Here is a 60,857-nt window from a genome sequence, read left to right on the forward strand (position 1 = left end):
CTCACAAGAACAATCCTGTGAAGTTGGTTAGGCTGAGAGAGAATGCCTGGCCCCAGGTCAATGAATTCGCTTCCATAACAGAGTTTGGATTTAGATTTGGGTTTCCCAGATAATAGTTAGAGACTCTAACCATTACACTATACTGGGCTGGCTAGGGTTGCCGCCAACTCCCACTTGGGAAATACATGGTGATTTTGGGAATGGAGCCTACGAAGGGTGGGGCTTGAGGAGGGAAGGGATCTCAGTGGGGCATGATACAGTAGAGTCCAAAGTAGCCATTTTCTCCAGGGGAACTGTCATCTGGAGATCAATTGTAATCCTGGGAGATCTTTAGCCCCCACCTGGAGGCTGGCAACCCTAGGGCTCGCCAGACCAGACAATGAAGCCTACAGTACACAGCAGGTGTTGAAACATACAGTGCAAAGAGGTCTTTGTGCTTCTTGGGTAAATTATGCCCTGTTCATTCTTGTGATTCTACTTTGGTGGTCTCCTGGGGAACGTTAGATTTCTGAGACTGATTGGCAGACACCTTCTGGTCTCCTGTGGCCATAAGTGGATATTGTGAAGAGAAGTCTCTGTCTCTAAGGGGACAGTTGTCCTTGGTCCTTCTCATGTTCCCATTATGATGTCCAGACCTACTTCAAGACTGGACCATTACACTTTTGTGTGGCTATATTGTTAGAAGAAAAGCCTACCACCTTTCTAAAACGGCATAGAGAAGGGAAGAAGTGGAATTGAGTCTCTTTAAAAACCCATAATCCTGAATATTTTGCACCTCCAATGAAGATAATATTAATCTGAGATCAAGGCACTAATTAGCTCATCGCACCAACTATAACAACTAATTAATGTTTATAGACCTTACAACGGTCACAAAGCATTAAGCATTCTTTGTCAAGTATGTTTAGGAGTACAGCTTTAAATGCCTTAAATATATTCGCTAGTGAAAGTATCTCATTTGTTTTGCTTTACAAATCAGTGCAATATATTTGTAGGTTTTGGATCACAGTAATTTTCAAGATATTGCAACAATCTGTAGACTTCAATGCCATAGAGTCCAATTGCCGAAGCGGCCATTTTCTCCAGGTGAACTGATCTCTATTGGCTGGAGATCAATTGTAATAGCAGGAGATCTCCAGGTAGTACCTGGAGGTTGACAACCCTAGTCTTATGGTCTGCCATTTATAAGGTTAGTTGTAATTAAACAGAAGACTAAAGAACAACAGTGGGGTGGGGGGACACACACACATAAACCATCAACAAAATTCACACTATTTTCTTCTTGCACATTTGTTGCAAAGAACCCCATGTTGATTCTATTAAGAGGGTACCAGATATAGTACCTGAGAAACAGTGTGTTGGATATTTGAAACTTACTCGAGGAAATCTTTAAAGAAAGCCAGTACGAGAATTGTCAGAGTAGTTTATTCAAAAGCATGGCACAGAGCCAATGAAAACAATGAAAAGAAACCCAAGGAGGTTTCCTGAGATTTATTGCTTCAAGAAGTTTAGCGCGCCTTTCATATTGGTGACTAAAGTTGTGGCTGGGCTTTATTGCACAGTAATCACACTGCAGTGAAAATAGCTGATATCACAATAAATAACAACCTTTGCTAGCATGTAATAGCGAAGTCCCCCCACCCATTAATAAACCTAAGCCAGAATTTTATGGAAATAATTTCCACTGTAAAATCAGTGTCTGTTTAATGTTACATTTTTTGAGGACAGACACAAGCAAATACCCACTGCATCTCACCACTTTCCTTTGTGGTTGCTGCCAAGCAGAGAAATGTACATTTGTGTAATGACTGCGTTAGTCCAGTTTGACTTGGCGTAATGAAAACCAGCTTTTCAATGTGGCAAACTGGTTCAGGAAAATAGTTTGCTGTGTTATGACATCTGCCATAGTGAGTGACTTAGTAGCTATTTGTTCATTTGGTAGCACCACAGTGGGGTGGCACAGGCTACTCCTATGATTCATGGCCACATGACTATCTTTTGTGTGTGTGTGTAAAGTGCTGTCAAGTCACAGCCGACTTATGGCGACCCCTTTTGGGGTTTTCATGGCAAGAGACTAACAGAGGTGGTTTGCCAGTGCCTTCCTCTGCACAGCAACCCTGGTGTTCCTTGGTGGTCTCCTGTCCAAATACTAACCAGGGCTGACCCTGTTTAGCTTCTGAGATCTGATGAGATTGGCCTTTATACCATGCTGCCTTCCCTCCCAACTGTCTTTTACGAAATACTTACGCTACAGAACTGGTTATAATAAAAAAAAAAAACTGTAGTGATGTTCTCAAAATATACTTTCTGCAATTGATTTTTCAAGATCAAGCAGCAAGAAGCCTAGAAAAGTGGAGGGTACACTGAAGGTAAGTGCTTGACACAACTATAGGAAGAGCAAATGTGTGAACGGCTCTGTTGTAGCTCACCAGGTCAAATGAAGTCACTGAAAAGGAGCACCACCAGAACCAGAGTTTACAGGATCTAGTACACCAAGGAAGGAGGCCATTTTGGATGTTTTGCTTACAGTATTTATTCCTTTTTTGCTACATTGCAGAGGTGGACTAGTCTACATATTCATAAATATCCCAAGGTGTTTGTGAGCTACCATAAGTGTGACATTATCAGAGCAGATAATGTTTGAGCTCATGAACACCTACATATCCTAGGGTTGCCAGGTCCCTCTTCACCACTGGCAGGAGGCTTTTGGGACAGAGTCTGAGGAGGGCGGGGTTTGGGGAGGGGGGACTTCAATGCCATAGAATCCAATTGCCAAAGTGGCTATTTTCTCCAGGTAAACTGATCTCTGTCGGCTGGAGATCACTTGTAATAACAGGAGCTCTCCAGCTAGTACCTGGAGGTTGGCAATGCTAATATATACACAATACCACATGTACTGGGAACTCATCTAGTCAAGGGGTGGGACTAGTTCTTACATTCAGGGATTAATCTGTTGAATGCACTCTGGCATTTAAAAGGTTTTGTGCCTATGAAAATCCCTATTCTCAACACTGCAAGTTTCACCTAGCATTTCTGATATATATTTTTCAAAGCAGATGGTCTTGAAATCTTTGTAGTACATAAATGTCATTACATTCAAATTCCTGCTTATCTATAAAGCTCTCTATGGTGGCCTTGGACTCATTCTGTCTCTGCGCCTCAGTTTACTATGAGAATCAATGATACAAGCATTCTGTGTTTTGTATATAAACCAGTACTATAAAATGATTAACAGTGCATTCCTGAGCAGAATGATATGAACACGGATATGAACATAAATAAGCGTCTGAACAAGTATCCCCACGTGCAGTGTGATGTGCTTACCCCACTAACAGATTGTTTGATGTAGATGTGGACAGTCCTACCTTGAATCATCAGTTGTAACACAGACCCTAAAGTAGGGTCAGGAACAGTGTGTTTAGTACTGGGACCATTAATAGAGCATCTTTATCAGCAACTTGCTTAAGCACCCAATTACTTAGCAGTATTTGAACTAGGTGTATGGTCTGTGGACTAATCCTAAGACTTAACACAACAGTAAATAAACCTTCAGTTTGCAAGATCTGAGCATGGCTGTTAACAATAGGATATTTTGGAAGACATTGATTTATAGGGTCACCATGAGTCGGAAGTGACTTGATAGCACTTACCCCACACACAAATAAACCTATTGAGAGATATTTTATTTATTAATTTAAAACATTTTAATCCTGCCTTTTCACTCAGTTAGGACCTTCAAGGCAGCAACCAGTTAAAAAGACATTAAAAACCAAAATTAAAAACAATGCACATATATATATACCGTAATAACAATTAAAAATAAGCAGCAAGGAGGGTTATTGAGAGAATGCCAAACAAAACAAAATGGTCTTCATCAACAGGCAGAATGCAATGACAGAGACAGACATATCCCCCTGGGAAGGGAGCTCCAAGATTCAGGTGCCATGACCAAAAAGGACCTTTCTTGGGTTGCCACCCATCTAGTTTCAAATAGCCACAATCCATGGGGTGGAGCCCCCAGTGGTCTCGTAAGTTCATATGGAAGTAGTAGTGGTTAAGAGTGTCAAACTAGTGTTTGGAAGATAGGTTTAAATCTCCCCTCATGCCATGGAAGCTCACTGGGTGAATTTGGGCCATTCACGTACTCTCAGAAAGCTGATAGGAAGAAAGCTGATAGGAAGAAAATAGATTCCTTTGAAAGGTGGTGTTGGAGGAGAGTGTTACGGATTCCATGAACTGCCAAAAAAACAAATCAGTGGGTTATAGATCAAATCAAGCCTGAACTGACCCTACAAGCTAAAATGACTAAACTGAGGCTGTCGTATTTCGGTCACGTCATGAGACGACAAGAGTCACTGGAAAAGACAGTCATGCTAGGAAAAATTGAGGGCAGCAGGAAAAGAGGAAGACCCAACAAGAGATGGATTGACTCAATAAAGGAAGCCACAGCCTTCAATTTGCAAGATCTGAGCAAGGCTGTCAAAGACAGGACATTTTGGAGGACTTTCATTCATAGGGTCGCCATGAGTCGGAAGCGACTTGACGGCATTTAACACACACACGTACTCTCAGCCTAACCTACTCTCAGCCTAACAAGGCCATTATGGGGATAAAATGGAGGAGAGGAGAATGATGTAAGATGCTTTGGAAGAAAGGCAGGGTATAAATGAATCAAATAAATAAGGGAATAAAGGTATGCTCATCCCAAAATGTATAGGGCTTTAAAGGCCATTACCAGCATCTTGGATTGGATCAGTGGTTCCCAAAGTGGGCAATATCATCCCCTGGGGGGCGGTGGGGTTACCTAAGGGGGCACTAAGAGGCAAGGGGGCATCAGGGGGGTGCTAGAGGTTGGCCCCCTCAACTGTGTTGTTGGATAGGGTAGGGGGCGGTGGGGTTGACTTTGTGGAACCAAGGGGGCGGTGGCCGGAAAAGTTTGGGAGCACTGGTTTGGATCCAAAAGCAACTTGAGAACCACCGAACAAAACTGGAGTGTTATGGTTTCATGCCCCACTCCCGTCAACATTTTTGGCACAGGATTATGTACCAGTAGTAGTTTTCTGGACACTCTACAAGAGCAGCCTCACATACAGCATATTAAAGTAATCCAATCTAGATGTTATCAGATATAAGAACATGATTTTTGGCTTTGTAGGTAATCCAACTGTTTAAGATCAGGGTTTCAGACTTCCAGTGGGATCACTTTGCTTAAATCCAAGCAAGCTAGATCTGCGCTTTGCAGCATAGCCAGTTTAAAATACCAGATTCTTATTCCCATTAAGCAGGTGACTTTTTTTTGTCTCTGACAGTTATACCCTTTTACAAAGCAGGGGGGTCAATCCCAGAAGCTGGATATAAGTGCAGTTTATGGGTCAAGAGGGAATGAAATGAACACGATGAAAAGGATAAATTAGTTATATATTTAGAATGAGTTTTTTGAACCACTTAACATGAAACGATTGGTCTGTTGTGGGAGGGAACCTTTTTTGAGCAAGTCGTTTGAGGATCACCGAGGTCAACAGGAGGAATCTTGTATTTTCCTGCTTTTCTCTTGCAGGGGCAGTTGGTCCAGGAACAGTATGTCTCAGACTTGCCTGCTTCTCATTTTGCAGATACCATTCAAAGACTACACGGTACAACATAGGTTTAAGCAGTCTCCAGGGGATGCCATTCATGACTTGCTTATCTATCTTACACTCTTAAAGATTAATATGCTAGTCAGCGGGAACAAAGCAGCTCTTCATTTTCCTGTAGGAAGATGTTTGAGGTCAGTAAAATGATATGCAAAGTAAAGACAAAGAGATGAAGGGGGGAGATGCAGAATAGAAGTATGGTAATGAATAAAATAAAACACACTATTTTAAATCGGACTACCTAACCCTATTGCTGATTCTAGCAGGCAGTGGTCCCCAGATTCTTAGGCAGCAAAGGGTCTTCTGAACACTTAAGATCATTTTTACTGGGAGAAGCCATGGAATGACCTTCTGCATAAAATGCTTGTGCTGTGCCATCTGTGCTATAAACAAATATAAAGCTACTGAACTGGACCATCTACGTAGCTAGCTGCTCCTGTCAAAATTAATGAAGATTGAAATGAAACAGATGCAAGGACCACAAAAAAAAAAAATTCAGTTTCCCCACTGAATGAGTTATCAGTCCTAGTCACAGGTCTGCTTACTTTTAGTGTAGTTCTTGTTTTCAAGGCATCTGATATTTCTCGAGCGCTTTCAGGCGCTGCGTGGTACATTTGCATCTCCTCGGCAATGCAATCCGATAGTTGCATATGTAGTGCAGAACCTTTCCTTGCCCACAGCCGACCTCTTTGCAGCCTCTCTTCCAAAATACTTTACAGCCAGCCAAGAAAGTTTCTGAGTCTAAATGCCTCTGGAGTGAGGGAAGGACACCGGCTGAAGGGAGTTAAGCAGCAGGGGAGGGAACAGGTACCTCACAGCCCTCATCCATGCACCTATTTTGTTGGTTACAAACAGGGTTCGGATCTAACTTGGCCTTCAGCAACTGTAGGGTTACCATCAATTTCCACTCATCCTTTACCATACCACAAACTTCCTGTCCCCATCCCGACAAGTCCCAACTATTTTCCTTCCAGTGGTAGAGTTATACCAGGTTTTCTGCCTGTGACAAGTAATGCCAATGCAACTGCAGTCCTATAGTGTTGATTTCCTCATGTTTCAGGCCTAGGGTTGCCAACCTCCAGGTACTAGCTGGAGATCTCCTGCTATTACAACTGATTGCCAGCCGATAGAGATCAGTTCACCTGGAGAAAATGGCCGCTTTGGCAATTGGACTCTATGGCATTGAAGTCCCTCCCTCCCCAAACCCCACCCTCCTCAGGCTCCACCCCCAAACCTCCCACCCATGGCGAAGAGGGACCTAGCAACCCTATTCAGGCCTGTGCCCATGCAAGTGGACTAGGGCTGATCCCATCAGTTGTCGGTTGGTAATAGGAGGATCATGCAGTTGGCTTAGGCAACCAAAGCAATGCAGTCCCATATATAGCTTTCCTTGAGAAGACAAGGAAAGTATTCAAGGCGCTAGTTGAGGGTGGTGCCATATTTTATACAGCTGTCTGAGAAAAAAGTAACATAGGTGATAATTAATCCTAACACACTTCTTGCAGAGCCCCTTTGGGCAGCTTTCCCATTTAGACTGGGCTATTCTCCAGTCAGCTTCATTCTTCAGGCTCTATCATATATATATATATATTTTGCTGTTGCACGGCAAAAGCTGTGACATTTTAAAAAACACATTGTTAAAAGTTATGTTCCTCAGCTACGAGAATCGTTGTCTAAAAAGCTGTTCAGTTTTAAATTATTGATTACTATCTGAAAATTGAGGTTGAGTGTTCAAGGCTTTATATCATCACAACTAAGGGGCATGATTTTGTTTGAAAGCCCAAGTTCCACAGAACGTATATTGTGAAGCCAGAGAATCCATCTTAGAATCATTTTGCCTCTGGGTCATCCCTTTTGTCTCCTTAGCCAAAGCAGCCTGTAACTTTCCATCCACAGGCCTAGCCTTCTTTCATAATACCAGATGCCTTATCAGCAAATGGGCCAGCTTCAAGGTCTCCTCACACCATTGAAGTCATGAGAAACATCGGTGGTGATGAGATGGGAGGGGAATCTCATTTTCCCTTGTGAGCCTAACTCCAGTCTGAACCTGTCCTAGTTGCCCCTGTGATTAGGAGCTATGTGTCACCTGTTCCTGGCCTGCTTTTTTCATATGCAACATCTTTTAAGTAAGTACATAGCTAGTTAGACTTTATTATCTTGTTGCCTGATGCCATAGACCTTGTAACTTGTATTTTATCTCTCGCTGTCTTTTTTTTTTTTTTGCTTATTTTCCATCAATAAAACTCTTAAAGCTATTACTTTTGAGTAAGCTATTACTGGTGAGAAAGAAACAGGGTCCTGTTTCTACATATACATGCAAGTGTGTATGGGGTAACATTGTTAAGAGAATGCGCTACCTTTGTATCTTACCATAGTGACTCTACTGCTTTTTCCTCCAAAATAACTATGTAAGCGACGGTAGGCTAAGAGATAAGAGCCTGGCTCAAGGTCACCCAGTGAACCTCAGAGCTGTGGGACTTCAACTGGTCCAAATCCAGAATTGTAACCACTACCAAGGACATACAGTCTCATGTTATGGGGACAGGAGTCTTCAGAGAAGGAAGTCAACTCAGTTCCTGAGCTCCAGGGTATCACCTGAAGACACATGATGAAGATGAAATTACGCAGGCCAGGGGCTGGTCACAGCCTAAATGGGTCCTCCTGGGAATCCTTGTATGCCACCTTAAATTCCACCAGCAAAAAAGGTGAAGTGTAAGCATAATAAAAGAGACACAGCATGTAGCTTTCTTTTACCCCACAAGTAGAAAAGGAGGGCTATTCTGTACAGGGGAAAAAATGGCCAAAGGGAAAAGAGTTAAGCAGCCTATCCCCATGTCTTTCCTTCATTCAAAAGTGTAAGAATGCAGGCCTGCTTTTGGTTAAAACAAAAAATTGTGTCATGATTAGTGTGCGCCCTGCTCTTGTGGAGTTCTGGCAGCTATTAAGATTTCTTTTGCTCATGAATGTATGCAGGGCCAGAGAAAGAAATTATTTTCCAAAAAAACCCAGCCCCTGGTGTGGTGGAAAGTGTGAAGCAGTACCCACTCAACAGCCAAGCCTTCCATGCAGCTGTCCAGAGCCAGTTGTTATATTTTCCACCAGACAACTGATTGGTTCTCAAAATCAAGAGGCTTGCTATCACTACCTCCAGATGGTCCAAATTTGTAATTATTTTGAGCTCCTTAAAGATAACCATGAGACCTGCAAGTGTAATAAATATGCCTGTTAAATTGGGTAGCATTTCTAAATGCACAGGATACTTTGCTGCTATTTTTTCAACTTCCTCTGTATAGAAGAAGAAGAGTTGGTTTTTATACGCTGACTTTCTCTACCACTTAAAGAAGAATCAAACCAGCTTACAGTCCCCTTCCCCTCCCCACAACAGACACCCTGTGAGGTAGGTGGGGCTGAGAGAGCTCTAACAGAGCTGTGACTAACCCAAGGTCACCCAGCTGGCTTCGTGTGCCAACTTGGAAGGCTTTAAGAGGGGAGTGGACATATTCATGGAGGAAAGGGGTGTTCATGGCTATTAGTTAAAATGGATACTAGTCGTTAGGTTGCCAGGTCCCTCTTCTCAACCAGCAGGAGGTTTTGGGGATGGAGCCTGAAGAGGGCGGGGTTTGGGGAGGGGAGGGACTTCAATGCCATAGAGTTCAATGCCAAAGTGGCCATTTTTCTCCAGGTGATCTGATCTCTATAGGCTGGAGATCAGTTGTATTAGCAGGAGATCTCCTGCTACTACCTGGCAGTTGGCAACCCTACTAGACATGCTGCATACCTATTCTCTCTAGTATCAGAGGAGCATGCCTATTATATTAGGTGCATTGGAACACAGGCAGGATGGTGCTGCTGCAGTCGTCTTGTTTGTGGCTTCCTAGAGGCACCTGGTTGGCCACTGTGTGAACAGACTGCTGGACTTGATGGGCCTTGGTCTGATCCAGCAGGGCCTTTCTTATGTTCTTACGTGTGTAGGAGTGGGGAATCAAACCGGTTTCTCCAGATCAGAGTCCACCACTCATAACCACTATACCACGCTGGCTCTCTTATAGCCATAAGGTCGAGGTCAGGGGTGTCGAACGCAATTGTTATGAGGGCCGGATATAACATAAATGTCACTTGGTCGGGCCGGGCCATGCCTCGCTAGCCCAGATTGAGAGTGTGGGGGGATGGCTGCCTCGGCTGGGGGGATAAGAGCTCTCAAGGGGCCAGGGCCAGCCCACGGGCCTTATGTTTCACATCCCTGGCCTAGAATCTTTTACTAAAGAGAAACTCAGAGTCAATTTGCATGATGAAATGAGTGGATCCAGGTGGCAAGTGACTGACTCACAATTCAACGTCTTGGTTTTATAAGCTATTTTATGGTGGATGAACTGCATGTTGAACCAATCAGCAGATGCCAGTATTGTGCAGATCAACTCACATTTACACCATCTGTTTGGTCCTTACAATCTTTTGACTGCAGCCAGATCACGGAGGGGCCAAGAATTGTAAGTAGCCGCATCTTCCTCAGGTGTCCTGTGATTACCTGTCAACAATGTAATTATATCTGAGCCCATAATCAGGGAAGTCCAATCTGTTATTTCAGAGAAACACAAACAGTTTCCCAGGACCATCCTTAGAAACTAAACAAAAGAAGAAAAGCGGAGAATGAATGAATGTAACACACACACAAAACGTGAAGCTATATGCCAATTCCATGTGACTTCAACACTCAGACGTGTTTGAAACACGATGCATAGCTGCCTTGTATGGGTAGCAGCCCAGTTTAAAACAAGACCCTGCGTGCATGCAAAATACCATGGGCGACTTCTTTGGCCTTAGCCAGTGTGATGTTTAAATCAGGCCTCAGGAGAAAGCTTTGGGGCACAGAACAAATTTTGCCATGTGTAGTTCTATTAAGCCTTGTCAAGGGGGAGCAAATCTCATGAAGAAAGGAATGAGATTCATTCAGAGGTTCCAGTACCCTGTCTGAATGTGTTTTCAGCATCTCCTATATTAACACTTAAACAAAAGTGAAACAGATTTGACTTCTGTACGATATTGACAATTAGGTACAAGTCCTCTGGTTCTGTACATGGGTGTGCATATAATAGTGTTCTAGATGTGATACCTGTGCAGCTTTAGAAGTGTACCTGCTCAGAGACTGTTCCTATCCCTAAAATTGCTGTCATGTTCTTCTATGTGACAGGGACTTGTATTATGCATTCTGGGAGCTATTGTGAGTCCTACTATCTGCCCCTCCTTCTCTACAAGAAAACCCACACTGAAAAAATCAAGGCCCTCACTTGGCAGAAAGGCAGAATATAGATTTAATAATCAGTTTTATTCATTTTGTGTGTGTTTTTTTTTAAACTGAGCACATGAATCCTATCAATAAGGGAGGAATCATGTGCACATGCCATTTGTATATGCGTGTGTACCTCTTCAAAGGTGGTTTTTTTTTTAATGTGCCTTTCCTACTCCGTTGCAGAAAGTACAATGCGGCAGCTCCGTTGTCCTAGTTGGAAAACGCAAGTGGAAAGAATTTTGAAAGCAGAAGTCCTAAATATGGCAGAGAGTTTGGATATTAACCAACAACATGTTCCATTGTTCAACATGTTTATTTTGACATAAATATATTGATTTCACTGGAACTTACTTTCCAGAAAATGTGTCTGTATCATGCTCACACCAGGGGAGCAGTGGGCTGCAAAGGCACGTCTAGGACGTAAGTCAGCAGCGGAGTTTAGAGGTGATGCAGGGCTTAGGCTTTCAACCATTGTGTCAAGATGATGTGGCATACCAACACCTTGCAGCTCACAGTTGAATGACAGTTCCATATCCGGGGTGGGGGGGCCGTGTTCTGGTTAAGGTAAGTAGGATAGTAAGGTCTCCCGGGTGCTTAAAGATCATGTTTAATATTAATGTCATAAAGAGCTGGCTTCTTTATTTTTTAAAGACAACCAAAGTAGTGATAGCCTGACACTGAAAAACAGAGACTGTTTTCACACATGCCAAATAATGCACTTTCAATCCGCTTTCAATCCACTTTGCAGCTGGATTTTACTGTGTAAAATGGCAAAATCCACTTGCAAACGATCGTTAAAGTGCATTGAAAGTGTATTATTCAGTATGTGTGAAAGCACCCAGAAGCTCTTACATATAGGGGGCAGCGAGGCTAACACAGGTGAGGCACTGTCTCAGTGGTACAGCACCTGCTTGGCATACCAAACGTCTCAGTTCAGTCCCTGGCATCTCTAGTAAAAGGATCTCAGGTAACAGGTGTTTAGAGAGACTTTCCTCTGTCTCAAGAGCCGGAGTCGAAGTAGACAAGACTGACCTAAAAGGATCAATAGTGTGGCAGTATATGGCAGCTTCATATATTCAAGTCTAGGCTATATTCATGATGGCAAAGGTCATTCATGAGATTAAAACTGGTAGAGGACACCCAGTCTGGCTTGGTCACTTGTTTGAAATATACCTAGGTTCCTAATATGATTTTTTTAAAGCCTAGGATGGAACATTTAAAGACATCTACTGCAGTATCTCTTAAAGGGATCATTTCCATGCAGGCATTGGGCATTATATGTTCTCAACAGAATACTTGACAGCGTGACTTGCTCCAGAACGTCTGAAGGTCCTATATGACCAAGGCACTTTCGCAGATGCTCATTAGTGGCAATCTGGTGCCCGAAGTTCAGGGTGTCTCTCCTTCACCCTCACAGAAGACAAATTCATCCTAGAGGTCAATGAAGTTGGCTCCAAGGTTGGACTGCAAGGCTACAATTCAAACTCAGCAACCATGGTTACACACACCCTGCTACCCCAACCCTATCTCCACTGCTCCTCTTGTCCTTCTCTTCTCCCACTTAGTGGGCAGGGCTCCAGGTCAGCTTCACAGCAGGAGGAAAAGGGAAAATAAAAATACTGAGGAAAACCAGGTGGTAAGAATACAGCAGTTTTTTATGAGGATATATGATCTATCCTTCTCTGGGTATGTGACCTATCTATCCATCACTTCTTGGCTTTCAGTTCCCTCATCAAGAGGCATTTCTGCTAACCTTGGTGGCCTGCTGAAGGTTCATTTATAAAAACACTGAAGAACATCAGGTATGGTCCAGATGAACTCTAACCATCTAGAAACACAGGTAAACCCTCACAATTTAGGACCACAGCCTCTGTCTTATTAATATTAACTTCCAGATTCATTGCATTCAATAGGATTGTGCAATTCTAAGAACACTTTTCTGGGATTAAGCCCCATTGTGTAGGATTCTGAGTAGACCTACTTAGGATTGCTGTCTAAATAGTGCTAGCCCTAATGTAACCAGAAAGTCAGTGACATCAGACACATTTGGTTAAAATCTGTCCTTCATTCAAATATATAGGCACTTTCCTGCTAACAATCTCCAGTGAGTAAAACATTCATAAGGTGTACAATTCACCCCATTCCTTATTTTAATGCTAGACTTAATAAATGGCTTTACTATTCCATCTCTGAAGCACTTTTGAAATTCAAACACTTTCCTGCCCTGGGATCACAGGTTCGTTTGGATGGTTGCAGCTGCTTTTTGGATAAACAGTATAATACAAAATATCAGTGGGGAGGAACTTCACGTGTTCTGGAACTAAGCAAAACCATTTCAGAGGATATTAATAATAAACAGACTTGCACCTACAATCATGGTTTTCAAAAGCACAACCAGTAATCAGAATAATGCAGCTGACAGGGACAAAACTAAATTGTTATTTATTGGATAGAAATCATTAGTGAACAGGACGAGAGTAGCTTCCAGATTTCTGAAGTTCTATTTGACTGGCTCTAAGCAACTGGTATAACTTGGAAAGAGAAGCCAGAGAAGTCCTATGAAGAGGGGCGACATCATCGTAACCTGGTTCTGCACAATCATGCACCGCCTTCTGCAACTGAAGCTGCAGGGGAAAGGAGACTGTAGATCCTCTGAGGTTCAGAGAGAACCAGGGGCGAAATATTTTGTCACAGATGACCTGTGGAAATGAAAACAACAGTAACTTGTTATGAGATCTTCCAATTTCACCAGACTTCGAGGTCTGGTGACATAAAACGATGTTAACAGAAGTGGCTGACCTATGATCCAACCAGCCATTTAAAATAATCAACATTGATCTAGTCTTCTGTTCAAACAAAACGAAACAGAAGACCAGTGGCATCTTAAGGACCAGAAACATTACTTTGAGCTTTTACAAGTCACAGCTCACTTCCTCAGATACATGGGGAAGAAAAAAATCACTTGCCTAGTTTTAAGAAAATTGCATGGGGGGAATGGGGGGAAGTTGAGCAAAGAGAGGCCTGGTATAAATCAGGTATGATCCTTTAGTTACACTTAATGGATTAAGAGAGAGGTCAGCGGTTCTACCAGCTCTCTCATGTGCTGAAAATTAACAAAAGTGCAATAAAATAGTGTAAATAAACTACTTAAGGAAGAGGCAGTTTGAAACCTGAAAAAAATGACCAACAGCAGTAAAGGGATATGATACAACATGTTCAGAACAGTCTATAGAAATGTTTAAAATGTGAGTCCTCTTGGGTTATTAGATATTATGAGTGAGGCAGTTCAAGTCTTGGTTTAAGCCAGGGTGACTATTTTTTTTGATTAGTTCTAATTCAACACTTCCATATTGTATATTCCTTTTGAGGGTTTTTTGGGGGGAGGGATAGAAGAGTGACTTTAAGATCTGCAACAGTATGTGCAGGAAGATTAAAATGTTTACCAAGCACTCATGTCGGAAAAACCCTGCCAGAAAGGCAGTGCTGACACCGAAAGCTTGCACTGCCACGCCACTTCCCCAAGCTGGCCTAAACTGCCCTGTGCCAGCGTTCGTGTTACTTTGGATGGCGCAGGCGGCACGGATGCCGGTGCTGGGGTCACGCTGGCTCCTAAGTGGCTCCAGCCCCCCCTTCAGGATTGCATGGTTAGTCTGTTTAAAAGGAGGAATTGTGAATTATGTCTGTATTGTTGAAATCAGCCTATTATGTGGCTTTGAAATTTTATATGGACACTATGGGAGAGGAAATTTAAAAATTGTTTATCGCTTTTCCCTGCAATGCCTTTTGGGCCTCCAGTTTATAGGACATGATGATAACTTCCATCCTCTGTGGATAATCTCCATCAGAAGACTCCATCCAATCCTGTAATCTATTCTGGGCTCTAACATACACATGAGGCTCCCCCACCAAGAACACATTTCAGCAGAAACAGCTGGCCCACTTGTACGTCCCTTTGAGTACACAAACTGGCTTCTGCCATATCCAAGTGGGAGAAGGGGGAACCTACTACCCTAAAGATCAACCACTCTGTGAACCCATCAGGGGGTCCACAAAACTCTGGAAAGGGGGAAATACCTCTTTTAAAGGAGGCTGGTTTTCATGGCTTTTTAGCAGCTGACAAACATATCCAACACACATTCTATCTAATGAAGATGACAACCACTATCTTGGCCAGCCACTTCTTCATCCCAGTGTAAACACAACAGGGGATATTTGAAATCTTATGCCAATATTCACATTTTGGACCCCGATTTAAACAAAGTGTGGGATACTATAAACTATTATTAAAGCCAGGTTTTTTTTTGATCCATTAAAATCCTCAGCAAACCTCATTTAAGGAAAACAAGCCATTCTTGGGACACATAATCTAATAGTCACAAGGATGCAGTGGTATAGGGTTGCTTGGACTCAGTAGCTCATTTCCCAGGTAAAAGGAATGTGGATTGCTTTCACGAGACAGGTAAGTCTAATGAGACTTTGGGGTTGGAGGAGGGAACATGTATAATTGGCATGGTTCCAGGAGCTCATCAGAGACATCAGACACAGCAAATCTAAGAAAGATACCTGGAGCACTCAGGTAACTTTTTTCCTTCAAAGTTGAGGTAATCACTGCTAGGCTGGCGCTGCCATGGTCCTGATCCAAGATACCACATATACCCCAAGCACACTCAAATATACTCAAAGAATACTCTTCCACTCGCTCACACACACACACACACACACACACCATCAACAAAATATACACTTTTGAAATTATGCATACAGAATAACAGCATTACTAAAAAATATTGCAAGTTCAGCTCTGACAATCAGCTTGTTTCCCCCCCTTCCCATGAAGGTTCCTTCCAAGTTTGTGGCTTGAAGGAAACAAATCAGATAACCTAGCTGCCGTTAACAGGAAATCTCACTCAGAACTACAAACACAAGCATAGTGTGCTCTAAACTCTAAAATAATGTGAGCAAAACTGGCTTCCTACTCCTTTATAAGAGGAGTAGGTATAGCATCCAACCTGCTTTTACAATTAATATCATGCATAGGTGGAGTTTGAGGGGCACATTTTCACAGTTTCACTTATTTACAGATGTCTATCGACTACCTCACACTTGGTGGCATAGTTTAAGCTAGATACATGGTACATCTGCCACAAGAATGCCATTGAACCTGGCACTCCCATGGTACATCCATCTTCCTCAGTGCCATAGTGTCTAGTAGTACTTGCTGCCACATGATGCAATCTAATCATACGGGGCAGAATCCTTGCCCTCTGTTCTGCATCACTGCCTGTCGTTGGCACAGATGGAAAACTTGACAAACAATTATGCTTTGGGCAAAACTCGATGATACTGAGTTCCCACCATTTCACTGCTGGACTTCCATCACTATACAAATACCATAGAGGCTAATCCTGCTTGGGACCATGGCACGGGGTGAAGGGAGGGAGTGGAGACAGGGGCCACTCCTCCCCCTCCACCCTGGTCCCAAGCAAGTTTGGCCCCTATGGCATTTGTAAATTGAGGGAATTCCAGCAGTAGTAGAAGAAGAGTTGGTTTTTACATGCCGACTTTCTCTACCACTTAAGGAAGAATCAAACAGGCTTACAATCACCTGCCCTTCCTCTCCCCACAACAGACACCCTGTGAGGTAGGTGGGGCTGAGAGAGTGTGACTAGCCCAAGGTCACCCAGCTGGCTTAATGTGTAGGAGTGGGAAAACAAATCCAGTTCACCAGATTAGCCTCCGCCGCTCATGTGGAGGAGTGGGGAATCAAACCCGGTTCTCCAGATCAGAGTCCACCGCTCCAAACCACCGCTCTTAACCACTACACCACGCTGGCTCTCTAAAATGGCAGCAGCATCCCAGGGAATGCCATATCATCTCGATTGGCCCTATGTCATGGGATGCTATAGAGATGCCATTTTTGATAGGAGTACATGAAACATACATGGACCTTGCATGGATTGTCTCCATCACAACACGCAAGTTCCATCAAAGATGTTTGGATGTGAGGCATTTGCTCTGTAAGGGTTCTTTGACACATGGAAGTCACCACCTGGGGCTGCAGCAATCAAGTGATGAGCAAGTATCACTTGATGACTGCAGCCCCACGTGGTGACTTTTCAGATCCAAATATCGTAGACCTGAAAAACACGGCTGGATTTTTTACGTTGTAATGGAATAATTTCAAGCACGGTCACTTATTCTAAAGAGTATCGTAAGGGGTATTTTAAAATACTGACATAACATCCAGTCGTAAACAAGCAAGGCTATAGCCACTCACTTGAAGGTTATTATTGGCTCTCACCGCTCCACATTTTCCGCTTCTCAGGTCACACTTTGAAAAGCAATCAAAAAAATTACAGTCTTCGTCTCCCGTGCAGTTTTGCTCAAGGATGTCTCTCATCTTGGGCTCAAAAAAAGCCATATCTACGTCTATAGCAACCACCTGCAATCAGAGGAAGTCATCCAAGGTGACACGTTTTGACAAAAACAACCACACAAATTGCCATTTTCGATTCTTACTAAGTCTTGAAACTGCTGACCCAAGCAATCCCGGATAAAGGCAAGGGAAAATTACAAATTACAAGTAGAAGAGCTTTTGCTGCCTAGCTCAGCAGCACCAGTGCTGAAAATAGAAATGTAACAGTCACAGCAGTTTCTTGTGACAGGAATGGTGCAGATCTTCTGTGAGACTGCAAGCAAAAGCTAGCCTCAGAATAACGTACTTTATAATTTACTACTATTCTTTAAAGGGGCCGTTTCTAACAATAATGTCCACTCCTGTTTCCTTTGTTCTAACAAACCTCTCCCTTTAAAGACTCCTCCAATCTCAGGGGCATGACACCTGTCCAAAAGGAAGGTGATTTTAAAAGGTCCCATCCACTGCCCCCCCCCGCCCAGGCTGTCACCCCCTGCCTGGATTGGGCCCACATTTACTAAAACAGATAGTTATGCAAACCTGAATGCCACTCCAAAGCATGAGCAGCTGCTCCATTTCTGGTTATTGTGACACCGGACTTTCTGGAGTTTTGCTTGATTCCAATAAAATGTCAATAAACATAGCCTCCTGTTTCTATCCAGGCATTTTTTTTCCTGATCCCATGAACACATGAAAGCTGCCTTATACTGAATGAGGCCCTTGGTCCATCAAAGTCAGTATTGCCTACTCAGACTGGCAGGGGCTCTCCAGGGTCTCAGACAGAGGTCTTTCACATCACCTACTTGCCTAGTACCAAGAGCCCCATAGCGCAGAGTGGTAAGCTGCAGTACTGCAGTCCAAGCTCTGCTCACGACCTGAATTCGATCCAAACGGAAGTCGGTTTCAGGTAGCCGACTCAAGGTTGACTCAGCCTTCCAGCCTTCCGAGGTCGGTAAAATGAGGACCCAGCTTGCTGTGGGTAAAGGGAAGATGACTGGGGAAGGCACTGGCAAACCACCCCGTAAACAAAGTCTGCCTAGAAAACGTCGGGATGTGACGTCACCCCAAGGATCAGGAATGACCCGGTGCTTGCACAGGGGACCTTCACCTTAACCTTTTAACTTGCCTAGTCCCTTTTACTGGAGATGCTGGGGATTGAACCTGGGATCTTCTGCATGGGAGGAGATGCTCTGCCACTAAACCACGGCCCCTCCGCTTTATAAAGTGAAATCTCTCGGCCTGCTTTTTGTTGGTGCACAAATAAATCGCTCAGGTTTTCCAATGGGTCGCTGATGTCATGGCCTGACGTTCCCTCGTGTTTAATTCCTAAACCCACTGAAAATGATCAGCAGAAAGACAGAGAACAGAAGCAGGGCATAAACTCTCTTCCCTAGCGGGTGCATTTAGTGTTCTTTTTTCCAAAGATGCTGATTCCATTACTAATGATATTTACTTGCCAAATCTATATTCATTATGTAAAGAACAAATTCTAGTTTCCAAGCCATTAGCACCACACTCTCCATTTACTATAAGCACACTTTTCACTGGGAAATTACGAAGTTAAAGATTCGGGGAGGCAGGGGGAGAGGAGAATAAGCAGCTATTGAACCTCACAGATTTGACTGACAGGGTGAAAGTCCCCTTTGAATATCAAATGGCCCTCTCATTTTCCCTCAGAACTAGAGGAGTCAAAACACAACATACAGCTCCAAGTGTTTTTTTAGGCTTTTCAGAAAGCTTAGAAGACTGACATACCCTGGGGTCTTTCACAAGTTCATGCAGGCAATATCAGATTGCATCTGGTTTCTAACAGATTCTTCAGTGTGCTGTAACTTCTTAGAGTATTTTTTTCACAGAGATTACATATTTCATTGGTAGAAAAGAGCAAGAGTCCAGTAGCACCTTAAAGACTAACTAAATTTCGGGCAGAAGAAGAGTTGGTTTTTATATGCCGACTTTCTCTACCACTTAAGGACGACTCCAACCGGCTTACAATCACCTTCCCTTCCCCTCCCCACCACAGACACCCTGAGAGAGTGTGACTAGCCCAAGGTCACCCAGCTGGCTTCATGTGTAGGAGTGGGGAAACAAATCCAGTTCACCAGATTAGCCTCCGTTGCTCATGTGGAGAAGTTGGGAATCAAACTCGGTACTCCAGATCAGAGTCCACCACTCCAAACCACCGCTCTTAACCACTACACTACGCTGGCTCTCAGGGTGCAGGGTATGAGCTTTCGTGAGTCACAGCTCACTTCTTCAGATACAGCTAGAATGTGAGTCCATCTGTCCTTAAGTAAACAAGAATGAATTCAAGTCACGTTTATTAATACGGTCGACTGACCAATCACGTGCCAACACATCAAAATTTCCAGACACAATAGTTTTGCACAAGAAGAGTGAATTCAGAGCATGTAAATGTTAATAGCAAGTAAATGACAACAGGATTAGGTGTGATATGCAGAGGAGTAGTAGGCATGGGAAAATCAGCATTGGAATCCTAGGTCACTATTCAATCCAAGAGAATGCATTGTCTTGGGTTTCATTATTAGTTGTAATTCATCAGTCTTTCTAATCTCCCTTTGAAATCCCTTTATAAAAGAACTGCTTCTCTTAAGTCAGCAACTGAATTTCCTAGAAGGCTAAAATGTTCCCTCACTGGTTTTTGAATGTTGTGGTTTCTGATGCCATACTTATGTCCATTTAAGCTTTGTCACAGGGACTGGCCTGTTCGACCAACGTAGAGGGCGGAAGGGCACCGCTAGCATGTAATGAAATAAATCTCATTAGAAGATGACCAGGAGTATGAAGCTGAGATAGTATGACTGACGTTGCTGGGCCCAGTGATATTTCTGCTAGGATCCACATGAGCGCAAAGGTAGCACCTCGGTTTGTGGCAGGCCTTGGTACCAGAGTCCATGCTACTGTTGTTTATCATTGCAGGTGAGAAGTTGTTTTAGGTTGACAGGCTGTCTGTAAGCAAGAATGGGGTCGGACCCCCAGTACTTTAGTGAGGGAAGTGTCAAATCCAGCACTGGTTATAGGTTGTTAATAATACATTGGAATGGCTTGATTTGTGAGATGTATGTGACCACCAGAGGTGTTCTATTATCATTTTTTTTAGGCTTGTCTTGTAGCAAGCTGTGCCTGGGTATCATTCTGGCCTTTCCAATAATCTTTCTTACCATATCAGCAGGATACTGTAGTTGCAAAAATGCTTTCGGTAGATCCTTCAAGTGAGTATCTCTGTCTGAGGAGTTGGGAGTAGATGCAACTTGACCATTTGCACATTGACCATGGACTGTTTGATATGGTTGGGGTGGTAGCTGGAGGCATGCAGATATGTTTGCCGATCTGTCAGTTTCCAGTATAATGTGGTGCTTGTGTGTCCCTCGTGTATCCATACTGTGGTGTCTGCAAAGTTTATTTCTTGTTCAGAGTAATTAATAGTTGCTGCATAGGAACCAATTACTTCAGAACCCTGGTACAAATGTATGTAAGAACCGCCTTTCTGTTTTTCAGGCATACAAAATAACAGGAACAATGGGACTGGAAAGTGCTACATAATTTAAGGCCAAACTAGATGTGATGGGAGGCCCCACAAGTATACACAGATCCAAAGGCAGGACCCCCTCTTGGACGTACACCTTAACGTGGTGAGGGGGCTTGTGTATGTCAGCGAAGCTGAGAGCAATACTGTAAGGAGTTTAGACTCTGTCAAGAGTCACTCAAGACAGAATGGTCACAGCTGAGACACCAGACTAAGATGCATCCACCCCCTTCAGGAATCAAAGACCACACCAGTAGAAGAGAATGGACAATTCCATTGGTGATGGGGACAGAGAAATCCTTGAAGGCTAGCTACTGAGCAGCAGCAGCAGCGGAAGGTGACATTGGCGGAGGATCTTTCGTAGACAATGGCAGTGCCACTACAGCTAACCCTGGTTAGTACTGCGCAGAAGGCGGCAATGGTAAACCACTTCTGACCAATCCTTACCTTGAAAACCCTACGATGAGACAATCCAAAATGAAAAAAAGATATAGTGCTGGAAGACGGAACCCCCAGGTTGGATGGCACTCAATCAGCTACAGGAAGAGCGGAGGACAACTACAAAGGACAACTATTCTTAATGATGCAACTGGACTAAAGCCAAAAGGACGTTCAGTTGTTGAAGTGAATGGATGCAAAAAGGAAGCCCAAAGCTGTTTGATGCATATAATAGCAACCAGGGCCGGATTTAGGTTTGATGAGGCCCTAAGCTATTGAAGGTAATGGGGCCCTTTATATGTCCAGCTGTCCTTTGTCAACAACAAATTGTCGCTGTTTTTTTGTGTTGAATATATGCTATATGGTAATTTATGGACCTAATAGGTATCTAAAGCCATTTGCACATAACAAAATATGTTATGAAGAATGTAGGCACCCTATATATAGAAATGAGCAAACCAGTAATATTTTAGGGAGCAGGCTAGCAGCAGGGGCCCATTACTTACATCATAGGAGCCTACACAACACAAAACACTGTTGCTGTATGTAGGTTTTATTTTATTTGTTTTTTATCTTATATTTTGGAAATGTACATCCAGGTGTTTTTTTTCCTTTAAATTTTTTTGGGGGGCCCAAGAGAGTGGGGCCCTAAGCTATAGCTTCTTTAGCTTATATGTAAATCCGGCAACATGGAACATGAGAAGTATGAGAAGTATGAATCAAGGTAAACTTGAAATCGTAAAATGAGAAATGGAATGTTTAAACATTGCAAATCTGGGAGTGAGTGAACTAAAGTGGACCGAATTAGGGCATTTTCAGTCAGAAAATATTTTACTCTGGAAATGACAAACATAGAAGAAACGGAGTTGCTGTAATAGTAAGGTGAGATGTAGCACAAGCAGTCAGGGGCTATAATGCAAAATCTGACTGAATAATATCAATCAGACTTCAGGGTAAGCCTAGCAACATAACCATCATTCAAGTTTATGCCCCAACTACAGATGCTGAAGAGGAAGAAATTGAAAGCTTTTATGCAAGTGTCCAGAAAGAAATTGATCACACACCTAAACATGATGTGCTGATAATCATAGGTTAACTGGGACACAAAATTAGGAAACAAAGCAGAATCAAATATTGTTGGAAGATTTCGGCTTGGAGCATGAAATGAAGCAGGAAAGCAACTCATAGAATTCGGTGAAGACAACAATTTTTTCGTTGCAAACACATGTTTCAGACAACCAAACAGACGATTGTAAACACGGACATCACCAGATGGCCAATATGAAATCAAATAGATTACATAATTGGAAGCTAAAGATGGAGAAGCTCTATTTTCTCTGCTAAAACAACACAGGAGCTGACTCTGGTACAGACCATGAATTGATAACATTGAAAATTAGAATATAAAGCTGAACAAAAACACCAGAATATTCAAAGTGCCAAAAAACAATTTAAACAACGTTCCTGAAGGGTTTAAAGCAGGGGTGTCAAACTCATTTGTTAGGAGGGCTGGATATGACATAAATGTCACTTGGTAGGGCCGGGTCATGCCTTGCTGGCCCAGATCAGGACTGGGAGGGGTAGCTGCCTTGGCTGGCTCGTGGGCCAGATAAGAGCTCTCAAGGGGCCGGATCCAGACACCCTGTTTGACACCCTGGTTTAAAGACTATGTAAAGACAGCTTTTCATTACTCAGTGCAAGTGAACGGGAACCAGAAGAACTATGGTTGAAACCAGAGGTATTATCAAGGAAGAATGAGAAGACTATTCCTGTAGCCAAAAGAAATGAAAGCCTCAATCGATGACTGCTGAAACTCTTAAAATTGCTAAAGATAGACGAGAAGCAAAAGTAAAAGGTAACAGAAATAGAATCAGAAGTCTAAATGCAGAGTTCCAGTAACTTGCACATAGAGACAAAGATTACTATTATAATAACCAGTGTAAAAACATAGAAGAGAACGACAAAGAAGGAAGAACAAGAGATCTGTCCCACACGAGCCAAGAAATCAAAGAGAAATTTAAAGCACAGTTAGGGCATGCTGAAACATCAACACAAATATATTAACTGAACAGGACAAAGTAAAGAAAAGATAGGAACAATACACTGAAGAACTATACAGAAGAGATGAAAGGACAACAGATTCCTTCTTTTGAAGAAGAAATTACAATTTTAGAAAGTGAAGTGAAAATTACACTGAAAGCAACTGGGAGAAACAAAGCACCAGGAACAGACAGGGTATCAACAGAGTTCTTCCAAACCACAGAAACCATCAAAATCTTAACAAGAATATGTATGCCAACAAATTTTTTCCAGTCTTGAATTGAGCAGCTTACACCTAAGGACTTGCAATCTGTCTGTTATAGCAACTTGGTTGACTCTAGGCAGGCTCTGTTAGTATGGCCAGATTTGCCTGGCTGGCAACTAAAATAAGACAAAAAGGCTCTGGAATAATCAATCTGTGATTAGAATCTGTACTGTTTTGTGTGTATTTGGGGGGATTTTATCTTTATACCCCAGTTTTAATTACTGCTACATTTTTATATCATATTATTATTCCCTAATTATGTATGTATGTATTTAACTTTGATTTGTTTGGAGACTTGATGGCCTAGGACTGCGAATAAAGTCTGATGATGATGCTTCCAGTCGTGATAAGTATGATAGTGTAAGCTTGGGAGGGTGTTAAAATAAAAACAAACATAATATGGTTGTCTCTAATGCTTCTGCTGACTCTGCTTGGGGTTCGGCTCCTATCCCTCAATCCCACCAGTGCAAGTCTTCTTGCACCAGCAGAAGAGTTTCAGCGGGTACCAGAGGGGACAGGAGTGATTTCACCCTCCTCCCTGCAACCACCATCCTTGTGGCTTTTTGCCCACACAGTTCCCCAGTCCCCAGAATCACCTTTTTTGGGACTGGGATTGGGGAAAGCAGGAAAAAAAACCCCAATCTGCCTCCTACACCAGGCTTCGTAGGTGCTGCATAGGATTCAGGCCGTTGTGAGAAAACTTGATCCAGACAAATTCCATACTCCTTCACTTAATAATGCAAATTTTCCGGTGCCTTCTTGTTCCCTCCAGCTCATTCCCAAGATTCTAATTATGTACCTGAATAAACATCAAAATAATTCTGAGAGTAAAAATACTTCTACTCATTTAAGCTGCTACATGCTTAACTTTTGCATAACACTTCAAGTACAAAAATGTTATGCACATACTTAATAAATAGAGTCTGTTGGAAGCTGTGTTAATTAAGACTTCTTTGATTCTGCAGGAAGAAATTAATTTGCTTTAAGCTAGACTGAAGGCATGATTTGAAGACCCTTTCAAAGAGGCCTTACAAAAAAACTGAGATTGGTATATTAAGTTGGATTTCTATTTCACCCATTAACCAAAGGTTCAGAGTTAGCTGTAACATATCTAGAACAAGAACAAACTACATCAAACTTATCCAGTCTCATCTACATGCATCTCGAAATCCAATGGAATTAAAACCCTACTATTGCTCCATATGAATTTAGTTCCCTAGTAAAAGCCCTTTTTAAGTACAAAAATTTATATCACATTCAGAACACAGGTGAAGAATTCGAGTCTCAAAGAAAAGGCAGTTCTTTAACAATGAGTTCAACAAAGCTTTTCTATATAACTTTATCATTTGGAAATGGTGTGCAAGAAATTTCTAGATGAAACTATTAGAAAAAAGACACCCTCAAGAGTGCAGGACCCAAGCCACTAAGGGCCAATCTTGTTGGGTTACAACACAAGGATCTATATCAGTTACGCAATGGGAGTTTTGTGCCTCCCAGGTGCACACTGGCCCCTCTCCGCTAGCAGCAATTGCAGATGGGGAGAAGCAACTTCAGCTCTCCCCTCCCCCAATGCCATTTTTGCATCTTCAAACTGTCCCATGGAGACACTTTTGGCTGCATTACAATAATCAATATTACTTACACGGCTGCACATAATTTTCGTTAACAGAACCAATAAGGGCTCCACTGGGCAGTCTGAAGACACAAAAACAGCACAGAAGGGAACGATGAAGCTGCCTCTCCTCACACACCCTGGTTGCAAGAGAAAAAAGCTGGCACACATTTGGGAGGCACAAAACTCCCATTGCACATCTGATATAAAGTATTCGTCCTGTCCCCCAACAAATGCAAGGACTTTGATAGAGAGCCTGTGTTGTATAGTGGTTAACATGTAGGACAGGAATCTGGGAGACCCAGGTTTGAATCTCCACCCTACAATGGAAGCTTGCTGGGTGACCGTGGGCCAGTCACACACTCACAGCCTAACCTTCCTCACAGGATTGTTGTGAAGATGAAACGGAGGAGAGGCAAACGATGTAAGCTGCTTTAAGTCCACACTGGAAGTAAATAAGTACATAGAAGACTGGCCCTTAGGTCATTACAAATAAAGGGATTTTGACTGCAAAGTAGGCATGTGACAGGCACAGCATGGCACACCTTAGTTGATCTGGTCTCCGAGCGCAGACAGCCTATTTTTACAAGGTCAGTCCTATTTGAAACAATTCTGCCTTACAGCATTCTGCAGGTATGATGTGAATAGAGACATGCTTTTACTTAGCTCTCGGTTGAGCTGAATGTTACTTGAGATCTACCCTTTTGCTATTTAGTTATCGCAGTCCACTTGTAAGGCCGAGAAACCAATGATGATCCAAGATCACGTTTGCCAACGTTAGCCATGTCAGCTGTCAAATCAAAAGGAAGAATGTGTATGTTTCCTTCAGTGAACCAGGTGGAAGATATAATGAGCAGAAAGTTGTTACAACATAGCAGCATGACTTTCAGTTATGACGATGGATCATGAATTCAGTTGCCAAAACCCAGGGACCGACTTACCGTCAGGTCGTTCCGGATAGCAAAATTTTCTGGTTTGATATCACAGAGGTGAAGCCGATGAGAAAAGTCATTGTCAAAATGATTTACCATATCCAGGAAGCTGATTGCAATTTCGGTGACGGCCTTAGCTTTGCTTTCAATCCCAGAAAAGGAGACACCGACAGCATCTTCCACAGAAAACAGCGTGCTGTGCCAAGCGTGCCCAGCCGTCAGATACTCCACAGCGTAGAAGTGACCGCAAGAGCCAATGACCCTCAGGACATGCTTACTGAAGTCTTGCAAGACACTGAAATAAATATATTCTTCTTGTTGGAGCAAAGACCACATACTGGCCAACTGTGCTTTCCATTGAGGGCCTCTCCCCCTAGTCCACAAGGGTCCCGTAGTATTACTAGGCAGTTCCAAGCCGAGAGCATTCTTTATCTCCAAAGCCACCATAAGAAGCAGGTCTGACTCTGGAATACCCTCCAACTCCATTTCCTCCAGGAAACCAAGGCGCTGATAGCTGGAGAAGATTTCCTTTTTGGATTTCAGGATCACTGGGCGGCCTCTCCAGTCAGCCTGGATGACTTTTTTACCTTGGTCGTAATAAAGGCAGCGCTTGTATATCAATTTCTGGGCCACGCACAAGTCTTCGCAGAGGTCGCCTGTCAAAGCTCCTTGCCTGTAGTCCAGGCACTAAAGAGAGATGGAAACAGAAATGAAGAACTGATAGCAGAAAGTCATCATATTAAATCACGTAGGGAGGGGTGGAGAGACCATTCAGAAGCCTACTTCTTTAAAAAAAGGTTTTCCGCTTTCATGTGGCACATAGCAAGGAATGTTTGTGGAGAATTCACATCCCTCATTTAGGGCACTTTCACACACACTTTCAATCCACTTTGAAGCTGGATTTTACTGTGTGAAATGGCAAAATCCACTTGCAAATGATCGTTAAAGTGCACTGAAAGTGGGTTGAAAGTGCATTATTCTGCATGTGTGAAAGTGCCCTTGCTGTTTGATTCCCTGAAGAACTGTCAGGGCCAAGGAAATTTTGGCTTTTTAAGATGAGCTCACAAACTGTGCACAAAGCCCTAAGAAATCGGGGCTCACAGCTTTCAGCCTGGTGCTTTGGCTCTGTATCTGTAGGATTCTGGTTCAACCCATCAGTTATTTAAATATGCCTACCACCTTGGCCTACAAAGGGGGGGTAACCTGGGAACATACCCTTAGATATATGTTCCTATTTCCTCTGCCACCACACAGCAATGTATAGCCTACAAAGGTCCAAAATGTGGTGGCTCACTGATTTAGGCCTGGTACTTTTGCCCAGCACCCATGTAGTCAAGGATTTAGATCACCATGCTAAGGGCAAGTGTAAACCTATAGTTTTTTTAAATCCCTTTGCCACATATAAAAATAGCTAAAAAAAAGGGTAATGCATACTTTTGCTGAAAAACAGTGAGGGATATACCATGTAAGCAGTGGGAAGGCATGTGCAACAGCATGGTTACCTTAAAGAGCAGAGCAATACCTTGAGGTAATGGGAAATACTCTAAGATCGACTGAAATACATGGGGAATTTATGACCACATAGACATCAGGGGGGAAATTCTGTTAATTTAACCAAGCCCAATTCATAGCAGAAAGTTTCCAAGACACAAAGTTAAATGTGGATTAAAGACTAAAGTTTAGCAGAATGATACCAAACTGAAAATATGAAAGATTTGAAAGCTTATTTTTTACAGCTCATGCTTGTTTTGCAAGGTCAAATAAAAATCTAACCTCCCATGACAAAAAGCCCGGAAAATATCTATTAAATACATCCAAGTATGTTCATACAGCTTGAGCATTTACAACTCAAGAAGACTGAAGAAGAAGAAACTGCAGCTCTGTGATTATATGGTCATCTCAAATGCATGAAAGAAATAAAAGGATTTCCCCTGTCGGTCCCTTTCTCCACCCATAATTGTTTCCATCCCTCCATTTCTAGCAGTGCAGGCAATCTGCATAACTATGAGTCCATTCAGACATTCCAGAAGTACAGCTGCAGTGTCTATTTTGGGCCAATCTCTGGAGTAGCGTGGGTTAGGGTGGAAGGTCTTTGCTGTTGTAGAAAACTAAACAGCCAAAAGATGGCTTGATACCAATATCTGCCTCCTCCCTCTCCCCTTCCAGTATTAGAACACTTATTTCTGCTGGCCAACCATTTCCCACATTACGTTGATTCAGCCCTTGAGAGAAATGTTGGTCCCGAGGAAACAAAAGCATAACGGACTTCCTCCATCCAGCTTCTATTACCTTGGCACATGGCAAGAAATAAAGGAGAGAACCTTTAGCAGTGTGAAAATACCCAGCTACAGGTAGATTATTATTTCACAAGGAACACTATTTGGATTTTCTGCTTCAAATACTAGATTGTCTTGGATGATTGTATGCCAAATTACAACCCTCAAAATTCATACACACAATTCTCCCTCTATGGGCACACTGACCCATGCATTTGTAACCTCATGCTTAGATTACTATAATGCGCTCTATATTGGGCTGCCCTTGAAAACAACTTGGAAACTGCAGCTCGTCCAGAATACAGACGCCGTATTACAGCCAGGGTGAAGAAGAAGGAGGAGGAGCAGTTGGTTTTTATATGCAGACTTTCTCTACCTTTTAAGGAGAATCAAACTGGCTTACAATCTTCTTCCCTTCCTCTCCCCACAACAGACACCTTGTGAGGTAGGTGGGGCTGACTGGCCCAACATCACCCAGCTGGCTTCATGTGTAGGAGTGGGGAAACCAACCCGGTTCATCAGACTAAAGTCCACCGCTCATGTGGAGAAGGGAATCAATCCCGGTTCTTCAGATTAAAGCAGCCTTCCTAAGCAGCTTGTGAAGCATACAGGAGTTGGCTGCAACATGACAGTATAGTTAGTACATTAATTGTTAAAAATTGATATTCACTTTCCAAAATCCAATATAAAAGCATGCTATTGGCCACCATAACATCTTCTGATATTGAAGTCAAACGATCAGTGCTGCAGAGAAAAAGTTAAGTATTCTTGTCTAAAACATCAGGCCATTAGATTTATTAGGCAACACTATTTCATATATTTGCAGAAAAGTATAAACAAACGCTTCCTCTTCATTTCCCCCAAATCGTTTGCAGCGTTTATATATCACAGCTAGGGAAAACCAATCAAATACGCATCCAAAATTTTGTAAATTGTGAAGCATGGCCCCGGATTATACGAAGAACAAATGTGCATCATTTACTGTTCTCCGGAATCACAGAAGTCTCCTGAGGTCATAAAAGCCTGTGGCTAAAGCAAAAGGACATAAATAAGATAAAGGAGAAAGCTTACTTTGATGGCTTCTCTGCTTCTGCTTGTACAAACTACTGTGTAGACACTCAGAAACTGGATTTAAATAGAAATGCTAATGTTGCTTGCACTGACTGGCAAAAGCAATGCAACTTAAGCATTTTGGTTAATCTTAACCTGATGCTCCATTGCTTCTATTTTATCACTCAGTGCTTTCTAGATGTTAATTCAATGGTGAACGATGTAAGATTCTCAAACAACAGAACGCTAGACATGAAACAAGGGCTGCCAACCCCTTAATTCCACAATCTGCTCAAGTAATTTGAGGACTGGACTGTAAATACACTTACATTTTGCCATTGAGGAACCAAGGAATTACTTACAGGTGACTATCTGGATTTCAGACAATTTAGGACACAATCCCAAAACTAACTTGTAAACTGCTTATGATAGCAATTAAGCTCCAGGCCACCATAACTAATAGTGTAATCCTAAAAACACTTTCCTGGGAGTAAGCCCCATTGAATAGGCCTGAGTAGGATTCTGAGTAGGCATGGTCAGGATTGCTCTGTAAGATACTTGCTGACACATGCCAATGTTTCTAGAGATATGCTGCTGTACAGCCTCAACTGAGGATGGAGCGAACCACCACCCCTACCACCCCGTGGCTGTGCAGGTCTGTCTTAGCAAATGGAATCTTGAGCGCTCAGCCCACGTCCTGTCCCCAGCTCTGGAGTGAAAAATAAATTCTGCCCACCTGCGCCCTGCCTCAGCACAGCTTAGGATACCCAAATCAGGACACCCATATATCAGGTGACAGCTGCACAGAATCTCTCCAGCTTCAAGTGCTGCACACTTAAGACACTCATGGGTAGAGGAGGAGGCTCTGGGATGGGAACTCTAAAGGAAGGCACTTGGCAGCCCCATTCATTCCACTTCCATTCAGAACTCCATTTATGATGCTGTTCAATAAATAAGACCACTTGAAGCTGTGTAGCCAACACTTTGGCCATTTATGCAGGGTCAATTCTGAAGCTCGCTCAAAGCTCTTTTTTAAAATGTGACCTTTAAAATGAATATTCATGGTCCCGATGCAAAAGGAGAAATTCCACCCCCACTCGCCTGCTCCTTGTTTGCATAGCCATTAGCAATCACTAGCTAACGTGCAGCTGTGATTTTGTATGTTTCTTTTAGGGGGTTCTTCCCAGCAAGGGAAGAGCTTACACAAAAGGTCGCTTTAAAGGGGCTCTTAAGTAATACGAAGCAGGTATGCGATGGCTTCGCATTCGCTTCCTGAAAGACGGTTCACTGTGAAAAACTAAAAAAAAAAATGCAGGGCAATTCAGCCTGGAACGCGCTGCTAATTACCAAGCATAAATGGCCACAGTCAAGATGCTGAACACTTTCAGGCAGTGGTAATGAACCTCATGAATACAGCAAAGGGATGACTGTATGTAAAGACAATTTTTTTTAAAATAACTAGAGTCTGGGGCAGCCAATCAGCATGAACAGCCCATCTCCTGTGTCTGGGATCTGACTGTGCAGAACCTCAGTTGTGTGTGGGACTCTTTCGGGACTCTGATAGCTAGCTCCAAGTGGGACATGAACTGGGAATTCCATGCATACTGAAGCCCATCACTAGACTTTCTCAGCAGTTCCCTGCCACTTATGGTTACTTATGACAACCAGGGCCATGGAGTGTTCCATGCTGCATCATTTTCCTCTGTGCCCCGCTAGGATCGGAGCCCTTGCCTTGAAGAGGCCATGAGTTTTCCATGTGGATTTCCTCTGCCAAGTGAACTGCGGAGGTATTTGAGCAATGTGGTTGGATCGTCTGCGCTTCCTTCACTGTCCCTATCAACAGGGAATGGGTTGCTGGGACAGGATTCAAACTCTCTTCTGCAGCACTCCCCAAAACATGGCAATTACAGAGCTCCCACTGGACATGTGTAGCAGAGGCTACCATACTTCTTATACTCTTTCCTTTGCTGTGTTGTACGTGGGAACAGAGTGACATAAGGGAGGCATGCAAGCATATTTGTGCATTGGTTGGCTGCTTCCATGTGTGGCTGACATAGGGAAGTTGTTGGGCATGCCGCTCTGTGATTGGTCGGTGCTGGCTGTGTTGCTCTGGACTCCTGTACAGTTGCTATGCTCTCAGCTCCTTGGATATGGGGCATTTTGGGGCATTCTTCCCCACTGCTGAGAGAGGATATTGACTGGGGATGCTGGTGCATTTGGGATTAGTCAACGTGCCACTGTCCTATGTTTAGGATTGAGCCACCACGCATTTCCTGGACAATAAGACTGAACTGGCTCAACTACCTTGTGAATAATACTGTAAATAACTTTTCAGTTTCTGGAATCCAAGCTAGGACATAGGCCAAAGGGAGAGAGGCAAATGTTCCCAAAGCTATGTCAGACACCTCTGTATTATTTTGGCGCTCTGGCAAGCTCTGGAGGAAATGGAAAATATTCAGTATCTCAGAGGTATCCAAGCTTCGCAGCTGCCTGTCAGAGAAAAAGAATTTCGTTTTCATGCTATTTCCAAGAAGTTGGCAAGGCTACTGCATGCTCACAATTTGTCTTCGTTTATTATGCAGAACACAGGAAAATTTATAGTCATCAATAGCTCGCTACCATAATAGATTATTTAATTTCCATTAAGGTTTCTTTCCCACTTAACGAAAGCCATTTAAAAAGTTTAAAGAATGTGGCTTCTAACTTAACCCTTTCAGTGCCACCTGCCAACTGTTAAATGGTTCCTCGCCGTGAGTTGTTTTTTTTTTAAACTGGCACCATCACGAAGCACATATATATAGAATCTGGGTCTGAAAATATGTGCAGATCACAGCAAGAACCAATTAATATTCAAGCAGTCCAGCTGAATTTGTTTTTTAGAGAATAAGTACAAAGCAGATATACTTGCTTAGTTATCATGCCAGAGACTAGAAGCTTGGGCAGGTATTGCGCAGGTGCGCCAGCAAATGGCGCATAGCTGCTTTATGCAGACAGCAGCAGAGTTTAAAAGAGTCATTGATCAAGTGCAAAGGTGAGTGTTTTCTGCCATGCCAGCTTCACATTTCAATCAGCCCCATCTACGGTATGCCATATTGGGAAATTTTCAGCGAAAGGTCTCTCCCCCTCCCCATACTAAATATTACATGCTTGGAAAGACAATGATACTGTAAAGTATGGGAAATGCTGGCATTTGGGGTTGACTATCCCTTATCCGGACGTCCGATCCAAACACCAGACTTTTTGAGCTGGCATGCAGGCATTATTCACAGGCCCTCAGCAGCACACCAATCTGCTTTCTGATGGTTCAGTGTTCACAAAATTATTAAAAATATTGTTTAAAATGACACTCAGGCTATGTGTATAATGTGTATATAAAACATATATAAACATAATTGAATTTTGTGTTTAGACTTTGGTCCCATCCCCAAGATATCTTTATATGTATGCAAATAGTCCAAAATACAGAAAGATCCAAAATATGCACCACTTCTGGTCCCAAGGAGTCCAGATAAGGGATACCCAATCTGCACTATATAGTTCTGTCTTTCCACCACACATTGTCACCAAGACAACTAACAATTCAATTCAAATCAATATAAAATAACAGACTTTATCATATTATACAAGTTATCCATAGTGTCAGAGGGCAGCCGTCTTGGGTCTGCAGTAGAACAGCTGGATTTGAGTCCAGCATCACCTTAGAGACCGAGATTTTCATGGCATAAGCTTTCAAGAGTGATAAAACTTGCTGGCATGTGCTGTATCATAGACAACGAAGAACAAACCTTTCTTCAGCTAGGCTAGAAGAATAAATCCTCTTCTTTTTTTACCCCAGTGACAAAGAGCAGGATATGGTGCGCAGATGTTCTAGGTGACCAGCCTAACCTCTACCCAACTGTGTTGAAAATGCACTAGAAAATACAAAAGGGTCTTTTCCAGCCTGCATTTCAGTGTGTTTTATCAATTAGACCTAGCAGCTGAATACTCTGTCTTCTTTAATTGACAGTAACTGCTGCCTAGAAGGTGTAAAATGCAGCCATCGTGGCAAATGTCTTTCAAGCAGCAGCCCAATTCCCTTAATCAGCAGCCTGGCTTCTCCTTTGCTTTTCCCCACCAAAACACAGCAAAACTCCATCAGCATGGACTACTCGTCTCCCAGGGCCTTTCTTGCCAACACATTCACAAATCTCCTATTCATGACACTGAGTATTCAGAAGCTCCCACTAGCCTCCACTCAAAGGGCTGATCCTCTACGAAAGGGAGGGGGGTTTAAACGTAATTCATTAGCCATGATGTGGAGCAGCTCCGGAGGAAAAGGAATGGCATAGCATGACATTTTGATGCAGTGTCATGTACTATATTATGAATGCAGTACAGTAGTGAAATACAGCAGTACGGAGACTGTAGGAGTCCATTGGCTTTAAAGGATTTCCATTACTTTCAGGCATTATTTTAATTCCTGAATATTCAAATCCCAAAGAATACAGCAGAAACCCGTTTGGCTTTTTCAGGGGGTTGTGCAGTTGCTCTCCAGGGCTTCCCTGATCTTCCTCCCCTCCCCACAAAGCAGCCAAGAAGGGCACAGGTACCCCTCAAAACAAGATTCTTTTCCAGGAACAGCGCTATCCCCCACCCCATCTGCTACAGTTCTCCTAGTGCTGAATGGAGCTAGCATGCATAGTGGTAAAGATGAGTAAAGTCCCCACAGATTCCAAAGTGCCTTAATCATTCTTAACTTTGATACGGCACGATTGCCATACCAGAAATGGTTAAAAAGTGCCACTGTGACATTTTCCCACACATGTCACAGTGGAACAGAGTTTTAGTGCATTGTCTATCATGAAGTGTGGGGATTTCTCCATTATGCAAATTTCTGTTAATTCCTCAAAATTGTTGTTGTTGTTTTTTGCTCTGTAGACAAGGAATCCTCAGTTTTTCTTACTCTTTGGCACAACAGGCCAGAAAGTGATCTCAGACTCTCACATGCCAAGATGGCTTTCCCTCTATTCACACCTACTTTGGAACGCTGTGAATCATTTTGATAGATGTAGCGGTATGTGGTATCTGACATAGCCCAAGTTGACAACCAGATTTAGTTAAGAGAATGACCATGACGGTGCTTTCCCCTTATGTCTCTTTGGTCATTTATGCATGGCTGTTTCCTTGCGGTCACCCCACCGTCCACTTCGGGCTTTGCTTATGCTTGATTTTCAGACCGTCAGAGGTCGCCTTGCTCTAGCTTTGCCCACGTTTCCTGGAATGAGGTGACCTCTGACGGTCGCAAAATGCAAGCATAATCAAAGCAAAGCCCCGAAGTGGACGGCGGGGTGATCGCAAGGAAACAGCCATGCATAAATGGCCCTCTCTCCACATCAGCCTTGCTTTTGTATGTTCAGTTCTTGGTACCTGACAGGCAATGGATATACTTATAACAAATTGCTGAGAAATGCGGCATTTTCAGTTAATCGATAAACTGAATACTTTGATTTAGAGCTATCAGCATACCGGTATTTAGATTTTTATTGTTCTGCTTTAATGTTCAGTTACTCTGGTAGACCATCCTTCTGCTAATAGGCAATGAATTTGCAGGTTCTAATTTTGCCCTCACAGCAATTCCATGAGGTAGGCTAGGACGCAAGACAGAGTTTGGTCCAAAGGTCCCCAGTGAATTTCATTGGGAATTGAAGTCTCTGCCCATTCTCCAGTATATCCTTGAGCACCTGCTCCCTGCCCATGACCTTTCTAGTCTTTCTCAGAGCATGTACTGATGACGAATTAAATTCATTGCTGAACTACAGCAATTGAACCCCCAACTAGAACCGAGGGAAAGGTTTTCTCAAGCAAAATAATAATAATTACAACTCACTTTATCCCCCACACTTCAGAAACAAGGGGAATATAATAACCACAATTCTTTTGAAAAGCCTTCTTACAGAGTTCTTCAGTGTCCACCCACCCCCCAACCAAAACATTGCCCATTCCCCAAATCCATTCATGATATTCTTCTACATTAGTCAAGGCAATACCTGGAACCTATTCCTGTGAACCCTTGCTTACTCAAAAGTAATCTCTGCCAAATTCAGCGAGCATGCATAAAACCACAACCCGATCCTGCGCAGTTTGCTCATAGGTGAGTACTGCCGATTTCATCGGGGACTGGGCTACTCTGAAAAAGCTAATGGGAGTCCAACTCTAGGGCCTTTCACACATCCTGAAGAATGTACTTTCAATCAACTTTCATTGCCCTTTAACAATTGTTTGCAAGTGGGTGTTGCCATTTTGCATAGGGTTGCCAGGTCCCTCTTCGCCACCAGCGGGAGGTTTTTGGGGTGGAGCCTGAGAAGGGCGGGGTTTGGGAGGGACTTCAATGCCATAGAGCCCAATTGCCAAAGTGGCCATTTTCTCCAGGGGAACTGCTGTCTATCGGCTGGCGATCAGTTGTAATAGCAGGAGATCTCCAGCTAGTACCTGGAGGTTGGCAACCCTACGTTTCACACAGTCAAATCCAGCTGCAACGTGCATTGAAAGTGGACCGAAAGTGCATTATGCAGCGTGTATGAACGCACCCTAGGTCGGTCTTGTCTGCACCCTTGCTTTATCTTCAGCAACAGCACAATTGACAGGAGCCCTCGGTCAGGAAACCCCGAGCAGACTGAAGAGCATGAGAACATAAGAAACGCCATGCTGGACCAGACCAAGGTCCATCGAGTCCAGCAGTCTGTTCACACAGTGGCCAGCCAGGTGCCTCGAGGAAGCCCACAAACAAGACGGCTGCAGCAGCACCATCCTGCCTGTGTTGCAAAGCACCTAATATAATAGGCATGCCCCTCTGATACTAGAGAGAATAGGTATGCATCATGACCAGTAGCCATTTTTACTAGTAGCCATAAATAGCCCTCTCCTTAGGGTTGCCAGCCTTTCGCTAGTAGCAGATCTCCTGCTATTTCAACTGATCTCCAGCCGATAGAGGTCAGTTCCCCAGGCGAAAGTGGCCGCTTGGGCCATTGGACTCTATGGCACTGAAGTCCCTCCCCATCCCAAACCCCTCCCTCCTCCTTGCAACCCTACGAACACGTCCACTCCCCTCTTCAAGCCTTCCAAGCGGGCAGCCACCGCCGCCTCCTGCGGCGGGGAGTTCCCCCGTGGAAGCAGGCGTCGCGCGAGGCAACCCTCCCTTTGGATCGGCCCCGCGGGCGGGAGGCTGAGCCCTGGCCTCTGGGGCCCCGAGCGGCCGTCCCCCGCCGCCCCTCCCTCCCTCCCGCAGCGGGCCCCGCACCTACCAGGCGGGCCAGCATCCGACGGCTCTGCTCGTCGGTGCAGCGCCCCGGCCAGACGCCGCCGCGCGCCGCCAAGAAGACGAAGACGCCCCCTGCAGCCCAGCCCAGCGCCCCCACGGCCAGGAGCACGGCGGCCGGGCAGCGCCTCCGCGCCAGGCGCCGCAGGGCGGGCGCCCCCCGCATCCCGCGCCGCCGAGGGTCCGCGCGCAGGGGGGAGACAGAGACAGAGAGAGAGGCGGGCGGAGGCGAGCGCGCCGCGCCCATCTCCTGCCCCCCCCCAACCCCGGGGCTCTCCGCGCGCGCGCCTCGCCCGGGCTGGGGAGCGCTGCCTCTGGGGACGGAGCCACGTCGGGCCGCCTTTGGTCCGCCGCCTCCCGCTGCCCGGACAGTTACTAGGCGGCAGGGGGGCCCCCCCTCTCCTCCTCCCTCCTCCGCCCCCCACCCGACAAACTTTCGGAGGCGCGAAGAAAGCCCTTGGGGAGAAAGAAGCGAGGGGAGAAAGGGGACGCTGGCGTGGGTGGTGGTGGTGGTGGTTTGGATGGTTGATGGACACTTTTGAAGAGGCGAGCCCCACATGCTTGCCAAATTCAGCGTTCGCTGTACGGTTTTGCCCTTGAACGCCAAGAATACTGGCCTGGTTTAAATGACTGCAAAATATTATTGCACAAGCGCAGATTTCATTTTTCTCATTTGCTATATTCTTTCTACTGCCCTCTTTCTTTCTTTCTTTCTTTCTTTCTTTCTTTCTTTCTTTCTTTCTTTCTTTCTTTCTTTCCTTCCTTCCTTCCTTCCTTCCTTCCTTCCTTCCTTCCTTCCTTCCTTCCCCTTCCTCCCCTATTTCTCTTTCTTTCTCTCTTTCTTTCTCTCTTTCTCTCTCCCTTCCCTATTTCCCTTACCCCTTTCCTTCCTCCCCCTTCCTTCCTTCCTTCCTTCCCTATTTTTCTTTCTTTCTTTCTCTCTCTCTCTCTCTCTCTCTCTCTCTCTCTCTCTCTCCCCCTTCCTTCCTTCCCTCCTTCCTTCCCTCCCAATTTCTTTCTTTCTTTCTTTCTTTCTTTCTTTCTTTCTTTCTTTCTTTCTTTCTTTCTTTCTTTCTTTCTTTCTTTCTTTCTTTCTTTCTTTCTTTCCCCCCTTCCTTCCTTCCTTCCCTATTTCTCTTCCTTCCTTCCTGCCAGAAGTCTGATACCTTTTTATTAGGGTCAGCTCAGCCCAAAGTTTCACAGATTAGTGAAATTAGTGTCAGTTTTGGAGCTCTTCAGGCTGGATGTTAAACAAAAAAAGAGAGGGGAGGGTAAGAAACGCTTCTCATCAATCTGCAGGTTGCTAAGATCCACAGGCCGGTGGAAATGCTACGCAGGCTTAATTGAATTAAGCCCTTCGTGGTGCAAACAAGATCTGAGGTAGGCCAAAGGCTCCTGGCATGAAGACACAATGGCTGCTCTCACTTGTGTCTGTGTGGGTATAAAGTGCTTTCCAGTTGCCTCAGATTTATGGCGACCCCCCGTGGGGTTTTCAAGGGAAGAGATTTTCAGAGGTGGTTTGCCGTTGCCTGGCTCTGTGTGGGCTGAGAGAGTTCTAAGGGAACTGTGACTGGCCCAAGATCAGGTAGTAGGCTTCATGTGGAGAAGTGCGGAATCGAACCCGGTTCTCTGGATTAGAGTACTGCTGCTCTTAACCATTACACCACACCTGCTCTCACTTAGAAAATACAAAAGCCGGATGCAATATGAATCCTACTGGAGCACTAATCAGAATATGGGTAAAGCGAAGAGAAGTAAAGAACAGCATATATTAGCAAAGATGGAGACTAATTTTATCAGAGGAGGTGCATCTTAATTAATTATCATAGCAACCTTAACAAATATGAATGGCTACAGGTTCATTAGAAGCGAGTTGTTTGGCTTTTGGCCAGGGGCAAATGCAGCAGGAATTGGAGACATCTTTGGACAATAGACGTTTAACAAACACGGGGTGGATAAAAATCAAATATTTTTTTAAAATGGATTTTTAAAATTTAAATTGAATTTTTAAATAAAATGGTTTTGGAGGAAACATCTGTCTAAAAATAGTTTTCTATTTAAGATACATTATAGTCCAAAAGTTATTTCATCATGAAGTAAGGATTAGTTTTTAATTATGTACCATGAGGCTGCATATTGATGCAATGTTTACATTTTTTTGGTACATCAATTCCATTAACCCATTCACAAGGTCATGCTCTTCCAGAGGTTTCTGTAATATTATTTGGGGCAGTTTTTCTATCTAGAAGATATTATCACAGATGCTTGCTTTTGCAGTTCTCAAAACTGAGTTTGTGTCTGCAGAGATAACATGCCTCTTCTTCACAGCAAAAATGTTACAAAATAATCATACAGACTTGAGAAAAAGACCTTAAACCCACTGCTCCTTTGCAAATCTATGTACACAGAATTAACCCCTTGCCTCATAAATGCTAAGTTTCAAGAAGTTCTATGAATAGACGATTCGTTGGAGTGGAATAGATCTGCACAAGGAGCTAGGTGTGAGGAGGGAGGGGCAAGCAGTAAAAATTATAGTGAAACCTTTTGAGCAGAATTCTCCACAAGTCTTGGGATCTTTGTGTGCATAGCCTGAGGTTTATCATATTATTCTCTCCCTGGAGGAGAAAACCTATAATGGCAGCAGGCTGTAAAAGAGACCCAGTTTGGGAATATTTTAATGAAGTTTCTCTCCCTATGGGTAAAGCAAGCCTGTGTGCAAAATGCAAAAACGGCAACAAAGAAATGCGAAGCCCAGTGGCCCGAATGAAACAACATCATGAGAAGTGCTGTTTATGCAGAAAACTATAATTTAAATATAGTCTTACTGACGAATAATTTAAATCATGAAAATCTAGTCATACTGGCTAGTGATTTAAATCGTGATTTAAATTGATTTGATTTAAATCAAATCCACCCTGATTTAACATGATTGAAACAAACCAAAGTGGCAAATTGTGGTGTCCTTAAAAGTGGCACACAGCACTTTTTGTCTCTTTTGAGAACATTGTGTAGGATTAAAAATTTCAAATGAAATGAATGTGCTTATCTAGGTTTCCCATTTGAATTACCATCAAGAAATGCAAAAAAAAAGAAAAAAGAAAAAAAAAAGAAACCTGAAGCATAAAAACACCCTTGTGCAATGTATGCAAATCTTTCTGGACTATTGTGAATGATAATATTGCAAACAGCACAAGCATAGTGGCTCACAAAAATATTCAGCATACCACCAGCTGCCACATAAATGTCAAGCAGGGAACACACCAGTGTTAGCCAAAATGCTCGGTTAAGAATTATGATATGGGGGAATTAGCATTCAATAACCGGCACTGGACATAACCTGCAGGATCTAACCTGTGTCTATGGGAGTCCAAACCGTGATTCAAAGAATAAGCGGAGTCAATGGTTTTAGTTTCAAGGATTTTACTTATTACTCATATGTACACAGACACTCAAATAACGTGTACACAACAACACAGAGAGCCTAGGAATTAAAGAGAGTAGTATAGAGACATTTGCCAATGTGACAGGCCCTCTGAAGATGGGTAATACTGCACCTGGTCCAGAAGTGGAGACGTCAGGGGTTCCGTGGGCTAAGGTATTGAGAAAGCGGGGAGAAGAAGAGGGATTCCCGGGACTCGACCAGCGAAGTGGGAGGGGAGCGTGGTCAGGCGGCGCAAAACCCAAACCAGCAGAGTGACAGCAACTATGCAAGGGGAAGACTTAAGGTAAGGTATGGACTACGGAGACCCCAGTTATACCTTTTTCCTGGGGGCGGGGTAATGAGATTACCCCTTCGTGGTTCCCATTGTGAAACAAAAGGTGACAATAATAGTAATGGTCAGCTGCCGGGGTGGGGCAAAATGGCAATTGAGACAAACTATTCTACTCCTACTGATTTGTGCAATTCCGGGAGGACTGGGAGTCGTTCGTAGATGGGATTAACGAGCTGGAACAAAGACGCGTACAACTGGGTCCGGGGCGGGTCGCTTTGCATAGCTGGGGGAGCGATCCTCTGTTACTGCTATCTTGATGTTTTCCGATGGGCCATCAATCATGCAGATGATGCGGGGAGAGGGGGGGATTGGTGACGATTACATGCTTGACAATTCCCTGCGAGATGGCTTCTGCTGGAACGGGCCCACAGGAAAATGGATTCCCTCTGGTTCACAGGAGGGGTTGACCTGGCCGTGGTTCCTTGGCTTCCTGTTTCACGGGACGGGATAGGAGCCCTTTCAGTGGCAATTCGGACTGGCCGTCATGTTTGGAAAGGTGGTGTCATGCATCTGTCGGGGTTACCATGACCAGTCCGGGAGATTGGCAACCCATTTGCTTACACCAGGGGCATTTATGCTCATACATAGAGCTGCATGGATGTTAAAAAAACTTTGTTGGTCACAGATTTTCTGTGCCCTTCTTCTCAAAAGAGTTCCCTGACACTCCTCCCTTCCAGGTATTTGACAGGACCTCACCTTCTTGGCATCAGCAGGAGGATGTGATCATGTCTTCCAATCATCTTCCAAACTGTTCTCCTTGTGGAGGTATTTACCAATGCAATCTTAAGAAGAGTTATACCTATTTAAATCCATTGAAGTCAACAGGCTTAGAATTTTACTGGGCTGACGGAAAGTGCCGTCAAGTTTATGTTGACCCCATAGGATTTTTAAGACAAGAGACATTCAGGGGTGGCTTGGCATTGCCTTCCTCTGCATAGCAACCGTGGACTTCCTGATGGTCTCCCATCTGAGTACTAACCAGAGCCGATGCTGCTTAGCTTCCCAGATCTGATGAGATCGGCCTCACCTGGGCCATCCAGGTCAGGGCAGAATTGCACTGTGGATGACTCTTATCATTTCATTGATATGAAGTGCTTTCCATTTACCTTATCCAAGTGGTGTAGTAGTTAAGAGCTGCGGACTCTAATCTGGAGAACCAGGTTTGATAACCCCACTGCTGCACATGAGCGGCAAACTCTAATCTGGTGACTGGGTTTGTTTCCCCTCTCCTCTACATGAAGCCTGCTGGGTGATGTTGGGCCAGTCACAGTTCTCTTAGAACTAGTTTGCCAGCCTCCAGGTAATAGCTGGAGATCTGCTATTACACCTAATCTCCATCCAATAGAGATCAGTTCACCTGGAGAAAATGCCCGCTTTGGCAACTGGACTCTATGCCATTGAAGTCCCTCCCCAAACCCCGCCTTCCTCAGGCTCTGCCCCCAAAACCTCCCACCGGTAGTGAAGAGGGACATGGCAACCCTACTCAGAACTCTCTCAGCCCCACCTACCTCACAAGGTGTCTGTTGTGGGGAGAGGAAGGGAAGGAGATTGTAAGCCGCTTTGAGACTCCTTAAAGGTAGAGAAAAGTGGGGTATAAAAACCAACTCTTCTTTTTCTATTACAAAGGAGAGGGGAAAAGGCTAAATTAGAAAGATGGTGATCTTCCTTATTTATGTGATGTAGCTGCTTATTCAATTTGCTTCTTAGATATGCCAATATGTATACTTCCATGTGGAATATTTTGCCATCTACCTTGTGTAGTGCTAAATTACATTCAGGTGTTTTCTCATCTAAACAGCAGAAGATGGTCCAGACATTAAAGCAAAAATAATATGTTTGTGAGAGGAACGTGTGGTGCAGCATCTCAACGTACAACAAAGAGACAAAGATTTTTTTCCCCCATTAAAATTTTTCCCCTTCTACAAACGGTGATGGATTTCCTTTGCTATAGAGATGGTAAGAGACTGGAAGGAGCATTATGCTTGCAAACTCTGTGTAGCCTAGACAAAGATCCCCTTTGGGAGGCTGCAGGGGTCTGGGCTGTCACAGGTGTCTGTAAGACATGAGGTGACAAAAAGCTCTGGAAGATTAAAAATGCTGCCCATGATGATGCATAATAGAGCTTTCTTTAGACTGGCAGGAGGAATGGAAAGGAGAGGCAGGAGACAAAGGCTCTACTATTCTATCCTGAGAAGCCCTGGAGGCTGAAACATTATTACAAACCACTCCACCCCCCCATGATAGGATCTTTGCTAACCTCTCCATGCTCTTTCCTTCCCTGTTTCCATTTGCACTCTTCACCAAAGCCAGCCACCCTAATCATAGCGTTTTAAGTGATCGTATTAAATGCAAGGCACCTAATTTGATATTGATGGAATTGGTGAGTGATGTCTATCGGCAATGAACTAAGGGCCCGTGGCTATAAAACGGGCACTTTGAAGTTTCCAGCTGTACCTGTAACACAGCCAATAGATCTTTTCAAACTCTTTTAAAACAATTTAACATCCATCAGCAGTTGTCCTTTCCCACCCCCAACTCTCTCTCTCTTTTTAAAATAGACTTGTCAGGTCCATTCAGCCTTCAGGTGACTTTTAATCATAAAACCAGGTTGTCAAATGCAGCAGAAAGCCTTCAAGCAATACCTGCTTGCCAGCCTTCTTATGTGAACCCACAATCCAAATTGCAGATGGCACAGAGCCCCGTGGCGCAAAGTTGTAAGCTGCAGTACTGCAGTCAAAAGCGCATGACCTGAGTTCAATCCTGACAGAAGTCGGTTTCAGGTAGCTGGCGCAAGGTTGACTCAGCCTTCCATCCTTCCGAGGTCGATAAAATAAATACCCAGCTTGCTGGGGATAAAGTGTAGACGACCGGGGAAGGAATGGCAAACCACCCCGTAAACATAGGCTGCCTAATAAACGTTGGGATGTGACATCACCCCATGGGTCAGTAATATTCTGGTGCTTGCACAGGAGACTACCTTTACCTTTGCCTTGCAAACAAAGCAAGTCAAGTTACGCATTGCAGAGGAAGGGGCAGGTGGCCATTGCCCACCTCTATAGCAAATCCTGAAGCCCGAGAAAGGTCTTGATCTAGCAACATTTCCCAAAGGAAATGTTCTTGGTGTTCATGACCGCATTACCCAGTATCCTGTGTCTACCTGTGCCGGTCCCAGACAACCTAGAGAAAGATCTCTGCCGAAATGGAAGCCTCCCCCCAAATAATATACTACCCATTAATACAAATCTGTTTAATGACCCTATGAAGGTCAAAATTTGACCCCAGTGCTACCCCAGAATCCCTTACTTACTAAGGAGATTTGCCAGCGCATATTCTGCTGCATCAAGCACATCATTCTTTTTCCATAAGTATATCACTTGTGTTGTCTTCGATCCTAGTCACATCTGATAAGTGTACAGATTTCCCAGGGTTACCTGTGGAAACTGATAAGAATGTAAACCGAACTAGATTGAAAACTGAACCAGATTTCCTCTTAGGGAGGAGCTGGTAGTTATAGGCAAACAGGTACAGGTAGCAAGTTACAGGTAGCAACAAGTGGTAGGCCAAAGTCTCCTAGCCAGTGTGATATAGTGGCTATTGGCTAAAGTGTTTGATAAGGATCTGGGAGGCCCAGGCTCAAATCACCACTCTTCCATGGAAGCTGTCTGGGTGGGTGACCTTGGGACAGTCCACATGCTCTCTGCCTAGCCTACCTTATAGGGTTGTTGTGAAGATAAAATGGAGGAAAGGAGAATTATGCACAGCACTTTGAGTTTCCATTAGGGAGAAAGGCAAGGTATGAATAAATACATCTTATGCCTCCTTTGGATATGAAATGTTGGCAAATAAGACTCTTTGCTCTCTGCTTGAGGTCTTTCCTGGCTGTCTCTTGATTTGCACGTATATGGTTCTCATATTCCTCTCGAGCTGGTGCTCCTGATTATGTATCCCTGATTATGTATCTCAATCTTTTGTACAGCTGCTTCACTCACCCTTGGTTCTGATGTCAGCCGTATACTGTGACTGACCTTTATGTAGCTTGAACCCCAACCATGAGGGCATTTGAGAAGTCTTTACCCTCCCAAGCCTCAGAATCAGTTCACACTTCACCCAGCCAACGCATCTGCTGTATGTAACACTGATGTTTGAAGTGGTAAGCACTGGGGAGTGATGTATTTGTAAACAGATGGAAACAAATGCCGGGTATGTACTAAAGAACTGAGACTGGTTTCAGTCCCCTGGTGCATGTTCACAAATATGCATTATAGTGACAGACACCAGTGTATGTGCAGGAATTACATTTGACAAGTAATTCACAGTGGGTAGCCGTGTTAGTCTGTTTGCAGTAGTCAAGTAAACTGTGCCAAGTAAACTGTGATTTGGGTCCTAAATACTCCAAGACCAACTTTTGGGTTGCAACAGTGACCTGACAACAGTGTGCTCTGACAAAGAATAATTATGATGGGAAATGCATTCCTTAAGCATTTGTAATTCTGGCATGCTTGCAGTTGTAATTTTCATGTAATATTGTAATTTGTTATAAGGACAGGTGGCAGTTACAAACGTCACATCCAAATTACACTTTCCATAAAAGTTGAAGAAACTCAGATTTTTGTCATTTTACCTCCAAGTTCTGACTCTTAGAAAAGCATGTATCACAAGATCCAGGAATGGAAATTTTCTCCAGCACTTCACAAATTATATTCACAGGAGCAAAAACTCCCAACATTGTAGTGCAATCTCTTTGCAATGCTATGCGTGTTGTGTATGACACGCATTGTGCGGGATGCTTCGGGGGAAACAATACTTTTGTGCTGATTTTCTTTTTTTACTGAGATTGAAGGGTGACAGCAATTACATAAAAGAAGTCCAAATCAAAGCAGACGATGCAAAACAGAATAAAAAGAAGCCCAGAATGTGTCCTTGGGCAGTGAAGCTGCTGCAGAACTAATAGGAATGTGCTTGGCCACATCTCCTTTCAATATTCACAACTCGCAAAGCCTCAAGACAGTTTGGCTGATCCCAAATTGTGGGTTGGCTGGTGCAATGAACACCAGGAGGGAAATGCCTCAGCACACGGTTGCTTGGAAACCTGGCTCAGAGAGTATCCACCATATCTGGTTCAAGCTTGGATTTAAATGCTAATCCTAGATGGTGTTAGCAAAAAGAGTAACCAGTTAAGGAAACTGCCCTATACATAGGATTGCCAACCTCCAGGGGGTGGCAGGAGATCTCCTGCTATTACAACTGATCTGCAGCTGATAGAGATCAGTTCCCCTGGAGAAAATGGCTGCTTTGGCAATTGGATTCTATGGCATTGAAGTCCCTCCCCTCCCAAACCCCACCCTCCTCAGGCTCTGCCCCCAAAACCTCCTGCCGGTGGTGAAGAGGGACCTGGCAACCCTCCCCAAGAATCACTACAATACGATAAAAGTTTATTGTTTGTGGCCGAAGGCCATCACAATCTATCATACAAAACATTCAAACAACATTCAGATAACATTAGAACACCCCCAAGAATCTAGTAATTAAATTTATTAAACACCCTTGTTAAAAACAGCTTTAGCCCGGATTTTCTTGGCTGCTGAAACAAAGAGTGACACTTTGTAGGAAACATTGGCATCTGATAGGAAACATTGGCGTCTGATAGGAGAAAGAGCAGCTTCTCTGGATCTGAAAACAAATTTAGAATCACTAAAATTGCTCCTACGTATTACTTTGGGGTAATTTCCCCCCCACTTCCATTGAGGCCTAACGTTATCGTCTCCACTCAGCTCCGCTCATGAGATGCTCAGTAGTTTGCAAGCAGAGTTTTCTAAAAATGGTCTTCTGAAGCAAGGTATTATTGCCATGTTCAGCATATGAGATGCGCTAGCCCATGACCAGGGAATGCAACATTTCAGGGATCACGTCCCATTATTGACTACATTTTAAAATCTCCTTAGGAATAATGGTAGGAAACTAGCTACTGAAAACAGGCTCCTTTTCTGATCTGCACTCTGAACAAATGGATCTCATTTAGGCAGAAAGCACATGAAACGTTCAAAGCCTACTGAGAAGAAATTTTAAAATACATTTCACCATATAAATATTTCTTTCTGATTTCTGGCAGCCAAGACGAACATCAGAAGAGGTGGCAGATGTTTTGAGTTTCTGAGACTATCATTAAAAACCAAATATATCTTTCTCATTAATGCCACTAATGCAAACTAAAACTTCTGTGAGCTCTTGGAGAAGCTGTGCTGCATCCTAATTAACTGATTGTTTCATTGAGTAATGAGGCATTGCGAATCAAGTAAATAAATGGCAAAAGGTACAGTTTTGGAGAGAAGTAGCCTACGTTGATTTATGTATATGTCCACAATGAACTTGCTATAATGTGCATGATGACACACTCCAGAATAGTTCGACATATTATACACCCCACATTCAGGGGACTGTGCTCTTCGAGATGGCGCATGCTGGGTCCTGGTCCAAAGTCCGGTTCTTCTGCTAGCGGCTCCCAAGTGGGGTGACCCAGGACAGATGCAAATACAGACACTGCACCCCAAAATAATCTTTGGACCACCCCAAATGACACATCCCCACACTCCAGAGACTGTCCCCTCCAAGAAGACATACAGCGGTGCCCTGTCCAAACACCGGTTCTGGCACCAGTGGCTTCTTTTTGGGTCCCCCCCCCCCCGAAACCTGTACTGCAAACAAGTTTTGAATAAGGAACTGGAGCTCTGCACCCCAAAATATGGATTGGACCACCACATATCATACACCCCCACATTCAGGGGACTGTGCTCTTCGAGATGGTGCATGCTGGGTCCTGGTCCAAAGTCCGGTTCTTGTACCAGCGGCTCCCAGGTTGGGTGACCCAGGACAGATGCACATACAGACACTGCACCCCAAAATAATCTTTGGACCACCCCAGAAAGCAGAAACAAGGTCACATGTGCTAAGGTAGCTTTGTCTGTGTTTCTGCTGTCTAGACGTTAGTGCGCCTTCGTAGCTCTTCAGTTAGATGATAGGATTATTGATGAAAATCCCAGTTCTGTTGTAGTTTTCTCTACTCCACTTTTTCTGTACTCCAGTTGCAGTTTTCTCTACTCCACAATGCCCCACTTTAGGTACCAACAGATTCGGAAGGATAGTTGTATACCCCATGTTCCTTTGGAGCCAAGTATATTAATTAATAAGCCACCATCTAATGGATGTGTGGTGTAGTGGTTAAGAGTGGTGGACTCTAATCTGGAGAACCGGATTTGATTCCCCACTCCTCCACATGAGTGGCGGACTCTAATCTGGTGAAATGGGTTGGTTTCCCCACTCCTATGTATGAAGCCAGCTGGGTAACCTTGGACTAGTCACAGTTCTCTGAACTCTCTCAACCCCACCTACCTCACAAGGTGTGGTGAATGGAAGGGAAGGAGATTGTAAATTGGTTTGATTCTCCTTTATAAAGGTAGAGAAAGTTGGCATATAAAAACTAACTCTTCTGAATTCGATGATCAAGTAAAGAGTATGCAAGATTGACTAGATTGTTCTGTTAAACTCTTGTCATGGAACACTGTGGGTTGGTATTTAAAGGTTGTGATCTCAGAAACAGAGAATTTTCTGAAATAATTTCATATTATCCTTCTCCAAGAAACATGGGCAGTAGAGGAAATTTATTTGGGGGTATACGTGTCATTTGTATTACTGGCTCAAAGAGGGGAGAAGGCTAGATGAGTAGGACAGGCATCGCTTGTCTGATCTCTAATTCTATTCTGGTTAAAAATAGGGAAAATATACTCTTCCATTTTGGGTATTTTGTTGTTGTTTAAAGAGGAAATTTGGATTATATTATCAGTTTATCTCCCTCCATTGAGGGAAGTGAAGAGACACTGGAAGGTATTGATAGGTTGATGGAATACTTGAGAGAGTCTTATTCAAACAGCAGGGAGAGGAAAGGAAGGCGATTGTAAACCAGTTTGATTTTCCTTAAAAAAGGTAGAGAAAGTGAAAGTCGGCATATAAAAACCAATTATTCTTCTCAGTTGCTGGTGATTTTAATGCTAGGATTGGCACTAATGATGAGTGGGGGTTAGAGGCTTTTGATATGATGGGCTATGGTGTAAAAGCCATGGACTATAAATTTATGTATGATAGGAATTCCATGGACAGAAGGATCAATAATAGTCCTCATCATCAGAGGTGGCTTGGTTATCTTAAATGGCCGGCAAGGGATTAATGACCTAGGAGACTTTACTTGTACAACAGCAAGGAATGCTAGTCTGGTTATTTTTTAGTCTTTCCAGATTAGCTCCCCAGTATATTAGAGCTCCAAGTAGAGTCCTTTGCTAGTAGTGATCATTTTACCTGTTTCATTCCAGATTACGGTTGACTATACTCCTTTCCCTTGTGAAAGAGAATCTATAGATTTCCAGGAAGGAGAATCTTTGAAAGTAATACAATGATCTCCCTTTGTGGAAGAGAGGATACTACAAATTTTAAATTCCTCTGAGGCACAGTATCTCCTTCTTCCCTTTAGGGAAGTAATGTATGTGGAACAGTTGCCAGAGCTACTGGTTCAATTATTGGGTCTGTTGAAGTCAGCATTTGTTGTGCGATGTGATGGAACGAATTATTATAGGAGGAGGAATCGGTGGCCTGATAAGGATTTCAGGTATTTGAAAAAGCTATTCCACGGAGCCTATAGAGAATATGGGAAATATCTGGACCCAAGGCTCCTGACTTTATCTCAACTTAAGTAGGATTTTAGAACTTTGTGCTGATGCAAAAAGCATGATACCATTTGAAAGGCTTGGTTCCTTAATGTGGGCCTGGGAGAGTAATGATACAAAAGAATTCTGGAATTTGGTGTCGTCTTCAATAGACTCTAGGAATGTTGCGCCTTTTTGTATCCCTGTCCAAACGTTGGAGCACCATTTTATAGAGTTGTTTGGTGTCCCTATGTCAACAGAGGTATCCCCTGTTATTGGGAATATACTACCCTCTTGGCCTCCAGCTACCAGTGAAGAAGTGGGGCCTCTGATTAGGAAAATGAACGTGGGAGAAGCCCCTGTCCTGTTATGGTTCCTGCGGTAAATTTTTGGAGCGGTTTGTTAGCTCATGTTTTCACAGTAGTTAACCAAGCAAGTAAAACTGCTGATATCTGGAGAAAGGCTATAATTGTTCTGATCTATAAAATGGGAACTAGAAAGGACCCGACTATTGTCCAGTTAGCCTTCTCTCTTTAACTGGGGAATTATATGCTTCATGGCTTCAACAAAAGCTTAAAGACTGGGGTTTCAAGAAAGGGTTAATTGATCCAGAGCAGGAGGGTTTTATGGCCAGAAGATCCACAATAGATCATTGTGTAATTCTCTATCGTCTAGCAAGGAAATATATTGACTACCCAAGTGGTTGTTTGTTGCCATATATGTTATATATGCTGTGTGGTTAGGCGTACCCAGGAGGGTCAACTTTGAAGGGCTTTCCCAATACGTAAAGGATGCTTGTTGGCACCTATGTTGTTTATGTTTATCTGATATGGCAATTTCTTTTAAATAAAGTTAATTCACAGGGTCCTATGTTGTCAGATTCCCCACCATCTATTCTCCTCTATGCTGTTGATGCTGTTTTGTGCACCAGAAGCCCTGGATCTGTGTTTCGTAAAAGCCTTTGCTGATTAGTAAGGACAAGAGAGACGTTCTGTTAATTAAGATAAGCCAACAATTCTTACTTTTTCTAAGTCATATACCCCAAAATTTACTTGGAAAATTGGAGAAAAAGTTGTGGAGCAAATAAATAACTTGTTATTTGGTTGTTTATTTCCAATCAAATCTGTCGTGGAAGATCCATCTTGAAAATATGTGGGGAAAGGGTTGGTTATCTGCCAAGACTGTAATTCGATTATTTTTAGAAAAGAGCAAGAGTCCAGTAGCATCTTAAAGCCTAACAAAATTTCTGGCAGGGTATGAGCTTTTGTGAGCCACAGCTCACTTCTTCAGATACAGCTAGAATGTGAGTCCATCTACCCTTAAGTAGAGACGAGTGAATGACACACACAATGGCAATGTAAATTACACATTCTTTTGTGTAGCAGTGTGACAGAATAACACGGCTAATTATTTTTAGTAAGGGTGGGCAATATCTCCCTGCAGCACTTACAGTATTCAGCTCTAAAGTAGTAACACAGATGCTATACAGAGCTCCAGTATGGATAGAGGCCTACCAGGTATAACTAGATTATATCTTAATAAAATTTCTGCAGAAGATTGCTGGGATCCCAGGTTGTGTAAAAGGAACTATGCTGCAATAAGAACTGGGAGTTCACTCTTTAGATTTATGAGCCTGGACTACTGCATTTTCATGTGGATGAATGTGGTCTTTGTCCTTGATAATATTGGTTATCTTTTCTTGTTGAGGGAGGACTCTTCTGTAAGTCCTTGGATACAATTGATTGAATCTAAGCTTGCCTTTTTGGGAATTCAGAACGAGGACCTGAGGTCATGGGGGATGGAAGCTGCATGAATGCTGATTTTGAGCTGTTTGTATTAACTGAATTTCTTGAGCTCTTAGGATAGAGCACGTAGAGTTTGCTCTCCCCTTTATTTAGTTTTGTCATATCCAAGGGCCTTTCCTGAATATTTCAAATATTTAACCATCCCACAATATAGAAGAACATTTATGTTAGCTAAATTAAACACGATACCTTCTCAGGTAATGGATGGTCATTATAGAAGCTTCCTTACTCAAATTAGGATTGCTAACCTCCAGGTACTAGCTGGCGATCTCCTGCTATTACCACTGATCTCCAGCCAACAGAGAGCAGTTCACCTGGAGAAAATGGCCGCTTTGGCAATTGGACTCTATGGCATTGAAGTCCCTCCCCTCCCCACACTCCGCCCTCCTCAGGCTCCACCCCAAAAACCTCCTGCCAGTGGCGAAGAGGGACCTGGCAACCCTAGGTGAAATTGACAGTAGGTATATCTCTCACCCAAGCAATCCCCCCAAATTTCAGGCAGAGAGACCATATTTGTTCTATAGCTAATTAATTTTTTTGTTTAGCAGACACAGGGAAGTATGAATTACACTGGGAGCTCAAGCATACTTTAGCTTTCTGCACTGTTTCCCCCCCCCAGCAGTTTTCTTCCAATCTAGCTGACTTCCATACCATGCTGTGGCTGGGAGAAAAACTCCCAAAGTAAGATGTAGGATGGGGCAGAGGTTAGCTCTCCTGACTCCTGGTTTTGTTTAAAACAAAGCCCCCCCCCCCGACTCCACTTTATTTATATTTAAATGGAACGGCCCTTCATTCCCTCTAACTGGGGCTAAGAGAAACTGGAGTGGGGGCGGGGGAGCGATTTGTATCAGGAAAACGAGGCTTCTTAGTGCTTTTACATTAAATTAAAGATGTTGAGAGATCTCAGCTCAATAACCAATGGCTCTCTGTCACAACAGCAGATCCTTCCTCAACAGTCTTTCCTCTCCACTCATCTCTCACATCTTGTCTGGTTTCGGGTGTTTTTCTTGTTGTGAGGGTGAAGCATTAGCCTCTTCAGGATCTGGTTCAGGAACTTTATTAAGAAGGCACTATATATATATATATATATATATATATATATATATATATATATATAGATATAGATATAGATATAGATATAGATATAGATATAGATATAGATATAGATATAGATATACACACACACACACACACACACACACACGAATAAAAAAATACGGGGGAAGGCAAAGATATGTGTATTTAGAATATTTTAACTGTGTGCTGTCTTAGCTATATCCAGAGTAGACTGGGATATAACCCCTAAATAAATTACCCAGAGCTAACAACACCATCGCTACTATGTGGGTCACCCATGCTGCCTAATCCTATGCAGAATTAGGTATCCCTGATTGTAACCCCACTAATATTGATGTGCCCTAGGCACTCCTTAACTTTATTTAAGCATTTCTGCACTGCTTTTCTTCACACTGGGAATTTAAAGTGGCTGACAAAGAAACATAAAAAAAAAATTAGAGAAAGAGAGAAAATGCACACGACAACGTCTTGGGGTACTTTAATCAATAACTATTGTAAATAGTTTGATTTGTAGGAGACAGTTTTTGTTTCTCATTATAAAACACATTGAACTGTTACATATATACATTTTTTGTTAATTCACGGTCTCTGGATATTGTTTTTATTACAATAATACAAGAAGCTAACATTTGTCCACCTGCCTCTTGACTCAAGCAGGAGATGGAAAACCAGTGATTTTAAAGTGAATTTTCATTGCAGATAAAAGAGACCACCTTGTGGACTGTTCTAGTTATTGCACAGGGCAGATTTAAAGTATTGAACATTTAGTATTGACACTCTGATTACTTTTTCATACTTCCGAGCATATACTTGACCTAATAGTGAACAACAAACCCACAGTGCCATCCTGGGGACCACCAGCTGCCAGCACAATAGGGGCACAGCTTGTTAGCTCCCTACAAATATTTCATAGGGGGGAATCAACATGCGCCCCCTGCAAACACAGACCACAGAGTGTGCTGGAGTCAGCAGCAGCCCCAGCATCACCCATCAGTCAGCAGCACAGAAGCCCATGGCCTAGGTGTGCCCCCCCCAGAGCCCACAGAGGAAGGGCATCCACACAGAAGGCAGGACACCCACCTGTCCCCCTTGCAAGGGTCCAAACTAGTAGCAAAGGTGCATTGCACATCAAACCAGCCCTGCTCCAAGCCACACACCCTCTTCCCCTGAAAAAGGAATAAAGAAGGAAAAAAGACAGAGGTTAGGCACAGCCCTAAACCCAAGACTAGCATCCTAACCACTGGACCAAGAAGGCAGATGCCAAAGAAGCATAGCATCAAGATGCCAAAGAGGCATACCATCGAGAGCCAGTGTGGTGTAGTGCTTAGGAGAGGTGGGCTCTAATCTGGTGAACCAGGTTGGTTTCCCTACTCCTCCAGCTGGGTGAGCTTGGGCTAGTCACTCTTTGAACTCTCTCAGCCTCACCTACCTCACAAGGTGTCTCTTGTGGGGAGAGGAAGGGAAGGCGATTGTAAGCCGGTTTGATTCTCCTTTGATTCTCTATTACAACTGTTCTCCAGCCAATAGAGATCAGTTCACCTGGAGAAAACGGCCGCAAAAACAAAAAAATGTTTTGAAACTATTTCTCACATAACGCAAATATAAAACTACAGCCTACAAAACAATTAGGAAGGCTAGGGACTAGAAGACAGACAATCTGATGCTAATATTGTTCAAGGAAGCTGAAGATTATGCAAACAAGTAGACTGTTTTCAATCCGTGTTTACTCAACCCTTCATGGCACCATCAGAGATATGCCCAGATTGGGGTCTGTTGGGAATCTCTCACCCTCAGGTGGCAAGGGAACCATGCTGTGGCTTATGCCCATGTGGGATCCCTCGATTTGTCATCCTATGTTGCTGCCCGGGCAAGGGGGCTGGGTGGATGGTTGGTGCCATCAGCCAACAGGCAGGTTGCCTGATGCCGGATCTGTGCCCTTTGCTGTGCCAAAGCTCTTGTGGTTGTGTCCAGTAAAAGCTGGGGCCTGTTTTTGTCTGCAGTCATGTTGTTTGCTTTGTTTGTTCTCCTTGGGGCCTTGCTCCCTCCCCTAGGATTGCAAGTGTAAATACCACAAGAACATTCAAGCCACCTCCAAAATTATCTGCAAAAAAGTATGTTCACCTCTTATTTCAGAGGTAAGTTCCTCCAGTTTCAACAGAGCTTACTCTCAAGTGCGCATGCATAGGACTGCATCCCTAGAGACTGCTATAAACATGAAGAACCTATATCTTAGCGCTGTTTTGCATACAACTTTGTTTCCTGCACAGAAGTGACTACACTGAAGGAAAAGTGGGCACACTGTCACTTCTGAAGTTCAGTGCAAAGCCGCAAGTATACAGGCTGCAACCAACATGCTTAGTGAGAGAAAACTAAATATTTGTACTGCATTTCCCAAATTATGGTTTGCCCCAACAACATGGCAGTTACTTCTGTAAGTAATAAACCACGTTTTAAGACATATGGAGTCAGTCTGATCCTGCATTCCAAACACAGGAATTTCAATGTATACATGGACCTGCATGCTCATAATATCTTTGTGATTCATTTCAGTGGAAGGATATAAGCAGCATATGCATTCCTTTGCATGCACAGATTGCTTCGCATAATTCAAGCAAGTACAGATACCTGAATACACACAAGAAGCTCAGGCTGCAATCCTCTCAGCCCATTCCTGAAATCTGCAGCAGCCGGGGACGGCGTGGCTGCAGTGCTGCCACTGTGCCTCCACAGAGGATGTGCAGCTGCTGCAGCGGGAAAAGGGGCATTTTTCCCCAATTTTTTTTTTAAAGGGGAAACAAGCCCCATAGAGAACAGCAATACTGCACCAACAAAAAGCTGGTGTAGCACCACTGTTACAAACAAAAGGGGGCGTTCCTGGGCTGAAAGGGGTTAGGAAGCTGCCTACTGGCAGCTCCGCCCCAGAATACCTCCCAGGATGCTAGTATGAGAACTTGCTCTGGCAGGATGCTGACGGGAGGCCAAGCCAGCGTGTTGAGTTAATCAATCAAGGCCCTTGGATTGTGATTGTGGTTAGAAAGAATCAAGTCAAGCACACAATAAAACAGAGTCAAAGATTTTTCTCTTAATCAATCAAAACTCCTTTACTTTCCTAAATAGGGAGGGTTACATGAATAAAAACAAATAATCTTTCTATCTAGTTCCCTATAAATCTTGCTAGAATTGCTAGCAGGTACTAAGGGTTAAATCCCTTTTGTCTGTAGCTTAGGAGAGCTAAGAACAGGCATCTTGCATTTGTGAGTTTGAAAAGCAACTGGCACATCCTGCCCCAAAGCTTCACACCTTTAACAAAGGAACAGGGTAATAAACAATTCTGACTCCGTGCCTTTCTGCATGTTTGCAATGGCGATTCCCCAGCCAATAGAATACTTACATCTGCCATTTCATCATCACCTTGAGACTATCTAAACTGTTGATGTAAACAAGTTAACTTTTTAACTGTCCTGACAGAAATGGAACTCACATTGAATCCTCAACAAACCCCTTTTCGAGTTACACTGCCGTCAGATTTATTAACATATCACATAAATGTTCAAACGTTTGTCTATGTAATAGCTTGTGAGTATATCTGTCACTATCTCATTATTAACACATTATTTCACATAAGTAAGTCCTCTTTGTTGCTTGTCTTTCACTGAATTAATCTTGAGTTGAAGATTTCGTCCTTGTCTTGCTTGGTTTGCAGTCTTGTAATTTCATGAACTTGAGAAATTCCTGTATTTTGTACATCCATCACTTTGGTCTTTTTCTGTTTCCATGCCAAAACAGTTCTTTATCTTTCCAAACAGTTTGGATCCTGCTGACTTGTTCAGTTGTTCAGCAATTTTCCTTGCGTTTGACTCAGTGTCACAACAAATTAAAACATTGTCCGTTAATATTAAAATGTATTGCCATAGTCCATTTTCCTTTCTGCTGAATAGACGCTTCTCTTTATTTCCCCTTTTGAAGCCTTGCTTCTCTAGTGGCGAGGAAAGCTCGTGATTGTCCGTCACAGCAAGCATCATCACTGGCATTCTCCTTGAAGTTGCAATATTCAAAAGTATGCGTATAGCTTTATATTGTTGCAGTGATTCTTTCTCCCCACTGAGAAACTTTTCTTCTCTGTTCTCCCAGCTTGAGAAGTCACTGTCGCTTTTGAGCATCTTTTCAGGATGGCATAAGGAAGGTGAAACATCTACATCTCCATCAGCTTCAGGACTGCCCTTATCTGATGCTATGTCCTGTAGACACTTCATTGCACCAGGTGGCCTTTGCTCCCACGCTGAGGATGTAACTGGCTCGGTTTCGCCTCTTCCAACCTTCGCATCACCCATTCTCTTAGTATCAATTGCATTCATCTCATTCACGATGGGAATTTCCTTTCCCCTTTTGTCTCTCGGGAGGCTAACATTTCCTTCACCAGTAGATGGCGTCAGAGGTTCCGTTGAATCACTGCACACGCATCAGCATTTCAGGTTCCAATTCGTTTGTTCTCTTCACACGCTCTGAAGCTTGAACACAAATCTCACATTGCTCATGACTTTTCGCACAGTCCTTTATGGGCAAACCAAACTCATGTAGTTGTTGCCTTACAGATTCCATATTCCTGTGTGCTAATTTCACATGCCAAGAATACACCCAATCTTTATGCTTACAATCCATAGTACTTAAACTTTTGATCTCCTCATTGTAGCCAACAAAGCATTCTTTCTCATCATCAACAACATCTTCTCTACAAAGTCCATTGTCTTTCTCATACTCAAACAGTTCATCAGCGACATTAATCAGATAAAGGTCAGTGTCCTCCATCTCAATAACATATTCCTTGCCTTCTGGATCAAGTAAGGTATTATATTCATCCATTAAATTGAGTTTATAACCTGCTTTGATCATCTTTCCCATTGAAAGGAGCCATTGCTTAGCCTTTGGAAGGTACATAACATTCTGCAAATTAATCTGCATGGTTGTGTCATTTAAACTGCATAAATAAATGGTTGCAGTTCCTACTTCATTGCATACAAATGATTCCCCATTTGCATTAATCAAAGTCTTTTCACATTTCTTAAGCGATGTAAAACATTTTCTTTGATTTAGCACATGAACGTTTGACCCTGAATCTAGAAGTAAAGCCTTTATATCTTTAGATTTGTAATTATTCATTTCATAAGCATCATCTTCTCATTTCAGCATAAGCGTGGCCACATCTTTTACAATTCTTTTGTTCTGCTAACAACCCCTTGTAGCCGAATCTGTTCTCTGCTGCTCCCTCTCTGGCCTTTGTTTAAAATTGGCGCCTTTTCTAGCAGCATATTTTTCTGACTCAGACTGGCTACCTTGAAAATGCGATCTTTCTCGATATCTAGCACGGTCATCATCAAATCCTTTTCCACAATCATATGACTTATGTCTATATTTTTCACATTTGAAACATTTTACAGATTTCTTCTCATGTACATGCACTGCTAAAATCCCATTAGTCACTTCACTGTCCAATTTTTCATCTGCTTCATATTCGCGTAATGCAGTTATCATATCTTGCAAAGTTATATTGTCTCTGCCTAGCAAGGCCCTCTTTTCAGTTTTGTATCGGGGATGGAGACTTGCCAAAAATACTGTAATGAACTCCTCATCTAAGATTTCTCCTCCAGCCAAATTAATCTCAGCGCGAATGTCTTGCATATCCCGTAAATGCTTTGTTAAAGAAACATTTGTCTCCATTCTTTTAGAATAGAAAGTGGCCTTCATGGTTCTTATTTGTCCTTTTGTTTTCTTTCCATAACGCTGTATAAGCACGTCCCAGATCTCCTTAACAGATTTGTGGGACAGAATAATGCTATTTTCAGAAGAACCAATTGCACTTATAAGTATACACATAGCATGAGATTCATCCTTTAAGAACTTTGCATATGCAGGGCTTGTAGCATCATTTGGTTTGGGTTCTGTTAAAACATATTTAATGTCCAGTACATTAAAGGCATTCTCAATTGCTGTTTGCCAAAGAGTAAAAGGAATTTTGTCTATCGCCGGAATAGGCACATTCTGGCTTATTTTTGCACTCACGTGACCGGTTCGGTTAGTTGAAGTTGTAGTATCATTGTCAGACATCTTTGTAGATTAACCCTGTTTTCTTCTTTGCAGAAAGCTTGGCGTCATGATCCTCTAACAGTCTGTTTAGAGACAGTGGCTACTAAAAGCGCTGAGAGAGAGAGACTGCAGGCTACTTTCTTTGATCCTTTGTAATCCTCAGTTCCCCAATGGGATAAGATTCAAAAATCAAAAATTGTGCTTTTAGACTCAGCTTTCATAACCAGCAATCATATAGATCATAAAGATCACCAACCATCCTCTGCTACCTCTTGTTGAGTTAATCAATCAAGGCCCTTGGATCGTGATTGTGGTTAGAAAAAATCAAGTCAAGAACACAATAAAACAAAGTCAAAGACTTTTCTCTTAATCAAAACTCCTTTACTTTCCTAAATAGGGAGGGTTACATGAATAAAAACAAATAACAATCTATCTAGTTCACTATAAATCTTGCTAGAATTGCTAGCAGGTACTAAGGGTTAAATTCCTTTTGTCTGTGTCCCAGCTCAGGAGAGCTAAGAACAGGCATCTTGCATTTGTGAGTTTGAAAAGCAACTGGCACATCCTGCCCCAAAGTTTCACACAACAACAACGCTTTATTGTAGTGAAGAACAGAACTGGAGAACTGTGAAAACCGGCCCCGCTTATATGCCCCCCTGGCCGCCTGTGGCCACTTCCCCCCTGATCCGTGATAGGGGGGGAACAACCCCTGGGTCACTAATGGCGCATCCCGGCTTAGGGCCAATGGGGTACGCTGGCTAGGGCCAATAGCGCGTGCAGGGTTTAGGAGCCTTCGTTGGGGACTGAAGCGCCTAAGTTTCCCCCCTGCTTACTTGTCTACTATTTACATACACAACACCACCCATCTGAAACCATTACACATATTAACCATAAAGAAACCGCTATGCTGATATACTTATAAATAAACAAACTCTATTTGTTTTAGAGTAAAGTATCCCCTTTTATCCCAGAGCCACCCCCACGCACTGACCGCTCTGTCATTCTACTACCATACACAACTAAGCCATCCTGTTCTTTGGGTCAAACTAAGAATCCTAAGGTATAGGGTCCAGCTCCAATCTGGGAAATACCTGGCAAATTTGGGGGTGGAGCCTGAAGAGGGCAGGGTTTAGAAAGGAGAGGGTCTTCAATGATGCCATAGAGTCCACCTTCCAAAGCGTCCATATTCCTCCAGGTGAACTGATCTCTGTCTCCTGGAGATCAGTTGTAAGAGCAGGAGATCTCCAGCCACCACCTGGAGGTTGGTAATCCTACCAAGGCGAGAGCCTTTTGGCGGCAGGGAAAATAAGGAAGGCAAGGAGGCAGCATAACAAACATCTCAGAACACTACAGAGAGGTGCCTTTACAGAAGTTACACATAAAGGGATTGCAGAACGAGCCAAATGTTACACTCATTGTCTAAAATATTGTCCTCAAGTTTCTCTAGCACAGGGGAGTCAAACACTCATTTGTCAAGAGGGCTGGGTGTGACATAAATGTCACTTGGACAGGCCGGACCATGCCGCAGTGGTCTCACCAGCCCAGATCAAGAGTGTGTGTGTGGGGGGGTGGCTGCCTTGGTTGGCTCGCGGGCCAGATAGGATTGTCAGGTCCCTCTTCCCCACCAGTGGGAGGTTTTGGGGGCAGAGCCTGATGAGGGCGGGGTTTGGGGAGGGGTGGGACATCAATGCCATAAAGCCCAATTGTGAAAGCGGCCATTTTCTCCAGGTGAGCTGATCTTTATTGGCTGGAGATCAGTTGTAATAGCAGGAGATCTCCAGCTAGTACCTGGAGGTTGGCAACCCTAGGGCCAGATAAAAGCTTTCAAGGGGCTGGAAGGCCATATGTTTGACACCCCTGCTGTAACACATCTTGTAATGAAGTCTTCTACGTAGCAATGTACCTAATGGCTACTCTGGCCAGTTCCATGCTGTTCTAGCGTTTACACCCGTCTGGGCCGCATGAAGCAGCAAAGAGAGATTACGTGAGTCAAAACGACTAATACTGGTAAACAAAAGTAAACAACCCCCCCAAATTCATTAAGCAGCAGCAATGTTGCGTTTCCACAGGCTTAAAAATGAAAATGGGGTGAAGATTTATCGTTGGACCCAATGGGCAACGGAGCTGTGGTCCATCAATAGGGTTGCCAGGTTCCCCTTCGACACCGGCAGGAGGTTTTTGGGGTGGAGCCTGAGGTTTGGGGAAGGGAGGGACTTCAATGCCATAGAGTCCAATTGCCAAAGTGGCCACTTTCTCCTGGGATCTCTATCGGCTGATCAGCTGTAATAGCGGGAGATCTCCAGCAACTACCTGGAGGTTGGAATTCAAAATACAGCACAAGACTATTATTTCCAAATTAAAGGAATCAAACAAAAGCAACTCTTGCTATTAAAGATATATATTGGAAACATGCAACTCTAGAGCAAAGAAATGTATATCACAATTGGTCTGAGTCAGACCCCAACTCTTAGCATAAGGCTTTACAGTGCAAAATATAAGCCAAAATGCTCAGTTCTTATTCAGTCCTTTATTTTCTTGTTCCCTGATTTGTAATAGCAGATCTCCAGCTAGTACCTGGAGGTTGGCCACCCTAGCTAAGTGTCATCTGTTCCTAGCCTGCTTTTTCCATAGGAAACACCTTT

The 60,857-nt window shown here is 43.3% G+C and overlaps 1 protein-coding gene across 1 annotated transcript; it reads right to left on the minus strand.

The window, feature by feature from the left end:
• Positions 1 to 13,336: 13,336 nt before the first annotated feature.
• DIPK1C (divergent protein kinase domain 1C) lies at positions 13,337 to 36,955 on the minus strand. The gene is made up of 4 exons (XM_056854493.1): positions 36,776 to 36,955; positions 26,179 to 26,856; positions 17,198 to 17,362; positions 13,337 to 13,619 (listed from the first exon to the last, which is right to left on the minus strand). The coding sequence occupies exons 1-4, from the start codon at positions 36,953 to 36,955 to the stop codon at positions 13,380 to 13,382; spliced, it is 1,263 nt and encodes a 420-aa protein (XP_056710471.1). The 3' UTR covers positions 13,337 to 13,379.
• Positions 36,956 to 60,857: the final 23,902 nt, after the last annotated feature.

Source organism: Euleptes europaea, chromosome 8 (genome assembly GCF_029931775.1).
Source record: "Euleptes europaea isolate rEulEur1 chromosome 8, rEulEur1.hap1, whole genome shotgun sequence".
NCBI lineage: Eukaryota > Metazoa > Chordata > Lepidosauria > Squamata > Sphaerodactylidae > Euleptes > Euleptes europaea.

Coding starts and splice junctions, on each gene's coding strand:
- DIPK1C (XM_056854493.1), bottom strand. CDS start 36,955: ATGCGGGGGGCGCCCGCCCTGCGGCGCCTGGCGCGGAGGCGCTGCCCG. Junction 26,857..36,775: donor GTCGGATGCTGGCCCGCCTG/GTAGGTGCGGGG, acceptor ATCTCTCTTTAG/TGCCTGGACTACAGGCAAGG. Junction 17,363..26,178: donor CTATCCGGAACGACCTGACG/GTAAGTCGGTCC, acceptor CTCTGATTGCAG/GTGGTTGCTATAGACGTAGA.